This window comes from Bubalus bubalis, chromosome 13, assembly GCF_019923935.1.
Source record: "Bubalus bubalis isolate 160015118507 breed Murrah chromosome 13, NDDB_SH_1, whole genome shotgun sequence".
Taxonomy (NCBI): domain Eukaryota; kingdom Metazoa; phylum Chordata; class Mammalia; order Artiodactyla; family Bovidae; genus Bubalus; species Bubalus bubalis.
The window spans coordinates 7,873,941-7,946,029 of NC_059169.1; the positions used below are offsets into that span (position 1 = coordinate 7,873,941).

General features: G+C 43.1%; 1 protein-coding gene across 1 annotated transcript; it reads left to right on the forward strand.

The window, feature by feature from the left end:
• The first annotated feature begins 16,610 nt into the window (after window positions 1-16,610).
• SLC10A2 (solute carrier family 10 member 2) lies at window positions 16,611-37,225 on the forward strand. The gene is made up of 6 exons (XM_006042226.4): window positions 16,611-16,987; window positions 24,832-24,950; window positions 29,652-29,740; window positions 31,136-31,311; window positions 33,908-34,065; window positions 36,683-37,225. Exons 1-6 carry the CDS (start codon window positions 16,611-16,613, stop codon window positions 36,772-36,774), a joined length of 1,011 nt encoding a protein of 336 aa, XP_006042288.3. The 3' UTR covers window positions 36,775-37,225.
• The last annotated feature ends 34,864 nt before the right edge of the window (window positions 37,226-72,089 follow it).

A 72,089-nucleotide genomic window follows, 5' to 3' on the forward strand; every position in this document is an offset into this window, starting at 1 on the left:
TTGTTTTCTTTTCTGTTTGTGGTTTTGATGTGTCTGACATCCTGATGGTTGCTGGCGGGGATGGAATGAGGAAGAGAGTGGACTGTTCATTCTCTAAGATAAATAGACCAGGGATGACCAGGATTCTGAATCCTAGTTTTCACCAGTTGTTAGAGTATCTATAGCCCCTCCAAAAAGGCCTGGGGTAGTCATACACACAGAGGACAAGGACGCAGAAAATTACATTGTATGACTTTAATACTCTGCTTCACAACCCTTAATCTAAAATAACTCAGTACACCACCTCTGCCCTGTTTCTATATGCACCTATTTCAATGTCTGTTCTCTCTTACTTTAAAAATCCGCATAAAGTTAGTACATATACACAATGGACTATTACCCAGCTATAGAAAAGAAACACATTTGAGTCAGTTCCAATAAGGTGGGTGAACCCAGCGCCTATTATACAGAGTGAAACAAGTCAAAAAGAGAAAGACAAATATCATGTATTAACACATAAATATGGAATATAGAAAGATGGAACCAATGATGGTATGTACAGGGCAGCAAAGGAGACACAGACATAAAGAACAGATTTTTGGACTCAGTGGGAGAAGGAGAGGGTGGGGTGGCTTGAGAGAACAGCTCTGAAACATACAGATTACCATATGTAAAACTGATCGCCAGTGGGAGTTTGATGGATGGTGCAGGGCACCCAAAGCCTGCGCTCTGTGATGACCTGGAGGGTTGGGGTGGCCAGAGAGGTGGGGGGGGTTTTCCCAGGGAGGGGGCTCATGTATGCCTATGGCCGATTCTGTTGATGTATGGCAAACACTATCACAATATTGTAAAACAGTTATCCTTCAGTGAAAATAAATCAACTGTTTTTTAAAAACCCACAGAAGGACAAACCCAAGGCGAAAGCATGCCAAAAGAAGGAACGAATGTAGTCCTAAGACCACCTTTGAGAAAATAATGTAAAAAGCAAGAGCCATAAACAAAAATCAGCCCAGGCCATCTATTCCACCCTTCTCTCTCCATGGCCATCACCCTGGTTCCTACTTGAGAGTACAATTCCTCTACCACTTCCTGAGTTACAGAAACCCCAAAAGTGGCCAGCTGCTAGGAATAAAGATGGAACTCTTACGGTAGAAACAAACAAAACATCATACCTCAGAAATTATTTTGCCACACATGCAACAAAAATTCAAAATGCCCTCCTCAATAATTATCAAATGTTAAGATAATCTTCAGTGAAACAGATGGAATAAATCACTGTGAAATATTTACACATTTATTGGGGCTGCAACAACTTCCCAGACAGTCTGAAATCCCAGAGTAATATTCCTCACGATGCAGCAGAGATTCTGGGGGAGTCATTACCACATCTGAGAAGCTCTGCTATTTCTATTTGGTCCTCAGGAACAGAGAACGGCATTCTGATGGATGACTTCCAAATCAATGAGATCTTTTGTTTGTGGAAACAAGATATGCCGCAGGAAAATCAAGCTCATATGTGAGTAAATTGTGGTGCCTCACATCGCTTTATGGGAATTGACATCCATTGATTTTTTGAAAGTACACGCTTTACCAGAACTCAAGAATGTTTTTAAACAAGGTTTTCTCATACAGTATCATCAGCTTCCATCACTCTAAAATGATATTCAATTAACATGTCCCAAATGCCAGAGGGGTTGGCAATAGTGACAACATTTAGTACAGTCGATGCATAAAAATTAAAATGTTTGCTCTCCATAGCCCTGAATTACATATGATATGCCTCTTAACTTCTCTAATTTTCCATCTTAGGAACCTTGAGAATTATGGTTTCTTATGGTCGGTCATAAGAAGAAGACAGAGAAGGCAATGGCACCCCACTCCAGTATTCTTGCCTGGAAAATCCCATGGACGGAGGAGCCTGGTGGGCTGCAGTCCATGGGGTCGCTAGGAGTCAGACACGACTGAGCAACTTCACTTTCACTTTTCACTTTCATGCATTGGAGAAGGAAATGGCAACCCACTCCAGTGTTCTTGCCTGGAGAATCCCAAGGACGGGGGAGCCTGGTGGGCTGCTGTCTATGGGTCACACAGAGTCGGACACAAGTGAAGCGACTTAGCAGCAGCAGCATGGTCGGTGATACATATCAACATATTTTAAAGACAGGTTTTCTGGTAGATCACATAGTATGAAGACAGAACAATCAACTCATAACAAAAGTGAGAAGGTTCCATATCCAACCCTTCTTTCTTGTCAATGCCTCGTTGAAATTAAGCTTCCTGGAAGAGATCATCTTTGAGGAGGAGAGAAGTGTAGTTTGAAAAGATGAAATGAAATATTCCTCAAGCTATGTAATAGCAACCTCCTGTTCTGTCAACCAAAAAATATAAGATAAAATAAGATCTAAGCATTGTACAATCTTGCCTATAATATTTAGTGGCTTCATGAGCATAAGCAAAATACCATGATACGAGTGAAAACAGAAAGTAAATAGCAATAAACTACTATTTATGTGAAGTGTGAGGTCAGTATAGCTAACTGCCACATTATTGGACATGAATTCGAGCAAACTCTGGAAGAAACTGGAGGATAGAGGAGCCTGGCAAGCTACAGTCCATGCAGTCGCAAAGAGTCAGCACGACTTAGTGACTGAAAAACATGTTATTTTCAGAATAAAGGTTAACATGTGAATGACTAATTTCAAATAACCTAATTCATTGACAGAGATAAATTCACATACAGATATTAATCAACTGTTGTCATTGTATAGTCGCTTAGTCATGTCCAACTCTTTTGTGACCCCATGGACTATAGCCCACCAAGCTCCTCTGTCCATGGGATTTCTCAGGCAAGAAGAAGTGAGTGAGTTACCATTTCCTTCTCCAGGGAATCTTTCTGACCCAGGGATTGAACCTGTGTCTCCTGCATTGGCAGGAGTATCCTTTACCACTGAGCCATGAGGGACACCCCAAAAAAGATAATTAGGAGAATCTATATATTTGGCAAATATTAATATATACTTCTAAGTAAACCTTGGATCAGAGAAGAAATTAAAATGAAAATTAGAAAAAAAAAATTACACCCTAAAACATGCCTCCCTAAAGGCCATAGTATGGCTTTATTTCTTATTTGCATATTAAATAAATGAAATCACAGACTACAGTTTCTGGTATTGCCAGAATGTTTCATGGTGATTGATGTTTCATGGTGATATCCTACAGATATCAATAATATATTTTGGCAAAAATATTAAAAAGAACTATTTGAAAGTAATGAGTAGTCACCAAAGACAGGAAGAAACTAAAAGATATTTGATTTTTGGTACAAAAATGAACCACCTGGATGAGATCTATGATGACAAAGCTTTTCTCTGAAGGCGGCCGTCAGTCCATGCAGTGCTGTGTGGGAGAATTAGAGCAGAAAGCCATGGAAGCTTGAGATACCTGAGAAAAAGAATTTGGAATTGCCAGAGGATCTAAAAACTAAGGGAAAATCCCGAGGAAGACATAGGCAGATCTCCCCAAGTCTGCATATATTCTTCCCTAAAGCCTTGGCTGACTTCTGAACATCTGAGGTACAGGGGAGATTTCAAGAAGCAAACCATAAAGCCAGAGCTGAGAGTCTGAAAGAACAGGGCATAGATTTCAAATTTTTGTCCACCACTGAAGGAACAACTTTCGATTTGCGTTCCAACAAATTAGAGGCGATTTGTAAACACTTTGGGCTTCCCGTCAAAATCAAAGAAGGGCCATGCCTCAAAAATAAAATATATGTGTCAAGACGAAGCTGTCTAGACATCAGACTAGACTAAGTACAAAATCAACAGTCTCACTCATAACATGAAAAGCCGATACAAGTTCAGTGTAGTAAGCCAGTAATTTAACTGTCCACCAGATCAATAAGCAACACTCCTCAGAGGAAGATTCTATAATTAAGTTCTCTGCAACAAATAATGCACAATATCCAGCACATATGAGAGGATAAAACCTAGGCACGTGAAGAAGCAGGAAAATGTGACCCATACTCCAGCGAAAAAAATAATGTCTAGAGAAGACTTCAAAATGTGACATTCTGTATCAAAAAAATAGTGAAGTCCACCACTCTGCCTCAAAGAGAAAAAGAAACAAGAAATCTGGAAACAAATAGGTTGGATATATAACCCAAAGCTAAGAATGTCAACATGCAGTATCCATGTATTACCCCTCCAATGGATGAACAGATAAAGAAGTCATCTGCTCATATATATGAAATCCATGAAACATAATTATAAAGCAAGATGTAAATATTATAATGAGTGAAATGAGAACTCATCCTGGTTCCCAGTTGATGCACAACCTAACATCCTCACTACGGCTTGCAGGGCTCTGCTAGGTCAGCCCTTCCATCCTGTAAACGTCTGCCTCTTCCGTTCCTCTTCTTTCCTCACTCCAGTCCAGCCCCGCTGGCCTCCTCTCTGGTCTTATAACTGCCAGGTAGGGCTGAGGGAGTTCATCTAGGATCTTGCCTTCAAAATGAATTGTGAGCATAACCTTCTCTCAACACCATACCTGGCACTCCTTCTCCTTACCATTTGTTTTTCTATTTATATTTATTAAATTATCATCATGTTTACTTTCATTATTTATCTTCCATCTCCCTCTGACCACACTACAAGCTCTGCAAAGACAAGAATCTGCCCATTTCATCCCCCGAGTGTATCCCAAACACCTAGAATAGTTCCTGGCTCATAGTAAGTACTCAAATATATATTAATTAATACAGTCGGAAGTTGGAAGGCAGAGAAGCAATGTGAAAATGCTAATTTTTGCCGTCTTTTATGCTAGGGAGTCAAAATTGCATAAAATTCATTATGCATTTTTAAATGCAGTCAACAACATCTTATGATTTCCATAATGTGTGTGTGCGGGTGTGTGTGTGTGTGTGTGTGAATTCACTTGAGTCATATCTGACTCCTTGCGACCCTATGGACTGTTGCCTGCCAGGCTCCTCTGTCCATGGGGATTCTCCAGGCAAAAATACCAGAGTGGGTTGCCATGCCCTCCTTCCCGGGGACCTTCCCCACCCAGGGGTCAAACCTAGGTCTCCTGCCGCTCCTGCATTGCAGGCGGATTCTTTATCTCTGAGCCACTGGGGAAGCCCATGCTTTCCATAAGACCGTCTCAATATTTATCTGAAATCCTTCATTTTCTATTTTTCTGATAAGCTCATATGAAATATTTTTAATTCATCTTATTTTTACAAGGACGTGCATACACGATCTCATTTTTATAAGCTTATCTCTCTCTATGCCAACAGAAAGACATCATCCTTCCCTCAGCATATCTGCGTAGGGACATATCTGACCTGACACTCACTTAATATTAACAAAGGTTATTTCTGGAGGCTAGTATTGGAACATTTTTCCTACTTTCTTCTTTGAACCTGTTTGCATTAATTGCATTAATTTATAATAAATATTTATCAGTGGTAAAAATTATAAAGTTAAATTTAAAAGATAAATTACTGCCTAATGAAGTATCTCTACCCAAACGTCCCCAAAGCAGCTCATATTCAACATGTACTCAAAACAGAAATTGACTACCCTCATCCTATTTACCCCAAGCTTGTTTTCTTGTGCTTCACTGAGGATGAGGCCTGCTTATCAAATTGCAACTTGAAATTTAAATCTCTCTTTGCCTCTTTCTGACTTAACAAGGCACCTAGTTACCAAGCATTCTTTGTTTATAACTTAAATTAGTGTCAGAGCCATCTCGGCTCCTCAAACCCATCGCTGTGATCAAAAACCCTGTGCAGGAAGTAGTCCAAATTCCTACATTCATCACTCAAATATCTGATCATTTGTCCTTAACCTCAGTCATTGCCTCTCCCCAGCCTAGACACCCTTCTTGAACTCATAAAAGCCTGGACAATTTGCCTACACCTAGGCCTTCCTGTATTTTATTAATTTTGTTTTCTCCTCTCTTTGTATTTAGTCAAGTAACCAAAAAATCTAACATGTCTCCAAGTACAAAGGAAAACAAGGAAAGATTTCTGTCTGTCTGGGTTTTTTGTCTTTTTTCCCCTCGATATAGAAGTTTGACAGGAGCTAGAGTACATGATGGAGAAGGCAATGGCACCCCACTCCAGTACTCTTGCCTGGAAAATCCCATGGATGGAGGAGCCTGGTGGGCTGCAGTCCATAGGGTCGCTAAGAGTCAGACACGACTGAGCGACTTCACTTTCACTTTCATGCATTGGAGAAGGAAATGGCAACCCACTCCAGTGTTCTTGCCTGGAGAATCCCAGGGACGGGGGAGCCTGGTAGACTGCCGTCTATGGGGTCGCACAGAGTTGGACACGACTGAAGCGACTTAGCAGCAGCAGCAGCAGAGTACATGAAGACGGTAAAGAGATGGGGTAGGTATACTCCCGGAAGGGAAACCAAGGGAGAAAATCCAAGAACTAAGACACAATCAGAGTGCATGCTCCAGTGTGCCTAGTTGCTCAGTCGTGTCCAGCTCTTTTGCGACCCCTTGGACTGTAGCCAGCCAGGCTCCTCTGTCCACGGGATTCTCCAGGCAAGAATACTGGAGTGGGTTGCCATTTCCTTCTCCAGGGGATCTTCCCGACCCAGGGACTGAACCCAGGTTTCCTGCCTGGCAGGCAGATTCTTTACCACTGAGTCACCCAGGAACCCCTTCTAGGGTTACATCATCTGCTTAATTGGCTGACCCTGCAACTTGGAGAGGTCTGTTGCCTGGATGTCACTGTTCCTGTTTTGGAAGGTATGTGTTTTATTAGAAAGGTTGGTACCTTGAACTTTCTCAAAGTACCATTGCACATGAAGCTCCTGACATGACTGATATATAATTGGTGTGTAACGACCAGCCGCTTGACCCCCTCTGAGGTCCAGCCAGCCACAAAGCCACATCTAAGGCATCTCTCATGGATAAGGGGTCTGGCTGTGGTGGACAGGACCAGTTTCTTGAAGACCAGGAAGGACAATGGGAATCCATTTGCAGGGAGCTATTGGAAGTCAAAGTGAAACCATGCTCAAGGACACACGAGGCTGGGGCTGGTAATAAATCTGAGATCAAGAAGGGGGGTGGGGGAGAGTTGCTGAGCAAGAACAGTAAATGCCACTCACGTAGCAACACTGATAGGCGAGGCAGAGAGGAAAGGTGAGGATGGATGATTTATATGATCAAGATGGAGGAATCTTGCATGTGGACATCGGTCATGGAAACCCCCATGATTGGGGTTTTCACAGCCTGATACAGAGCACGAAGCAAAGGTCCATCTGAATGTTTGCAAGAAGAGAATGTTCTTAGGCACTTGGTTAGCAGGACTTCTTTCCTGACTCAACTCTGGCACAAAATATACAGCAATGAGTAAGAGAAAGCCATGTTCCAGAAGGACTGAGTAGGAGTTGGAGCTAAGGATTAAATTGTGTCCCTCCAAAAATTTATATATTAAAGTCCTAATCCCCAGTACCTCAGGATGTGGCTTTATTTGGACATACAGTTTTTACAGATGATCAATTTAAGATGAGGTCATTAGAGTGGATCCTAGTCTAATTAAAAAATTGTAAGTCTCATTCCAAGGTTTTTTTAACTAATTTCTATTGGAGAGTAGTTGATCTACAATGTTGGGTTAGTTTCAGATGCACAGCAAAGTGAATCTGTTACACGTATATTTGCTCTTTTTTAGATTCTATTCCCATATAGGTCATTACAGAGCTCTGAGTTGAGTACCTGTGCTATACAGTAGGTCCTTATTAGTTACCTATTTTACATACAGTAGTATGTATATGTCAACCCCAACCTTCCAATTTACCCCCTGCTTAACCTCTGGTAACCATAAGCTTATTTTCTACATCTGTGACTCTATTTCTGCTTTGTAAATAGCTTCATTTGTACCATGTTTTTAGACTCCACATATAAACAATATCATACAATATTTGTCTTTCTCTGTCTGACTTATCTACTTAGTATGATAAACTCTAATTCCATCCATGTGACTGCAAATAGTATTATTCCAACCTCATGAGAAGAGTTGACTCATTAGAAAAGACTCTGACGCTGGGAGGGATTGGGGGCAGGAGAAGAAGGGCAGGACGACAGAGGATGTGATGGCTGGATGGCATCACTGACTCGATGGACGTGAGTCTGAGTGAACTCCGGGAGTTGGTGATGGACAGGGAGCCCTGGCGTGCTGCAATTCATGGGGTTGCAAAGAGTCAGACATGACTGAGCGACTGAACTGAACTGAATCTTTTTTATGACTGAGTAATACTCCATTGTTTATATGTATCCATTCTTGTGCCAACAGACATTCAGGTTGCTTCCATGTCTTGGCTATTATAAACAGTGCTGCAATGAACACTGGGATGCATGTATCTTTTCAAATTATGGCTTTTCTCCAGATACAGGCCCAAGAGTGGGACTGCTGGATCATATGGTAGCTCTATTTTAGTTTTTTAAGGAATAGTCTAATATAATTGTGTGCTCCTACAAAGAGAAGATTTGGACATAGAGATACAGTTGCACAAGAGATAACACCTTGTGAAGATAAAGGAAGATATTGAGGTGATGCTGCTATAAGCCAACGACCACCAAAGACTGCCATCCAGCCCCCAGAAGTCAGGATAAGCCATGAAACAATCTCCCTCAGGAGGAACCGGTGCTGCCAAACAGCTTGATCTTGGACCTCTACCCTCTAGAACTCTGAGTACCAGCTTGTGGGACTTTGCTATGGCAGCAGCAACAAACTAAGATGGGTGGAAACTGACAATAAAAAAAGTGAACAAGTAAACAAGCAGTGGATTTCCAACTAGCACTAAGGGCTTTAAAGAACAAGCAGGGGACTTCCCTGGCAGGCCAGTGGCTGAGAATCCACCTTCCAATACAGGGAAGTTAAACCCCTGTTCACGGAACTGTGAGCTAAGATCCCACATGCTGCAGGGCAGCTAGGCCCATGTGCTGTAGCTACCGAGCCTACACACTCTGGAGCTCACACTCCACAACTAGAGAGACGCAGCAAAGACCCAGTGCACTCAGAAATAAATAAGTAGATAAATAAATAGAGTTCCAATACCTAAAAAAAAAAAGGACAAATAAATAGAGTTCCAATACCTAAAAAAAAAAGGACAAGCAGAGTATTGGGATTAAATGCAGACAGAGTATTTTTTAAACAAGGTCATCAGAAGAGGCTTCTCTAAAGAATGCCATGTGAAGAAGACTTAAATGAAGCAAGGGAATGAACAGTCCTGAAAGCAAATGGGAATTGTTCTGGGCAAAGCAACAGCGAGCCCAAAATCAGAGGGATACATGAGGCGCTCATGTCTTCAGAAACATCAAAAAGACAAGAGTAGCTGAAGCAAGACCATGGCAGAGGTTCAGATTGAAAAGATGGGGCCAGGCTATGCAGAACCCTTTAGAACACAATAGTTTGGGTTTTATTCTGTGTGTAACGGGAACCTATATGGAGAAGTTGAGCAGAGATTGGCATAAGCCAATGAGTTTAGTTTTAGCTGTTTGGTGGTAAAGATTGCTATGTGGAGCTGGAGGTAGGCTGTAGCTCAGGTGATACTACGCTGCCTGCCAGAGAGGGGTGGTAGTGAGGCGAGAAGATGCCGCAGGATGTATGGCCATCCTAGGCAAAGGGACCAAGCCTCGTGAAGGGTCTTGAGAAGCCGTCAGGAGGAGGGAAGAGTTGGTATTAACACGTGGGTGATCTGGCTGAGATGCTGGCTCTAGGAATAAAACTTCAGATGTAAGGTGGGAGGAACTGAGTTTCTGAGACACTTCCTGCTTAAGTGAGCCAGGTCAGGGTCAATAGCAGAGGTGTTATTGATCTAAAGCATAGTGCACCTTGAGTCTGATGGGAGTAGGTTTTCTGGCGCAGAGCTATCAAAGTCGCAGGTATTTCCTTGGCCACCAAGCCTGGAGATCTTGCCAAGGGAAGTAGTCTGTGTGTGTACATGCTTGGGGGGCGGGGAGCAGAGGTCTACTCACTGAATAAGCATAAAGGTGTACACAGCCTGGCTTCTCACTACCAGTGGGAAATTGGAGACACAGTGTGAAGTGAGTCCCAACAAACCTGACGCCCACATCTACCTGAGGCTCTGAGGGAAACTTGTTTTTTTAAAAAGGAGCTGGTATACCAGGGCTTGCACACCTGTGTATGTGAAATGGTTTAATTCCTCTGAGCCTCAGTCACTCCATCTGTAAATCGGAGGTGATAATACCTTCCTCACAAGGAGATGGACTGACTATCTGTGTTAACAATGTCACAATCTTACTCTTCCGAACTTGACAGATGATACAAATAATTTAAGACCCTGGTGACCCTCTCTAAGAAGCAAACTGTAATCTATTGAGGGTGTAAAAATTCATAGAGAATAAATGATTGAGGAGCTGAGATCATGAGACCACTCTTTGAGATTATGCATCTGTATCTCAGCCAGGTCTTGATGATATGAGTACACGCTTGAAGATCCAAAGAGAATCTGGCTCACATTAGAACACAAATTCAATTTTTTTTAAAGATAGTGCTCATTTTCAAATTTAGTACCACTTTGAAATCAGTGAGTTGCGACTGATTTGTGATTAGCTGTGTTTGTATACAAATGATCTTGAACCACAAAACTAAAGCGCATACCCAAGAAATAGTGATGGTCATCGTCCTAATAAGAGACAACACGACCCAGAAAATAAATTCATGGTTACCAAAGGGGGAATGGGGTGGGAAGGGATAAATTAGGAGTTTGGGATTAGCAGATAGACACCACCATGTATAAACGAGATAACCAACAAGGCCTTACTCTATAGCACAGAGAACTATACTCAATATCTTGTAAAAACTTATAAGGGAAAAGAACATGAAAAAAGAATGCATGATGCACAGTAAGTGTATATTGTATATCTGAAGCTAACACAACTTTGTAAATCAACTCTACTTCAATAAAATCAAATTTAAAAAATATGAGTCACTGAGGAAGCATAAAGGACCCAAGCATTGCCTCTGTAGAAAAGGGTTTGCTTGGAGGTTTACCTAGAGTTGATTAACCCAAGAGTACTTTATTAAAGACTCACAGAGAGCAATGTTTTTAGACATATAGAGAATGTTTAACTGATTGCCACAAAATGACTAAGCCGTAGTTAGTTAGCAACCATAGGATGGTAAACCAAACCAACCCTTGTTAAAAGGTGAAGGTGAAATATCCATCTCTCTACCTCCCTACATCCTGATGCTCCTCAAATCCCCTATTTCTACCCCCTACTTTATTCTCCCACAAAATCATCTCAGGTCTGGTCTTATTTTCCATCATTTGCCTTCTCTGGGCCAGGACCTATATCAATCCCCCCACGCCCCAGTCTGTTCCTGCAACCACATAAGTGTTATTATTTTTTAATCAACTTCTATTGGAGTACCGTTGCTTTACAATGTCATGTTAGTTTCTGCTGTACAGCAAGATGAATCAGCTATACATGTACATATATCCCCTCTTCTTGGATTTCCTTCCCATTTAGGTCACCATGGGGCACTGAGTGTGGTTCCCAGTGCTGTACACTAGGTTCTCACTAGTTACTATTTTATCCGTAGAATCAGGAGTGTGTATGTGTCCACCCCAGTCCCCAGTTCATTCCATCCCTCCCCTGCTTTCCCCCTCGATACTCATATATTTGTTCTCTACATCTGTCTGTGTCTGTATTTCTGCTTCGTGAAAAAGATCATCTAGAAGTGTTGCTACTTCTAACTTTCTGTTAAAGAAGAGCAAGCTTCTCACACCTTCAGTCTCTTTTCTCCCACATCCAAGGGTAATACTGTCTCGACCTCTAACCCCATAGATCAGTGTTGCTTGTTTTTGTATGTGCTGTTTCCTGCCTGGCCTCTTTTACTCAACATTAACCTTGTTGTGGCAGATCATTCATCCTAATTAATGCACAAAATTACATTGTGTGGCTAGACCACAATTAATGTACCCATTCCGCCCCCGGTGGACCTTCAGATAGTGTCCAGGTTGGATCTATTATGAATGGTGCTTCCAAGGACTTTCTAGTTCAAATCTTTCAAGGAACTCAGTTGATGGATTTGTTAGGTCTTTACCCCGGACTTGAATGACTGGGTCACAGGCCACGTGTATGTTTAGCTTTAATCATTCTTGTAAGTGGTTACACCATCCTTCAGACTTTTAATATGGCTTCACATTCAAAAGCCTTAACAGTTGGCCCAGTGTCTTCAACAGAAGAAGACCTAGAATTCAGATCTTCTGAGTCCAAGTCCAGTGCTTTTCACATTCACCAAGTTCTAAACCCTTCATACTAAATACCTTCCTCTTACCAATACTTTGCTCTCCTTTTTCCTTTACTGCCTCTCAGATGCATGGACAGCTAGTTGTTCCTGGGGCTATTCTCCCCAGGGTATTTTTGTCTCAAAGAGGGTCCTTGGAGACTCCAAAGAATAATTCTAATTGTGGGATTTTCAGCTTCCATAAAAGCTCAATCCATAAGAAAGTATGGGAGAAAGGAGAGAGGGAAGTTGTTTCAGAGAGGACTGTGCAGACTCTCTCAAGTCCCCAAGACTATTGCTCTGAACAGAGCCATTCCTGATGGAGCACAACCGGAAACAGAAAGCTCACTTCTCATCATGTGAACTTCAGAGCAAACACCTTGCACGTGTGTATGTGTGTGTGTGTGTACGCTAAGTCACTTCAGTTGTGTCTCAGTGATGGTATGGACTGTAGTCTGCCAGGGTCCTCTGTCCATGGGATTCTCCAGGCAAGAATACTGGAGTGGGTTGCCATGCCCTCCTCCAGGGGATCTTCCCAACCCAGGGACTGAACCCACGTCTCTTACATCTCCTGCATTGGCCAGCAGGTTCTTTACCACTAGCGCCACCTGGGAAGCCCGCAAACCCCTTGGAAAGCTATTAAACCCTCATTTCTCCAAAACCATGTATCTACACCAGAACCAGAGGGAAGAAAGACTGAGCCATTCAGCCCACGACCCTCCATGTCTCCACTCAGGAGGCCAGGAACAGAAACTGGCTGCTGGCTTCTTGAAGGAGGCCTCGTATCTGAGCCCCGGGCATGAAGAAGCTGAGCAGAAAAGACTGAGAAAGATGACAATGGAAATCGAGCCCCAGCCTCCCAACGGCTCACTCAGGTGTGCGTCTGTTCCCTGATTCTGTGTCGTGATTAAAGCAAATGATTTTTCTTTTTTCTTCATATTTAGATCTTTCCTCTTCGTCCTGGTCTGCTGCCTGAATTTGAATGCAGCTGAGTTAAGGGTATTAATTAATTGTGAATCACTCCCATACTTGAATAGAAGGCCTCCAGAGCCTAATGTGCAAATTTATGTAAAAACAATGTGAAAATTAGAAATGCATTGGCACATTTTTTTTTAAACCAGAACAGTAGCGCTCCAGTCTAGTCAAACAGACTGCTCATTTGCAAGTTGTCTATATGCAAAGCATTCAGCCCCTGGGAGCCTCAAACCTCCTTAGCAAGTCATCTGAAATTTGAGAAGAGCTTTGCTCCCCAGCCTGATTTTCTCTCCCTTCACGGGTCTCTCCTGTGGACCAAGGGCTGGGAGGCTCGCACCTGGCAACTCCAGGCACGGCCAGAACACGCAGCTCATCCTGGGAAAAGTCCTAGAGCTTCCACAGGAGCCACAGGACCCTGATTCCCCTTTCCAGACCAGACTCAGAGTAGGAGATGAGGTGTGCCCGCGGGTCCTGGGCTAGCTCTCAGACTCTCCGGGGCGATGCTGGAGGTCAGAGCAGGGCAGCTGCTTGGAAAGACGATCATCGACCTTAGGTAGGAGTGTGTCAAGTTCACGATTTTACAGCTGTGCACCGGGCAGTCCCTCCCCTCCCCTGGCTTGGCTTAAGGGAGTGGGAGGATGGGGAAGAGCCCTCAGGGCAGTGCCAAGGTGTAGCAGCAGGGGGCACATTCCTGTCGTCAGTGCTTGGCTGGCTGGCAGTGAGCCAGAAAGGGTCAGAGGTCAGAAGATGCTCAGAGCCAGCCAGCAGGGCAGGGCATGTCATTCCACTCCCAGGAGCTGGAGGGGGGAGCCAGGATGGGAATGAGCTAGCTCTAATCTTTTAGCTAGTCTAGTCAAGGCTATGGTTTTTCCAGTAGTCATGTATGGATATGAGAGTTGGACTATAAAGAAAGCTGAGCGCAGAAGAATTGATGCTTTTGAACTGTGGTGTTGGAGAAGACTCTTGAGAATCCCTTGGACTGCAAGGAGATCCAAATAGTCCATCCTAAAGGAGATCCGTCCTGGGTGTTCATTGGAAGGACTGATGTTGAAGCTGAAACCCCAATATTTTGGCCACCTGATGCGAAGAACTGACTCATTTGAAAAGACCCTGATGTTGGAAAAGATTGAAGGCAGGAGGAGAAGGGGACAACAGAGGATGAGATGGTTGGATGGCATTACCGACTCAATGGACATGGGTTTGGGTGGACTCCGGGCATTGGTGATGGACAGGGAGGCCTGGCATGCTGCGGTTCATGGTGCCGCAAAGAGTCGGACACAACTGAGCGACTGAACTGAACTGAACTGAATCTTTTAGCTTCAGGAGGGGGAAGGGTGATGGCAGAAAAGGAGGGCCTCCCAGGAATTGGCAGGCAGAGCCCATAAGCCCACCCACGTGGGGAAGGCAGAAATGGACCCACCCACAAGGGGTAGGCAGTCATGGACCCAGACACCCGGGGAAGGCAACCCTGGAGCAGGCTCCTGGGACAGCAGGGACCCTGAGTCCCTGTCACCCTTTGAGGACATGGCTCAGGGTTTTCCCAGCAGCTCAACTCCAAACAGAGGGGTCATGGTCAGGGACCCCAGCAGCTGGGACTTCTGATTCAGTTGACTCCGTTGCTGGCTTAGTGGCTGGCACCCCCATTTCCCACCCCCCCGCCACCCCTACTGCCCACAGCTCCTGTTCACTCAATTTATGACAAAGTTTGATTCCCCACATCAAGTTGCTCTGTAAACGCTGATTGCAGTAAGTTCTTCAGTACGAAAGTAACCGGTAAATGTGATTTTCACCAGCTTGGGTGCAGTTGGCAACACCCTAACGTGGGTATTGAGACCAGTGTGATGCCTGGATCAGCAACCTTACCCTGAACTGGGAACTCATCAGAAATGCAGATGCCTGGGCCCCACCCCAGCCTTCCAGACTCAGAATCTGCATTCTAACAAGACCCTCTGTGATTCCTGAGTCCACGGAGTTCAGAGAAACCCTTTTTAAAGGTATTTCTCTTAGTCTCCACCAGGCTAAACTGAGTTTCAGCTTTCCAGTTAATATCTGCTGGACTCAGACAGTAAAGAAGCTGCCTGCAACTCAGGAGACCTGGGTTCAGTCCCTGGGTTGGGAAAATCCCCTGGTGAAGGGAATAGCAACCCACTCCAGTCTTCTTGCCTGGAGAATCCCATGAACAGAGGAGCCTGGCAGGCTACAGTCCATGGGGTCACAAAGAGTCGGACATGCTTGAGCGACTAACACTTTCACCTTACACTTCCAACCTTGAATAAAGCACATTTCCTAGACCCTTAGTCCTCATCTGTAAAATGGGGATGCTAATGCTACTTAAGGTGTTAAATTGGGTGATAAACTAGAGTTTGTCTTATAAATTGCAAATCACAATCAAAACATTCCATTTTATTCTTCGGCTGCACCCTGACCCAACAATTGGGTTGTAAAGCTTTGAGAACAGGAAGAATTTCTGCTCTCCTTTTTTATCTTCTTTGTACCCTAAGGACAGCAGTCTGCTTCAGAACCTCAGATCCCTATCCCCCTCCAAAATTTTTAATTCCAGTTCCTGACACCCATCACTTTGACCTACTCCTCTGAGGTTCATCCCTCCAGATAATTGTATTATCTCTCTGGCCATGAAGCCCTTTGTCACCATGGTGACGCATACATAATTATAACTGATGGGGCTTTCCTGGCCAGCCTTCCCACCAGACGACACAGAAAACATCCTACCCTTCTGCGTGTTACTCTCCCATAGGTGTGCAACAAGACCCTATAAGTTTCTCAAGCTTAAATATTCCTTCCACGATCACTATAGACCAACACACACACACAGATCAATGTGGAAGGAAAACTATTTTGGGGAGGAACTTGGTGGTCTGGGTTCTAGCACAAAGTCTGATACTGATCAGTAATTTGATTTGTCACAAGGCACTGGACTTCTCAGGACCCAGTCCCCCCATATTGCACAGAGATGAGACAGGCCCCTTCTGTAATAGTTCGAGCTGATTTTAAGTGTCACTTAACTGAGATTATTTAACAAAGCTTCCCAGCATTAAACATTAACATGGCTCTTTTTATAATGCACAGTTCGTTATCATGCTAATAAATGATTAATTAGAATTCTCTGTCTGGGCCAATAATTTGACAGGGCTTTTATGATTCATAATTTGTGCTGTGTTGTAAGGTTACCTCTCGAAACTGACATTCTAGCATTTATTGTTTTTTATTGCCTCTCTGAGGTGGCTTTGGAAGGAGATACCAGGTGACACATGTTTGAAAAGGGTTTAAAAGTTGGATGCAGTTGGAGTAGACGGTATTTATCTAGTAGGAGCAGTGGACTGGAACTGCTGTGACTTCAATGAGCGCTTGAGCAGAACAGCCAGCGATGGATAACTCAATGGTCTGTTTGGCCAATGCAACAGTTTGCAATGGCACGTCCTGTCTGGTACCAGAAAGCAACTTCAACGCCGTTCTAAGTACAGTCCTGAGCGTCGTCCTGACCATCCTGTTGGCTCTGGTGATGTTCTCCATGGGATGCAACGTGGAACTCAAGAAATTCCTTGGGCACATAAAGCGGCCATGGGGCATCTGTGTTGGCTTCCTCTGTCAGTTCGGGATCATGCCCCTCACAGGATTCATCCTCTCCGTGGCCTTTGACATCATGCCCATCCAAGCTGTAGTGGTCCTCATCATGGGATGCTGTCCAGGAGGGACTGCCTCCAACATCTTGGCCTATTGGGTGGATGGCGACATGGACCTGAGGTAAGATGTAAACCTCCCAGTACCGCATTAATGGCATTGAATTAACCTTCTCAGTAGCCTGTGGCATCTTGAATGCCCATCTGCTCTGCCATGGATATGGGGTCCAGCTGAGACAAGAGAGAGATGTCTTTAATTCGCCTTCCTGCACGGCTGCTGTGCTGTGTGAATTTAAGGGTTCTTTTCTGTGTTTGTGTTTTTGAATCTAACTCAGTTAACAAGGAGTTGGATAATTGCTGTTTCTCTTTGGGAAGAGTCCAAGTTTTTCCAAAAAAGAAATTCTTTCCAACCCAGAAGCTACACCTGAGAAAGTTTTCATTGGTATCAGGAAAAAAAAAAAAAAAAAAAACAAGAACTTTCTTTGTGGTGATGAGGAGTCCTGAATGGAATCATGAAATCAAAGTGTCCAGTAAACATTAGACCCTAGGATGAGACCATGACCACACACAGCCAGTTTTGGGGGACAAGATTTCTCTTGGTATAAAATCTAAAATAAAATTTTCAAAAATGTACATTTGCTTCACTTCTACTGGCATTAAATTAAAAAAAAAAAAGACTACAGCAGTTTTTTAAAAAATTAGGCTTACCTTCCTATAAAATAAACAGAGGATGGTTTCTCTGCTTCCCACAGAGAAATCTTAATTGTAGTGTTTGTCCATTTCATCCTATGCTAATCTGAACTAGCACTGGGGGGAAAAAAACTAATCGGAATAAGGTGAAGCATTAATGGGAGGGGACCAAGAATTTTAATGCTACAAGTTGAGTAGACAAATACGTTTTTCCTTCCCTCACCATTCCTCATTTCCGGTGAAAGGTGTGCATTTCTGCAAACCAGATGGGTATCAGGATAATGTGTGTTTATTAAATCCTGAACAGTAGGCAACAGGCTCTGTTCACCCCCTCAGCAACAACACTCAGAGAGACGCTCACGGTGGAGAAATATAACCACCGCAAACTGTCAAACTGGATTCCGGATTGACTCGGCACCTGGTGGGCACGCAGGAGCCCGCCACCTCAAGCTCTGCTGATGCGCATTTCTCCAGAAGCTTTAGAAAAATCACATCAACTGTATATCTTCACGTTACATCTCTCTCACATAAGGAAGTACCATCTCTTCCCTGTAACAGATTTTTTTTTTTCCTTAATGAAAGTCCTGTGAGGAGCAAAGGATGGCAAGTGCTGTTCAGGTTTAGTTAATCTGTGAACCGCCATATAGCAATAAGACCTCCTTACATTTCATCTCAGTCTGACCCGGATGGAGGCACAGGGGTGGGAATCTACAAGTGAGTCGAGGGGGGTAAAGTGAATTGAAGACAGGACTTTGCCACCAAACAGCTTTTATGTAATATTACGTAATGCAATTTTTCAACAAAATGAAAGAGCCTGTATCTCCATGTAAGGCTACACGTGTGATCATCTGTAAGATAGAAAAGTGTGTTTGGTGCTGAGTTGATCAGCTTTGGGGGTAGATTCCCTTCTGGGGGCTGAAATAGTAAAACCTTATCTAAAGGTTCTCACTCACACTTCCCTGTGGCTTAAAGGAAATTCTATTTCTCTGGAAACAGGAGATGATTATGTAATCTTGCTTCCCTTGCATAACAAATCCTGTAAGAAATAAAAATATTAAGAAATAAGAGAGCCAGAAGTAGAGTTTGAAATTGCAGTGGAAACCACCCAGCTGAATCAGGGTAGATGAATCCTTCAGCAAGTCAGAAGAAGTCCTCTTATAGGACTGCGGTGTTGAAAATGGTTAATTTTCATCCTGGAAAGTGTGCACGCCACGGATCCCCTTGTCTTGGGAACAATACCCGCCCAGTGCAGTCACCATACCTCTCTAGCAATTTCACCTCTCTGGAGCTCAAACAAGACCCAGTGAAAGACGTGGCACACCCAAAGTAAATCCTGCTTGATCTCACAGACGTTCTTCACACAGGACCTACTTACTTGCCCAATTCTCAAGCTTTGCTGTGCTTTTACCCAGCACAGAGGATGAGACACAGGAAGTTGGGGATGGGGGAGGCAATCTATTAGAGGGGCAGGATTGTGTCTCACGGCAGCAAGGTTCCCCCAAATCCTGACCTCAATTTAAAGATTAAAATGCCTCCAAAGCGAAAAACACAACTCACAAAACACAGCAGCTCTTCTTTTTTGTGACCCCATGGACTGTAGTCCCCAGGCTCCTCTGTCCATGGGATTCTCCAAGGAAGAATACTGGAGTGGGTATCCCCTTCTCCAGAGGATCCCAACGCAGGGATCAAACCCAGGTCTCCTGCATTGCAGGCAGGCAGATAGGATTCTTTACTGTCTGAGCCACCAGGGAAGCCCTCAGTTCTTTTAGGGACAGACAGCTCTATGAACCCGTCACCCAGAAGACACCACTGCATTTTAGTGGAACAAGTAATAGCGTATCAGGAATAATAATCCTTGAAAGGAGGTTAAATTATACCACGATGAAGGCGATGAATTGCATTATGCCTTGCATCTGTTAGAGGAAAAACTGTTGAAATATTTTTCTTTAGAAAATATATTTTAGAAAAATATACTTCTAAATATATTTTCTAACTTCAGAAAAGTAGATTTTCTTTAGAGCAAATTAAGAAAGTGACATCTCAGCTATCGGGAAACGGTTGGCCAACTTTTTTTTTTCTTTCCTTGTGGGCAGTGGATAACTAAAGTCTCATGATCATATGTGTGGATACAATTCTATCTAACCTTTGTATTTCCAGTTCTGTCCTCTGGGGACTTTAGCTTCTCCATTTCCACTTAAATTCTAGCAATGGCAGCTGAGATGTGACTGATTATGCCAACAGGTACCTGCACTAGTTGAGCAGATACCACAGAACAGGAGCAAATCAGTATCATTTGGCTTTCACTTTCCTGGGTGTGGTTTCAGGGGGAAATCAAATTCTCTCTCTCTCACCCCATCGTCTTTTCCAAAACCTGGGAAAGTGAAATCACTCAGTCATGTCCGACTCTTTGCAACCCCATGGACTGTAGCCTACCACGCTTCTCTGTGCATGGGATTTTCCAGGCAAGAATACCGGAGTGGGTTGCCATTTCCTTCTCCAGAGGATCTTCCCAACCCAGGGATCGAACCCAGGTCTCCTGCATTGTAGGCAGAAGCTTTACTGTCTGAGCCACCAGGGAAGTCATCAATTTGCAGTCTCTGGTGACTACACACACACACACACACACACACACATTACAAAATAGAGACCTTGCTAATGAAATCCTTGCTCACTGATGTACAGCAAGCAGTAGTTCAGCTCCTTCACTCCAGTCTAGAAAGTTGTCCTGGGAATCTGATCAGGAAACAGGTGTTTTCACCTGTTCTAGCCCTGTCATGGGTACATTAGGCACAAAATGTCTCAGGGAGAAACAGAGGTGTTTTCAGATGAATTTGCCAGAGGCCCAGGCTCACAGTTCTGGGAGCGAACACAGAGAGCCTCACCCCCTTGTGTCTGCTCTACACGCAAAGCCTCCCTGTTTTTGAATCTCCTTTCTTTAACAATGGCTTGGGCACACCGCACAGGTTTCCCTGGTGGGTCAGTCCTTAAAGAATCAACCTGCAATGCAGGAAACTGCCTGCAATGCAGGAGATGGAGGTTCGATCCCTGGGTCAGGAAGATCCCCTGGAGAAGGCAATGGCAACCCACTCCAGTATTCCTGCCTGGAGAATCCCATGGACAGAGGAGCCTGGCGGACTACAGTCCATGGGGTCCCAAGAGCCAGACAAGACTTAGCAGGTAAACTGCCACCACACCACCCAAGGATTTTTCCTTCCCGTTTTCTTTTTTCTCACTTCTTTGGGGAATTGCTGCCTGTGCACCCTTTCTCCCGTCCCCCCTAATTCCTTTACTGCTATGCACAGTCTACACTCTCTTCTATTATTTTCTAGGAAAGTAGGAAATTTTCTAGAAAAGTAGGAAAAGTTTCCAGATTTTCCTACCACCTCCTTTATTCTTCATCCAGGTGCCATTACATTTTTCATCTTCCAGCTTTGTGTTCGCTGTTATTTGAGTTGCTCTAGATTGACCCTCGGGCTTATCACAAATTCAAAGCAATTCCTCCCATTTCAATGATATATATGTCCAGCTCTCATTTAAGAATTAATTCAACACTATATGAATTTCCCTTTATTTTTCCCCTCAAAGGAACCAAGCCTTGCCTCTCTGCAGCATTTCTTTTTATTTACTGGCAAACACTTAGTAGACGCTGTTAGGAGCCACTCACAGTAAAAGCTCAGTTCAGTTCAGTTCAGTCGCTCAGTCATGTCTGACTCATTGTGACCCCATGGACTGCAGCACACCAGGCCTCCCTGTCCATCATCAACACCCGAGTTTACTCAAATTCATGTCCATTGAGTTGGTGATGCCATCCAACCAGTGTATTTTATCCTCAAACTAATCATCTGAGATTAGTATTAATACTATTACTTTCTGCATTTGATAAGTGATGAAATTAAGGCTCCAAACCTTGACAGAGGTAATAGCAGTGTATGTGAGAGTCCAAATCAGAATCCAGATCTATTCATTTATCCCTGTCCAGACTCTGAGCCTCCGTTCCATGCTGATTCTATGTCATCGCTTCCGCTGTCCAGCCTCACCTATATTCACTTCTTTTGCTGTTTCAAACTTGGTGTTTCATTTCTAATATGATTACAGTCTTTTGCATTTTTCATCACTGACTTCACCAAATTCCTCAACATTCACTGAATTCTCATTTATTGCTTTCTTTTAATTCCAAAAGGAAAACAAGAAGGAAAAAAATTCTCCCTGGTAGTGAATAGGGCTAAGACAAGAATTTAAACCAAGAAGTTTCTTTTTTTCTTATCTTATGTTTTCTCTTATTCCGATGTAAATGCAAATGCACGGTATAGTGTTTCCACTGTCGACCCCTTTGCTGTTTGTTGTTGTGGCTGTTGTTCAGTCACTCAGTCGAGTCTGACTCTTTGGGGCCCCATGGACTGCAAAACACCAGGCCTCCCTGTCCTTCACCATCTCCCGGAGCTTACTCAAACTCACGTCCATCAAGTTGGTAATACCATCCAACCATCGGGTCCTCTGTCGTCCGCTTCTCCTCCTGCCTTCTCCTTGCTGTTTGTAGAACTTCTGATTTTTTATATAAAATGACCTTTTCCTTTTGTTAATGTACCCTCCTACATTGCTCCTTAAAATCATTTATCTGAGTTGGTTTTCATCTCATTTCGAGTAGTTCAGCCCTTCATTCTCGTGCCCTCTGCAGTGTGTTAACGCTCCCGGTGGCCACTAAATCCAAACCATCCCCTTCTCCGGCTCCTGTCTTGGCCCTCCTCCTGGCCTCTGTGAAACTGCTTTTGCCAAACTCAAGACCATGATACAACTTCACAGATTGTCTTAGCAATGAGTCAGAATTGAAGCTTTTACAAAGAAATTTGAAAGAAAAATAAGGAGAGAAACAGACTTCCTCTCAAAAGATGTTCTCATGGTTAAAAACAAAAAGTACTCACCCATCTCTTAGCTGTGATCTAGGTAATGAACACTGCCCCCTTCTCCACCCGCTCTTGTCATCTCCACTCTGGAAAGCATATTGGATGAACTGGAATAAAAGTAATTTGATTATGGGAATAACTTTAAATCCATCCTAATTTATTTTTTAAAATAAAAGATAAAAAAGAGAATGACAAAGGAGGAGAGAGGGGAAAAAGTTGTCCACAAACTCCAGGACTTTACTTATAAGTAGGATCAAACACTGTTTATGACAAATTAACTTATTATTCTGGCATAGAACTCTGCCTTTAGCATCCTCTTGTGTATCTAAGTTAAGGTAACCTGTCACCATAATAGACTGAACCTCTTGGAAATACTTCATGTACATCCTCAGCATTGGTTACTGTTACACTATTTTAGCTCTACTAAGACAATTTTTTTTTTCTAAATCCTTTAAACATATTTTAAATGAGTTCATTCTGTTTGTTTAAAAAAAAAATATTATCAGGCAAGTTAAGCCCCCTGATAAACATTTCCCTATTCTTTATTTTGCAAAAACTGGGGTTTTTTGGGGGGCAGTGGGGGGGAGCTGGTGGTGTAAATAATTTAATATTTTCCTTGAAGTCCACGTATAATCCTTTTAAGAAGTTACTACTGGGATAGTCTCAGTGCTACAACTATTAGAGGGCCTTTCAGAAAAAATTCTCTGTGCCAAAACACAACACACACACACACATGCACACACACACACATGCACACATACCCAGTCGCCAGACAGGGTTAGGGCTAACTGGCTCCTTGAATCATTCTAAGCGCTGGACACACTGGGTCCCTCAGCCTGTGAGGTGGTAACAATTATGATCTTCATTTCACAGAGAAGGAAACTGGCCAAGAGAAGTCACGTAAGCTAAGAGCCACGTAGGTGGACAGCCCTGCTTCCAAGCCAGGCAGGGTCTGGCCCAGCCGTCTAAGGGCCACATTTCCTGGAAATAGACTATGCACCACCACCACCACCCCCCGAGTACCTTGCAGAGACTGGGAAGACCCGTTACCCAAAAGCCCTCCTCTATCCACACAGTGGTGCTGAAGAAGCATCATTCCATACCCTCCACCTCCATAGCCGATGTCTTCCTACTCAGCCAGGTCCACTCATTCACGTGCGGATGTTCTTGGGAGGAGACTCCCAGACCTTGGTTCTCTTTGAAGTTTTTTATATATAATTTTACTTACTTATTTGTTCTGTATTTCTGGCTGCCCTGGGTCTCCATGGTCTTGTGCAGGCTTTTCTCTAGCTGGGGCGAGCGGGGGTTACTCTTGGTTACAGCGCTCGGGCTTCTTGTTGCGGGGGCCTCTCTCTTTGCAGAGCTCAGGCTGTAGGTGCTTGGGCCTCAATCACTGTGCTCCACGGGCTCAGTAGCTGTGGCTCCTAGGCTTAGTTGCTCCGTGGCATATGGGATCTTCCCGGACCAGGGAATGAACCCATGTTCCCCGCATTGGCAAATGAATTCTTACCCACTGCACCACCAGGGAAGTCCCAGACCTTGGTTCTGCTGAACTCCATTTCCTGAATCTCTTAGCAGAAGTATAAACTAGGTCCACCCTGCCTGCTCTCCTGGTTTCTTTGATTTTTGAAGTCAGTTTCCTCTCCTTTTCTCAAGCTTTTGGGGGGTGGGTCAAGGAATAATTTGACTGCTTTAAGGAAAGACACCAAGACTTCTTCCCTTGGACATGCGCTTTCCTTCAGGGGCTGTGGAGACCCATCTCATCTTAAGCTGGACAGACACGCCAAAGCCCATGAAGTCTTGGCAGGTGTAAATATGTTTGCTGTTCTCTGAGTGGAGGTTCTCAGGGCGGCATGTCCAAGCACCTTGTACCTTGTTTAACAATGAGTTTAAGTTGTCACGAAATATCTTCTCTGATGCTTGAGAAGCAATGGAAAGTGAAAGTGTTAGTTGCTCTGTCATGTCTGACTCTTTGTGAACCCCGTAGACTGTAGCCTGCCAGGCTCCTCTGTCCATGGGATTCTCTAGGCAAGAATACTGGAGTGGGTTGCCATTTCCTTCTCCAGGGGATTCTTCCCGACCTAGGAATTGAACTTGAGTCTCCCGCATTGCAGGCAGATTCTTTAATGTCTGAACCACCGAGGGAGGCCTGAGAAGCAATGGGGAGGGAGACAGAATAGAAAGGGACTCAGTACAGATCTCACCATCTTGTCCCTGGTGTGGCCTGCACAGGACATGTATATTTCCATCCATCAGACCGGGCAGCACAGTTTGGAGAGAGTCTTTGGCAAGACTTTCTGATCATGGGTTGAGAAAGGAAACCACCTCTCCCCTGGAAAGCCCAGGTGGCCATGTCAACTTGCCCGTTTCCTTCCAGCGTCAGCATGACCACCTGCTCCACGCTGCTCGCCCTGGGGATGATGCCACTGTGCCTGTTAATCTACACCAAAATGTGGGTTGATTCGGGGATGATCGTGATTCCCTACGATAACATAGGTAAGTCACTTGTCGGGCCAGACCCTGAGCCTGGCCAGGCTCCCCTCTGCTTGCCCCTGGCTAGCTCCTCGGGCCAGGCTCAGCCTCAGCTAGACGTCACCTCTCACACCCTCTATAGTCTGTGCATGCTTGCTCTTTGGAAGAAAAGTTAGGACAAACCTAGGTAGTGTATTTAAAAGCAGAGGCATCACTGGGCCGAAAAAGGTCCTTATAGTCAAAGATACGGTTTTTCCAGTAGTCATGTATGGATGTGAGAGTTGGACCCATAAACAAAGCTGCATGCCAAAGAATTGATGCTTTTGAACTGTGGTGTTGGAGAAGACTCTTGAGAGTCCCTTAGACAGCAAGGAGATCCAACCAGTCCATCCTAAGGGAGATCAGTCCTGAATATTCATTGGAAGGACTGATGCTGAAGCTGAAGCTCCAGTACTCTGGCCATCTGATGTGAAGGACTGACTCATCTGAAAAAACCCTGATACTGGGAAAGATTGAAGGCAGGAGGAGAAGGGGGTGACAGAGGATGAGATGGTTGGATGGCATCACTGACTCAATGGACATGAGTTTGCACAAACTCCTGGAGATACTGAAGGACAGGGAAGCCTGGTGTGCTGCAGTCCATGGGGTCTGCAAAGAACCAGACATGTCTTAGTGACCGAACAATAACAAAGGCCGTTAGGACAAGTCTCGCCTGCGTTTGAATGAGGATTAGCAGAATCTGAATTCCGAACCTTGAGCCCATGGGAGAATTGGTTTTGTCCTCCGCTGAAATCACCAGGGAGAGGGGCTGATGGGAGGAACCCCTGGGCACAGCTGTCTGGACCTAAGGAGACTAGAGCCTGGTGCACAGGAGGCTCTGTCCTTCCCATAATCCAGAGCACAACTAATCCAGGGGGGACGAGTCTGCTCCCAAATACTCAAGTTAAAGAAATCCGAAAAAACATTCCACTGATGATTTCAAAATAGGGCCCCCAGTAAGCAATGGCCACGAGAAGCCTTCAGGTGAAACACACTGTTTATAACTGTCCCCTGGGGACCGTGTCTTGATTCAGAAGATGATCTACTGACCCAGCTTGTGTATCCAGTCCCAGGAGTCCAATGTGCAAGCTATAACTCTGTGTCCACTCGTCTCAGCTCCCAGATGGTCACCTCCACACCCAAAGGGCTTCCATTTCTAGGGGAACACATAATGGCAGGAGATTAGGTACCTGGTGGAACGTGGGGTCAAGGGCAGGACAGGATAGTTCCTGGTCTACGCAAACCAGGCATCTGCCAGAACCAGGACCATTGCAGCTGAGATGTGGGTGAGTTAGCACATCAGGACCCATCGCTGGTATGCTAATAGTCTTTTCTCAGCTGCCCTTAGAGACACGTGTCTCCCTAATGGGCTGCCACAAAGAGGTGTGGGGGTCTCATGGAAGGGTGCATGTGAATAAAGACTGAATGGTGCCTCAGAAGGATGGTTGGTTGTAAACAGGATTCCTGTTGGCATGGAGAGCTGTCCTGGATGGCTTCCATGTCTAAGAAAGATTGGCTCTGTGATTATTTAAAAAAAAAAAAACATGATTCAGGTCTACACAACTGAATCAGAACAAACTTTGGCACACCCCCTGGGAACAATCTGTATTGTCGTATCTTCAGATGGTCTCTACTTTCTCTCTATTCCTACCATGGCCATTAGACAACCCCTTCCCCATTCCTCCCAAAAAGCGGTTCTTTTTGGCACACGTGTTCAGAATGGGATTTCCCCTCCAGTGGTCCTTCTACTGACCCCAGGGAACTCCTTCCTGCCAGGCGTCATCTACTGCAAGTAGGCCTTAGCTGACCCTGCACAACCACCTGCCCAGGCCTCATGCTGCTCAACCCCCAGTCTGCCACCTGGGAAGGGCACCTTCCTAAAGAGTGCAGTTTTTTTGAGTGGTGTACACTTCTCACAGAACTTGTTTGCTGAATGAGAATTTTTAATTCTAAATCACTTGTTGTTTAAGAAAAAATTTAAGTCTTAAAGTATCCTCCTCTTAATATTCATTCCCTTCTGGAAAATGCCCCATGGCAATATTGGGAAATTCTAACTACAGTGTGAATGATTGATAGCAAGGAAAAGAAAGTGAGAAAGAGTCATTAGTACCCCCAAAGGAGAAAGACGTCATCATACAAGACATGAAGGGCGAAAAGGAAAAGAAAATAGAAGTGAAGAGAAACAGAGAGGAAAAGATTAAAAAAATCTTCAATGAGAGCCTGCCAAACAAAGATATTAACTCCGCTTATTCACCATTTTGTCCAGGCCTGTTTTCCAACCTAATCTTCTTGCTGTCCGTTAATGTGGAAAACACACAACCTGATTAATTAGCAAGACATTATCACTACTTTTTCAACGAGGCAATTTAGGCTCAGGACATATGTTTAATTTGTCCAAGATGACAGGGAAGCTGGGCGTAGCCCTCCCGTCCGCTCTCACCCTGCTCCGTGGGCAGGGCCGTTGTGCCTAGCTCCCATACGGTGCTTCCGATGTTCTGATAACTCAACAAACACTCCCTGAGTCCCTCCAGAGGATGAGAGCTAGGTAGAGACCAAGGCCACTTGCGTAGCCGGTAACACCGCAAACACCGCAGCAAGTTGCTGTTTCTCCTCCTCCCTCAAAGCATTTGAAGAAGTCTAGGACCAGGAACCGTGCATCCAGTTCACCATCGGATTCTCACATCAGCACCGTGAGACAGAAAGCTACCCATTCCACAGATGGGGAACCCAAGACTCAGGGGCACAAAGGACTCACAGTTCTCACAGCTTGTGAATAAGGTCCCGCTCTGAGTCTGTCTGGCTCCAGTTTCCACCACGTGACTCTATTCCCCATTCTCTTTCCTTCTCTTTTTTTCTTTCTCCCTTCTTCCCTCTAGTACCTGCCACATAAACTTGGTTAAAGATCCAGTTATGGTTCAGATGGCACGACTGTAAGCAGAGGCTTTCACATCGAAATAGACAGGTATTTGCCACAGAGAGCTCAGGCACACAGGGAATAAGGTACACAAGATCCAACCTGCTGGGGAGTAAAGGATGACAACAAGCCACCTCTCCAGGCAGGAGTCCTACATTCTGAAAGAGACGAAGGGCAAAGGGTGTCTTTTCCAGCGAACTGTGAGTCAACTTTCAAACTTTATGCGGTCTCGTATGGATCAAGAGAGGAAATGCAATTCTGCCATCGACTTGAGCAGCTGGTCCTGCTTGTGTGTGTATCCTGCAGCCTCAGGCTGCCCCCAAAAGATAAAGACTCAGCAAGGAGGGGCCGAACATGGAGCTGGGCTGCCTTTGCACAGACCCAACGTGTGACAAATACATCACCAAAGCCCAATCACACTCACATTCCAATCACAGTATCAGTCCCCAGATGGAAGACGCTACAGGACGGTTGATATGCATCAGCATGGTTTTCCTTTAAGGCGGACAAACATCCTTTTAGGGAATAGTCTGGAGACCCAGAGGAAGAATGTTCCTCCCAAGAGCGGGATGCAAGGGCCCCCAAAGGGGATTTTTCTAGGAGCTCTTACCAGGATGTCCATCAGTGACCCTTTTCATTTCCTCTATTCCACCATTTTCTCCTTCTTCTTTCATTCCTGTTTTTCTTTTTTCTTTTCCTGCTTTTGGTACACTTAGCTATTACTTAATCCCATTGTGTAATTTCTGGGGAAAAGTCATTGCAGACCCTTATACTGCCAGGACGGCCAGAAGGCTGCAAAGACTTTATGTTTTTATCACTATTACATTCGTTTTAAATTGACATTTACAGACCTGGAATCCAGAATCCATTTCCCAGTCCTAGTTCTATCTACTCCAGTACCGAGCAACACCCACTCTCAGAATTTCATTATTCGACTCCACTTTCTCCTGGTGCTTTAAAAAGATGTCTGAAAAAGAAACAGCCTGTGAGAACTTACAAGTTGTTTGGTGGTATATTATCTAAAAGCAGCCACTGGACAAACGAGTATTAAATAATAAGGAGAAACAAACCGCATGTCTCAAGAACAGCAGTAAATTTAACACGGAGAAACTGAAGCATGACTCTTTCATCTGGCTGGGTGAGCACGTGCCTGCAAAGAAGTATAATTACTTGAGAGGTCGCCAAATATATTATCTCATGGAAAATTTAAAGCATGCTTTTTCAACCTATTGTCTCACCTCTCTGCTGCAGGTTTGAATCACCCTAGTCAATCTTTACTCAAAGTCGTTAGCCACAGAATGCCTGCAGAATCCTGGACTTTTTTCTTTTATTTCTACTACTGTGAAGTAACAGACAGATGTTAACTATCATCTTTGTACACCCCAAGAATACACACACACACACACACACACACTTTGAAAAGATATTTTTCATAGGATATAAAACTCCAAAGCCAAATAAGCCAAGATGCTGACAAGTTGAAACTAAAAGATATCAATTGATAGTATAAGGAAGTCTAAAAAAATTAATCTAGGATTTAGGGAAAGGATTTATATCATCAATATAATTGATTTTTTCCACCAGAAATATTGAATTATTTACTGGAGTAGGTGAAGAAGTAGAGTTTGTGGGAGTTTGTTTGTTTTTTATTATTTAGTGTCTTCAGGAAAGGAGTCTGATCTACATCCTAAACCTTTTGGAGGCCGCTTATTCTTGTTTTCATCCTCCCTGTGCTGCGTTCTGTCACTCCCACTGCTCTCTGTCACCTTCAGGTATATCTCTGGTGACTCTTGTTGTTCCTGTCTCCCTTGGAATGTATGTTAACCACAAGTGGCCCCAAAAAGCCAAGATCATCCTTAAGGTAAGAGTCCCGTGTCACTCACGGCACCAGCAGCACACTCAAGGCCCCAACGTGTGCGCTGCAATGACGAGTCTCTCCATCAACAGAACTGGTTTTCTCATGGGATCAGAAAGCCCCTTCTAAGGGGCCTTCGTTAGTAGACACGCAGCCCACTCCTCTGGAATGCCCTTCCCTGTCCACATGGCAAGTTTCTATCCACCCTTTGGGATTCCCAGTTCACCCCCTTCAAATGTTGCCTCTTGGCTTTTTCCTACTCTGTACACCCACAGCATTTTATTTTACCTCTGCTCTGTGGGTTTGTATTATAAAATATATCTAGACAGCTGTCTTAGAAAATAGGTCATGTCTTTCTCACCCCTGTATCCGTATGGCCAATCCAGTGCCTGGCAAATGATAGATTTTATATTTATATAAATATATATATATGTGTGTGTGTGTGCATGTATATGGGTAAGTGTATATATACAGATATAAAAATATATTAAATATATAATGTGTGTATATTACACACATATATAGATAGAAAATGATACATATATATATACACATACAAATGATGATATATATAATGAGTAACCATTCATTCCCTTTCACCAACTATATTCTAACCAGATGAGATGGAGATAGATTATACAGATATATAGACATGGACTGTATGCGTGGCTGAGTCCCTTCACTGTTTGCCTGAAATTATCACAACACTGTTAATTGGCTATACTCCAATACAAAATATAAAGTTCAAAAGGAAAAAAAAAGATGTATATATATGGACAGATTCCACTTCCCAGTGGGCAAAATAAGCCATTTAGTGTTCTTTTTTTCCTCTCACAAAAAAAAAAAAAAAAATTATCATCTCCATTTCTTTTTTTTTAATGTGAAAAGGAGACAGTAATAACGCTGGTTTGGCTCGCCCATGCCTTTTTAACTTTCATAGAGTTTCATCTCCACTTTCTCATTACCAAGACAATCATAAAAGGTGACTAGGGCAGGATTTCATCTTCAATCCTAGATGAAAAAGCTGTACCTCGGAGAGGGTTCATGACTGACTTAAGGCAGGCAGGCAGGGGGAGGTGAATTTGGAAGCCAGGTCTTCTGATTCTTCCTGGAGTGGGTTCTCCTCCCCTGTGACAAGGATGATTTGCAAGTAGAACATCTTCTTCGGGCCAACTGAGATTAACAGCACTCCGTGTCCTGTTAATCTTCCTATAACTGGAAGCATGGGGCAAGCACCAGCATTTCCCATGGGTCTACCATGACCATTGGGCAAGAGACACACAGAGGGGTCACTGTTCTCATTTTCGCAGAAGGAAAAAGAGCCTTAGGCTTCTTCTCCCAAAAGAGTACTTGAGTTTGCTTTGACTCACCATTGTTGCTGCTGTTGTGTCTCTCTTCCAGATCGGATCCATCACAGGCGCCCTGCTCATAGTGCTCATAGCCGTGGTTGGAGGCGTGCTCTACCAGAGTGCCTGGATCATACAGCCCAAACTCTGGATCATAGGAGCCATATTTCCCATAGCTGGCTACTCCTTAGGGTTTTTTCTGGCTAGGATAGCCGGTCAGTCCTGGCACAGGTATGGTGTTTTTAGTAAATCAGACTAGGAATTTCCTTCTGTAATAGCCACTGTATTCTTCTGCTCCGTGTGGGTGTGTGCACACGTGCTTAGCCATGTCCACCTCTTTGCAACCTCATGGACTGTAGCCCACCAGGCTCCTCTCTCCATGAAATTTCTCAGGCAAGAATATTGGAGTGGGTTGCTGTTTCCTACTCCAAGAGATCTTCCAGATCCAGGGATCAAACCTGCATCTCCTGCATCAGCAGGCAGATTCTTTACCACTGAGCCCCCTGGGAAGCCCAACTCGTTTGCTGCTGCTGCTGCTAAGTCACTTCAGTCATGTCCGACTCTGTGTGACCCCATAGACGGCAGCCCACCAGGCTCCCCCATCCCTGAGATTCTCCAGGCAAGAACACTGGAGTGGGTTGCCATTTCCTTCTCCAATGCATGAAAGTGAAAAGTGAAAGTGAAGTCGCTCAGTCATGTCCGACCCTCAGCGACCCCATGGACTGAAGCCTTCCAGGCTCCACCATCCATGGGATTTTCCAGGCAAGAGTACTGGACTGGGGTGCCATTGCCTTCTCCGCAACTCGTTTGCTAGGGCTGCTCAAACAAAGTACCAAAAACTGAGAGGCTTCAACAGCAGAAATTTGTCTCCCAGTTCTAGAGGACAGATGCCCAGAATCTGGGTGTCAGCAGGATTGGTCCTTTGTGAGGAATAAAGGGGAGTCTGTTCAGGTCCCTCCTCTTGGCTGATAGATGCATCTTCCCGTTTGTCCTCACACTGCCTTCTTTCTAAGGATGTCTGTATGTTCATATTCCCGCTTTTCATAAGGACACTGGTCGTATTGAACTAGGGTACATCCAAATCATCTGTCTTCACTATTAATAATTGTATCTTAGTGACTTTATTTCCAAATAGTGTCCAAATCTGAGGTCCTGAGGGTTAGGACCTTTAGCATATGCATCTAGGGAAATACAATTCAACCTAGAACAGCTGCAAATACAAGGCAAATTCAAAATGTCTCGCCTGTCATAGCGTTCACCCTATTTCTGAATACATCACTCTGAGTAGATGCATTCATTCCTAAAGGATGCACATTCCCCAGGAAGACGACACTGACTGCCTCTTGTTGTTCAGATGCTCCTGGACCCCTCCCATACAGTGCATGCTGAGCTCCTCTGCAGTCACATAGTCTTATTCTCCAAACAAAGCGACTTCAACAAAAGCATCCACATCAGCCTTGTGACCTACAAGGCTCCTCTAGATGAACTTATGATCCACACAGGTTTTAGTACGTGTGGGCCTGCTACAAGGAAGGACATTTCATCTCCAACCAGCACATCGGAATGTAATTTTATTTTATCATTTTTATTTATATAAAATGTATTCAGTATTCTGTTGAATAAGTATATATCACTTATAAATGAACATTATCCAATATATTAAGTATAACATACATAAATTATACATATGTGCACTATAGAAATGGATGACAAAATATTGTCTACTGCTCAGAGGGTAAAATAAGCTAACTGGTGTTCCTTGTTCCTCTGGACCAGAAATATTATAAACCTCAATTTTTTTAATGTAAAGAGGAGAAAACAGTAACAGCAGCTTTTGTTTACACAAGACTTTTTAACGTTTATAGAGGTTTTTTTAATTTAATTTTATTTTTATTTGGAGGATAATTACTTCACAATTAGTGATGGTTTGTGCCATCCATCACCATGAATCAGCCACAGGCTGATGTCCCCTCCCTCTTATACACCCCCCCACCTCCCTCCCTATCTCACCCCTCTAGGTTGCCATAGAGGTTTTATAGAGGTTCATATCCATTTTCTCATTATTACAGCAATCATTAGGGTGACTAGAGTAAGATTTCATCTATGTATATGTAGAGAAAAAGATAAAATATCTATATTATCTAATAATATATTAATAAGTTACATGTTTATCTAATATAAATAAAACTATGTGAATAAATGCATTAAAACAGATATATTTATACATACATATATATGTACTTGTTCTCACATCTGCTTTTTTTTCTGGAGTAATTTTTTTTTAGAATAATTTAGTGCTGTGTTATCTTCCCGTGTACAGTAAAGTGATTGCTATACATATGTGCATATTGTTTTTCAAATTCTTTTCCATTATAGATTGTTAGAAGATATTGAGGGTTTCCCAGGTGGCTCAGTGGGTAAAGAATCCACCTGCAATGCAGGAGACGCCAGAGACATAGGTTCAGTCCCTGGGTCTGGGAGATCCCCTGGATGAGGGCAAGGCAACCCACTCCCGTATTCTTGCCTGGAAAAGCCCATGGACAGACGAGCCTGACGGGCTACAGGCTATGGGGCCGCAGAGTCGGACACGACTGAAGCGACTAAGCACCCTGTATAGTGGGTCTCCTTGTTGATTACCTCCTTTATATATAGCGGTGTGTGTCTGTTAATCCCAAACTCCTAGTTTACCCCTCCCCGCCCTCCACCATCCCCTTTGTAACCGTAAGTTTTCTACACTCATGTCTGCTTCTACTGTTCACAATAACAAAGCAGAACAACACCCAGAACAAACCGGTGAAAACACTGGCTGTCCGGACCTCTCCTTCAGGTGCCGAACCGTTGCTTTGGAAACAGGGATGCAGAACACACAGCTGTGCTCCACCATCGTCCAGCTCTCCTTCACCCCCGAGGAGCTCAACCTCATATTCACCTTCCCCCTCATCTACAGCGTCTTCCAAATCATTGCAGCAGCGCTGTTCTTGGCAGGTGAGGAACACTCACATTCACCTTTCATGGTGACGCGCTTCTTTGAGGAATCCTCAAGTTGCCAGTATGGCATTTTTTAATTCCCTGTTTCTGGCAAGTGAAATAAGTGGGTGGTAAAAGTCGCCCATATTATTATGACTTGATATTAAGCATATCAAGATGATGTACTGAGAAAAATGATTCCCTGGAGTAGGAAATGGCAACCCATTCCAGTGTTCTGGCCTGAGAAACGCCATGGACTGGAGGGTTACAGTCCACGGGGTCACAAAGGTCAGATACAATGAGTGACACACACTCACACACACACATACAGCATATTTATCAGAAAATTGGTGTAACAAGAGCCATTTATCAGGCTGTTATATTGGAAGACATATATGTGTACATATATTATTTATATATATATTTATTTATTTATATATATTTTACTAGCCATACATTTTTTACTAGATTAATATACTATATTATATATAATATATATATTATATATAGTAGATATATATAGATATATATATATAGATATATATAGATATATATAATAGATAAATATACATTTACTAGATAAATATACATTATATATATTTTACTAGCCAACATACAATTGAAACAGTTGAAGCACACTCATTCTTTATTTCAAGTATGGGGAATAGCAAGCCTGATTTTTTTTTTATTTTATTCTAATGTAGCATATAGCTTTGATCCATTAGTCCCTGCCACTTGCCAGCCTTCACCTGCCTGAAACTTTTCTCAACATTTTCTAATGACTGGAGATATTTGACCTTTGTTTTCAAACTCTGATTTTCTTTATTTTTAATAAAGAAACTTCACATTTAAGCTTCATGGCACTTTAATAGGGACAGCATAGTGAAGGCGGATGAAAAATTAACATGACTCTTAAGTGATCCAATGAGCAGAGGTACAGTTTTGCTTTTCCACTTAGCTCCAATAGGTATTCAACTGGCCCATGGGAGCTAATCGTTCTCCACACTGTGGTCTTGAATGTCGTTCTCGAAGCACAGTTTTCCTTCCTAGAATTGGGCCCTCTGGATCCATTAGAAACATTCCAGTGAGTTATCACCGGTCCAGGACAGAGGGCTCCATGGCCTAATTACCTTGTTTTCTCTTTGTTGGAGATGCACCCAATTTGGTGCACTGTGGGATTTTTCCAAATAAGTACTGGCGGCATCTACCAGACAAACCAGAGAAAGTAGACTGGCGATAGAGCAGTCGCATAGATTTACTAGTTAGATAACTAATTCAGCAGGGATTAATAGATAAGCTGAAGGAATAATGGAAAAGTGGGTAATAGCATCGGTCTTACATTTTGCCACAGTTTTAGCATCAAGAATACAAACCAGGAGGCGCTTCTCCTAAGGACATGCAGTGCTGAGACACATATTTTGGTGAAAAGATTATAAGTCTAAATGTTTTTTGGACCAACGAAAGGAAAGAAGGAGGGAAAGAAGGAAGGAGGAAATAGTTTGGTTAAATAAAATCAGTGCTAAGGTGAGGATTCCTGGCTTAAAACAGTTCGTAATAAAAGTAGAATATTTTAATTAACCACAAGATCAATTCAATAGCGTCAATAGCTCAGTGGCTTCGAAACAAATATATTAGAAGCGAGGGGATCAACCATGGAGATATGGATCTTGACATGTGACGACACTGGAAGCAGGCTGTTGTCTTTCTCAGCTGTGCGTCATCAGGAGAGTTGGCATTTACTGATCGTCTCCCAGGTTGCACTACGCACTTGAGCATTTTATCTCACAATTGCCCTATGAGACAGATAGCACTATTATATCAATTTTAAGTGTGAGGTACTGGAATCCGAGGGTGCCAATAAATAATACCATCTCTTCCCCTATTGACTTTGGAACCAAATGAGAAGTAGAAGGGAAAAAATATCAGATACTTAGATAACAAAATAGCACGTTTATTGTATTCAATTGATAAAGCTTAATTAGAAAATACAGCTGGCAACAATGACCAGATTGGACTTGTTAATACCACCCCTTTTCATTGCTTCCCACGGGTGCATTTAGCACACAGATACATCAACCCCAGGCTAGTCTGTCCAGGTGCGAGCTGATCTCAAAAATATGCTGACACAAGGCTGCTATGAGAGACTAGCAGCTTCATGGAAGACAGGAAGGCTGATCACTCATCAGCCAAGGCCCCGCCATCATGGGAAGAAGTGAGTGAAGGCTGGGAGAGACAGTTATTCCAGCTCAACTCCTCCAACACAGACCAGCAGACCAAGGTCTTGACAATGCACCTTAGCTTATCTGTTGAGGACCTGTGCATAACCGGGAGATGGTAGGGACAGAAGACGTGCTTCTGTGGTTGTTACTACTAAGTACCAGCAACCTAACTGATGCCTGCCGAAATCAGGTGAGCGCATAGCCCGTCGTTGTGTGCTAGGTCCTTCTGCAGTGCGATCGCCCCTCTTACCATGAGTGATCCATGGAACTCAGAGCGGGGGTCGTGCTCACTACTTGCCTCCCGCCCACAGAAAATGCCAACTGTTTTTTGAGTCACCAATTACAACGCCTGTCCAATGTAAGTTGGCAGCTGATTACTATGAAATTTGCTTCATCTGCTGTGTGTTGTTTTCTAGTGTACGTGGTATACAAGAAATATTACAGAAAAAACAATGTGGAATTTCCAGAGGGCAAAGACAACGAACCAGTACCTAAGTCATCGTTCTAACAAATCAATGAATGATTTCAACCAGACGAAAAGCAACCATCAGTGGACCAAAAAGCATCCTAAAGAATATGCTTTAGCTCTAACAAATACTTAATTCTTTGTTTGGATAGGATATTTGGCAGAAAAAAAGTTACGGTGAAAATTTAAATTTGAATTGAATTCATGTATTGGTTTCGGTACCAAGTGACTGGCAATCCAAATATTTAATGTAACAAATATTTGTACACATGTATGTGATTTTATATATATATATACACACACACACGTATACATTGGTTTTTAATATGGCCCCAAAATATCCTTGAACATCAGACTAAAGCCAACATAGGACACAAGAGAATTGAATAATCAAATTAGAATCCAGCCCATAACTCGATAGGGATTTTTTACATCTGTCACTCAGCCTTGGGAGTCCAATGATGCTCACTTGATTTTTTGCAGGAAAAACAGAATTCTTCAAATTCAATGGCTTGAGTTTGGCAAAGCTCTTTGAGCCCTGGAGACTTGCCCGTATGACTCTGGTTACTATGACAGCGGGTTCACAGGAAGCCCGCACAGCAGACATTCTAGAGCAGAGAGGGGGCGGTAGGCACAGAGAGCAGGAGATGCATTGGAAGAAATAAGACTGCTCTGGTGGGTGAACTCCATTCAACGGGAGATCATGGCAAATACAAGGAAAAGCAAAAAAACCAGAAACTTGCTTGAAATGTGAGACCAGAGTCAATGAGATACACAGGAGTAAGTAGAGTAAGAATGAAGCCAGGGAGCCAGTGGGGAAATGAGTAAGGTATCACACAGTGAGGAAGAGGAGGACAAACCCAGGGCCCAGAGTGGGAAGGGCATGGCCAGCTAAGTCCCTGGGCTGCTGTAAACAGGCTAACAGGAGGAAGCTAAGAGGATTTGGACAATGGCAGCGAGGTTTCAGGGCAAATGTGGAACAGCTGGCCGACAGTCGGGTCTCCATCACCAGGCTAATTTAATCTCCTTTCCTTCACTCTGCAGTGATTCATTCTCAATTCAGTTCAGAGTGGGTTAGTTCCATTTTCTATTGGGTTGACCAAAAAAATTCGTTTGGGTTTTTCCGAAAGATAGTACAGGAAAAACCCAAACGAGGTTTTTGGCCAACCCAGTATTCGGCCATTTTTCACTGCCTCATCCATTGCCTTTCAGACGTCTCGGTTTCCAAGGGCCTTTTGCATTTGGTTGGTGTGAGTTTGGGTCAAGCTGGTGCCTCAACATTACAGGATCATGAATTATAGGATCAGCTCTTAGCTCTTCAAGTATCAACGGGGAGGGACTCTGCTTTTAAATGCGTCCCATTTATGCCTCATTATACTAGGTTCACATTTACAATTGAATGAGTCCTCTGTATGCTTCCATTGTCAAGCAAACATATTAAAAGGAACTAGGGATTTGTTTAAAGGCTAGTAGGGGAGAGGTTTTACCAATCTTCCTATTAGGGAGGGTCAAAGACTATTGTTCCAAATGGTGCAAAAGGAAGACTTTTCACTCTGTCTGTCAAGTTCTTCCTACACTTGTCTCATAAATGGGAAGCAGGCAGGTGCATTAAAGACATGCCATGAATTCATATCATAATTTTAAGATGCCCAAAGTCAAGGGCCTGGATGCCAGCAGCTGCAGCAAGCAGATTTTTTCCTCCCTGTTCATCAAGATATGTAAGTCAAACAGAATTTGGCTCTCTTATACAACGTAGTATCTTGTGAGTTGCAGGGGTTTTTTTCTAATGTGCTAGAGGGAAGAAAAATAGCTGAGCTTTCTCAAATGAAAGCTCTCTATTTTTAAATGGGTTTGAAAGCCTGATTAAATTATGCATTTTATTGCCTCTGTGAGTATCCTATTAAACGAATATTTTATTTTAAAGGCTTGAATAAATGAAAATAATTTTTGTAATGACTGGGCTGGTCTATTTGGATCTTTGCAACCACTGTCTTCAGTGTTCAGTTCCAGAGAATTTTCAAATGTTCAATTGTTTCTCGAAAAGTGCCTGAAAGAAACTCTCAATTAAATACTCTAATAATTAGTTCTCCCACTGATACAGATTGAGGTGGTCCCCAAGAAAATCATACTGGAGGAATATTAACCAAAGATTCTTAAAAACAGGGTGACAATGCCTGTTTTAAATAATAGTAAAAGTCAGGTGGCTCAGTGTCAAAGAATCCACCTGCCAGTGCAGGAGATGCGGGAGACACGGGTCCCATCCCTGGGTCAGGCAGATCCCCTGGAGGAAGAAATGGCAACTCACTCCACTGTTCTTGCTTGAGCAATCCCATGGACAGAGGAGCCTGGCGGGCTACAGTCCACAGGGTCGCAAAGAGTCAGACACAACTAACCACACACATAAATAAGACCACCACCACCACTTTCTATGAAAAATGTACAGAGAGAGAGAGACAGAGAGATGCAGAGATATGGAGAGAGACGGAGATACTTCATTTATGGTCGTGGTGCATTAAAATCTCTCTCGTCGAGAAGACTTGAAGAAATGCAGGTTATGACCTTCACTTAGCCGCTCACAGACACCACTGTGTTCTCCACTGGGAAATTCTCTCTTCCAGAAGGGAACAATTTACCTTTCTGGGACTATCTGGCATTCCATTGCCTCTTAAACTTTTACTTCTGAAGAACCACATTAGCTTAGAACAAAGGTCTTCAGGCTGTGGTATGGATGCTCCCAGTACGTGAAATTGTCCCAGGAGTACGCAGGCATGGATGGGGAAACAGGTCCCATTTCTTCAGCTTGCAGGCGTACACTTTCCCAAAGCTCCGTTGCTTAAATACCCCAAAGCTTGAGATGCCCTGGGTTCTCCCTTCTCACCCTCTCCCGGCAAGATGCTCTCCCTTGAAAAAGGAAAGCCTTACTCTCACCAGCCCTCACCTTTTTACAGCGCATCAGCCCAGGATAAAAGACTTCTGAACACCAATTAAAGGAACAATTCAAAATATCAGTGTCTAAGAAAGGCTTCTCATCTGTTTATTTAAGATTTTAGAAATGGAGTGTTCTGACCTGTGTTGGGATATTTTGAATCTAGAAATACTGTACAATGGAATAGGAATGAAGATAATTTTCTGTTAATGGCCAGCACTTCCATCCTCAACTATTTACACACACAAAAATAAATAAATAAATCATCACTGTGAGAGCAATCAAGGGAGCCTTGGTTAGAAACATTGAGAGAAGACACATTCATCCAAGTATGAAAAACTTCGCACAAATATCCAAATTTTATCTATCCTGAAGTCGGAATTCTGATGTGAAGGGATTGGTACAGGAATCCATGTTGATGTATCTGTTAGGACTGAAAGATGGAATTCTATATTTTTTTTCTGGCAAAAAGTGTGAGTTAGCTGATTGGCTGGACAATTAAGAAACATGAAGGGCATTTTCCATAAAGTAGATGAGCAAAATCTGCAGCACCAATGTTTTCTAAAATATATTTTAAAACATGTCATAATATAAAATTATCCTCCAGTTGAAAACAAAAACAAAATAATTAGACTATGTAAAGACTCTTGGGCTTCCCAGGTGGCATAAGTGGTAAAGAATCCCCCTGCCAATGCAGTAGACACAAAAGAGGTGGGTTCGATCCCTGGGTCAGGAAGATCCCCTGAAGAAGGATATGGCAACTCAGTCCAGTATCCTTTCCTGGAAATCCCATGGAGAGAGGAACCTGGAAGGACCATGGAATTGCAAAAAGTCACACATGACTGAGCGACTGAGCACACACACACATATAAAGACTCTTACAAACCAATAAGAAGGAAAGTGATAAAAATGAGCAAAATTGAACAGACTCTTTAGCAAAGAAAAGCAGTAAAGCCAATAAACACATGACAATGGCAAACAAAAAATGGAAAGATGCTCAACACCTCGAAGAGTTAAGTGAAAGTGAAGTCGCTCAGCCGTATCCAAATCTTTGCAGCCCCATGGACTGTAGCCTATCAGGCTCCTTAGTTCATGGAATTTTCCAGGCAAGAGTACTGGGGTGGGTTGCCATTTTCTTCTCCATGGGATCTTCCCGACCCAGGGATCGAACCCAGGTCTCCCGCATTGCGGGCAGACACTTTACCATCTGAGCCACCAGGGAAGTCTGGTATGAAGAGTTAAGATAACTTCAAATCAAAATCACGAGGTATCACTGCATCCCAATAAAATAGCTAAAAGAAAAAAAAAGTCACTGATGACAGGGACTTACCTGGTGGTCTGGTGGCAGAGACTTCAAGCTCTCAAAGCAAGGGACCCAGGTTCGATCCCTGGTGAGGGTACCAAATCCCACATGCTGCAATTAAAAGATCCCACATGCTGCAAGGAATAGTGAAGATCCTGCATGCCGCTACTAAGACTCAGCACAGCCAAATAAATGACTGATGACAGTGAGTATTGATGGGGATATGAACAGCAACTCTCAGAAACTGCTGGCCGTAGGGTCACTTCAAAACCAGTCTGCAGTTTCTAATGACATTAAACACACACTAACTCTATAGCCTGTGATCTCAATCCTAGGTGTTGACTCAGATTCTAGAAGCAAAACATAGTAACAGAAAGATCAGGGCCAAACCCCTGCAGGAGGTGTGGACTGCAACAGGCTGAGGTACCATTGTGGAGTGACGGAAACGCTCCTTACCACGGTGGTGGTGGGGGTTACAAAATCTTAAACATTTGTCAAGATGCACAGAACTGTACCTGTAAAACTGGTGAGTTTTACTCTGTGTAAATTACACCATTTATAAAACTGATTAAGAATTGATGCAAGGAGCCAACTCACTGGAAAAGATCCTGATGCTGGGAAACATTGAAGGCAAAAAGAGAAGAGGGAGGCAGAAGATGACTCAATGAACATGAACTTGAGCAAATTCCAGGAGATAGTGAAGGACAGGGGAGCATGGCGAGCTGCAGTCCAAGGGGTCGCAAATAGTTGGACATGACTTATCGACAGAACAACAGCAAATTTATTCCATTCCCAATCATCTCTGAGAATATTGAGATAAATTTGGAGCCTCTAAGTCAAAGACTAACAGACTCTAAGAGCCATTTGATAAGGCTTAGCCAAGCCTTCTCAGTCTATTACATAGACACAGAAACAGTGAACAGTGCAAGTTCTAGAAATCTTTTGAAAAGCAGGTATCTCCAATTCTTTGCTTCCCACAAAACTTAGAGATTCTAATCAGGTTGTCAACCTTGCATTAATTTTCTTTATAGACAGCTGTGATTTCTTTGGCACGTAACTTGGAAGAAGTTCAAACTTGAAGGACAATAAATAGATGCCAAAGTCCTTTCATTCTCATCTCTCTCTTTGTGTGAGACAAGGTTGATCCGCACTTCAATCTATAAAATTTAGCAAGAGGAGCAAAGTAGATGCTGAACCCTATCTCAGCTGAAGAAGACTCCTGAGAGCCCCTTGGACTGTAAGGAGATCAAACCAGTCCATCCTAAAGGAAATCAGTCCTGAATATTCATTGGAAGGACTGATGCTGAAGCCGAAGCTCCAATACTTAGGCCACCTGATACGAAGAACTGACTCACTGGAAAAGACCCTGATGCTGGGAAAGATTGAGGGCAGGAGAAGGAGATGACAGAGGATGAGATGGTTGGATGACATCATCAACTCAATGGACATGAGTTTGAACAAACTCCAGGAGTTGGTGAAGGACAGGGAAGCCTGGCACACTGTGGTCCATGGGGTCACAAAGGGTCAGACGCAGTTTAGTGACTGAACAGCAACAATCTCAGTCTAACAACAGCAGCAAAAGTTTACCGGGTGCCTCTGTATTGCAGGCTTTCTTTAACTTCAGTACTGTGTGAACTGTTTCCATTCTCACAACAATTCTATGGCATAAGTAATATTTTCTTCCTTTTATGGACGAGGACATTTAGGCACAGAGAGCACAGTAACTTTCTCAATATCACATAGCCAGCAGGTAGCAAAACTTGATTGGAACTCAAGAAACCCGGCTCCACATTCCACACTGCTGACCACAGTGTTAACTATATCATAATCATCCACAGACACACGGGATTTTGCATCGCTCACAAATGTGTTACATTAAAATAAGACTCCTCAGTGGAAATGAAATTATAATGTAAATCCAAGTAGAAAAATGACGTGAAATCCCCAAATACAAAGCCAGAACTTGTCCATAGGTTTTTCTTTCCTTTTTAAACAGCTTTATTGAGATAGTTATTTACCATGCAATTTATCCATTTATAGTATAGTTTTATGGTTTTTAGTATATTTACATATAAGTGCAATTATCTCCACAGTCAATTTTGAAATACTTTCCCCACTTCAAAAATAAACATGCATTTCATCTGTTCAGTTCGGTCAGTTCAGTCGCTCAGTCGTGTCCGACTCTTTGCGACCCCATGAATCGCAGCACGCCAGGCCTCCCTGTCCATGACCAACTCCCAGAGTTTACCCAGACTCATGCCCATCGAGTCAGTGATGCCATCTAACCATCTCATCCTCTGTCGTCCCCTTCTCCTCTTGCCCTCAATCTTTCCCAGCATCAGGGTCTTTTCAAATGAGTCAGCTCTTTGCATCAGGTAGCCAAAGTATTGGAGTTTCAGCTTCAACATCAGTCCTTCCAATGAACACCCAGGACTGATCTCCTTTAGGATGGACTGGTTGGATCTCCTTGCAGTCCAAGGGACTCTCAAGAGTCTTCTCCAGCACCACAGTGCAAAAGCATCAATTCTTCGGTGCTCAGCTTTCTTTATATTCCTACTCTCACATCCATACATGACCACTGGAAAAACCATAGCCTTGACTAGATGGACCTTTGTTGACAAAGTAATGTCTCTGCTTTTAAATAAGCTGTCTACGTTGGTCATAACTTTCCTTCCAAGGAGTAAGCGTCTTTTAATTTCATGGCTGCAATCACCATCTGCAGTGATTTTGGAGCCCCAAAAAATAAAGTCAGCCACTGTTTCCACTGTTTCCCCATCTATTTCCCATGAAGTGATGGGACCAGATGCCATGATCTTCATTTTCTGAATGTTAAGCTTTAAGCCAACTTTTTCACTCTCCTCTTTCACTTTCATCAAGAGGTTCTTTAGTTCTTCTTCACTTTCTGCCATAAGGGTGGTGTCATCTGCATATCTGAGGTTATTCATATTTCTCCCAGCAATCTTGATGAAGCCTGTGCTTCATCCAGCCCAGCATTTCTCATGATGTACTCTGAATATAAGTTAAATAAGCAGGGTGACAATATATAGCCTTGACGTACTCCTTTTCCTAGTTGGAACCAGTCTGTTGTTCCATGTCCAGTTCTAACTGTTGCTTCCTGACCTGCATACAGGTTTCTCAAGAGGCGGTCAGGTGGTCGGGTATTCCCATCTCTTTCAGAATTTTCCACAGGAGCCCACCTATTCCTTCATACCTCCCAGCCATAAACAAATACTAATCTGTTTTTTGTCTTCATAGGTTTCCCTATTCTAGATTTTCATATGAATTAAGCCAAGTAATATTTAGATTTTTTGTTATGGTTTACTTTCACTCAGCATAATGTTTTCAAGGTTTATCCAATCTGCCACATTACCAGTACATTGCTTTTTTGTAATGGCCAGGTAATATTCTATCACTTGAATCCACTCAGGTGTCCTCAGTCATGTCCAGCTCTTTGCAACCCCATGGACTGTAGCCCCACCAGGCTCCTCTGTCCATGGGATTTTCCAGATAAGAATACTAGAGTGGGATGCCATGCCCTCCTCCAGGGCATCTTCCCAACCTAGGGATTGAACCTGAGTCCCTTGCGTCTTCTGCATTGCAGTCAAGATCTTTACTTATTTATCCAGTCATTGGTTGAAGGCAGAACTTGATCAATATTATAAATTAATTATTTTTATTAACAATGGTTATCATGCCTATGAGGTACACAGATTTCATTGGATACATCTAAAAGTGATATAACAATTGGGCTTCCATGGTAGCTCATATGGTAAAGAGTCTGTCTGCAATGCAGGAGACCCGGGCTCGATCCCTGGGTGGGGAAGATCCCCCAGAGAAGGAAATGGCAACTCACTCCAGTATTCTTATCTAGAAAATCCTGTGGACAGAGGAGGAGTCTGGTGGGCTATAATCCATGGGATCACAAAGGGTCAGACATGACTGAGCAACTAACACCAACAACACAGCATATTTACAAAACTGCCTTTGCAACTGTAGTTAGAAACTGAGTCTATAATTATTTAATCTTGTGATAACCAATGGCAAAATCGTCTACATCTGTATAAAGATATTCACAAATTTTAAAAGTTATTTGGGATTATATGTAATCTAGTGGGATTTTTTTGTGTTTTTTTTTTTTTAAATTTCAGCGTTCTGGCCTTCTGGTAACTTGCTAAGGGCTGCATTTTAAAGCCTTGTCAGTGTTATAAAGATGGTAGGGGAAGTTGAAGAAATACAACTTTTTCTGCAAATAAAATACATAGGGACACAAAGACACACATATAATGCCAAAAGTAATAAGAAAGACAGTTCTCATGACCTATCTAATGATAATTTTGATCACTCTTCAAAGTTAAAATAGTGGTTTGGGATGTTTAAACACAAAGATTACTTGCATGTTGAACCAGCAGAGTTTTCAGCTGACTGACTGATCCATCCATTATGAAAGTTGTTAAGTCACCATGGTTACATCATTCTCAAACCAGGAGAATTAAAAAAAAAAAAATAGCTTTTCAAAAATAACAAATATGATTGGGTCCTTCTGCTACTGTGGATATAATGACTCTTTTGCAAGTAATCTCTTGGGCTAAGGAATGTTATAATGGCTACTAAGCTGGGATCGCTAATAATGTCTATCCTTTAAAGGAATCAGTGCAGATGATACAGACATTCATTAAGGACAGAAGAAAGCAGCCAGAGGGACACGGTTATGAAATAATGTGAAGTGAAAAAATAACTTAGTGTTTAATTATCTTTCCACTGAAATGCATGTAAATGATATGAATCAATAGGAAAATAGAAGCATGAAAACCAGTTAAGGAAATGGTGATGAGAGATGGTTTGGCAATCTATTTCTGTATTATTATATAATATGTGAGAATCAAATAAAATCAAAAGGGAAAGAAAGAAACATTAAGAATCACCTCCAGGAGTACAATAGTTCCCCACATGTCAATATGCAGATCGGGGTGAGTGTGGATGGAGGGGGACGCCGATGGTGATGCGAACAGCCTGGTCACCTGTGCCTCCTCGTCCAGCTGGTCCCCGTGGGTCTCTGTTCCTAATCGCTAGAGCCCGGCTCCCCAGGTGTGGCCGGCACTACGGCCTGGTTAACCCCACTGGGTGTTCTAACCCAACACTCAGTTCTGATTCCCTTCTCCCGTTTCCTCCCTCAACTAAAATCTCATGCACTCACTTTTCTTTGCAGCTAGGTGGCCTTAAGCCATAGTTCTAGACAATTGCATGGAGGCAGAAATGTCCAGGGAGATTGAATAACAGTAAAACCTTTGGTAATTTCTGGTCGATGTTGCTGTAAGGTTAACAGATGTGTCTGGCATTGCTTCTTCCTCCACGTCCTTCTGCCTTCAAGAAAAAGAGTGTCTGGTGCCAGTCCAGCGGCTAGGAGGGAACAGAAATCCAAACAGACACCAGCCCTAGGACCTCAAACCACTGAGCCAATGCCACCAGCATCCTGCCTCCGAGCTTACTGAACCTGAGAAGAATAAGCACTACTTAGTGAAGCGGCTGTTGCCCAGACGTGTTGTTATTCGCAACTAGAAGCATTCCTAATTCATAGACCTAGTCATCACTATCACTGGAGCTGCCTCGGGTATAAGACTCCCACACAAACATCTCAGGACACAGCCATGGTGGACAAGAAGAAGCTGAAAGGCGTAGGAAACAGTCAAGACAAATCTTCTCCACAGACAGCTTTGCTCAGGGCACAAAAAGTGGCAAGTTCTGTAAAAGCAGTGATTTGCAGGGGGGGAGGAAATGCCACACAGTTTTCAAGATCTTAGTTCCCTTGCCAGGGATCAAACCTGAGCCCCTGGTAATGAAAACGCTGAGTCCTAATCGCTGGCCCACCAGGGAATTCCCAGTAAAGGCAATGACATAACTAAATAACATCTAGTTTGTCTACCTCTTATCACAAAAAATCAGTACATATTTGTGAAAGTGAATACACTGATCCTGAATCAAATTACAAAAAGCGTTGCTCATTTTCAAGCCAAAAAAATCTTCCCATAGACTAAAAATTAAATGAAAAGTAATAAACACAGAAGTTGCAGATATAAGGACTAGGAATTTTCTGGATTATTTCCAAGTGTCTATTTCCAAGCTACATGTTGGAATATTTTACTTTGTACATAGCATGATTATAATTTTTATTAGTCTTCCCAGACCATGCAAATTTCTTTAAAGTATATTTACACTATTCATTTGCTCTAATATAAACAAATGTCCTGCCCGACACTGATCAAATGAGATTGGAAAGACAAAAAAAATCAAAAAATTCAAATTATATAATCCTAATGTGTAGTAATAGTTTTTAAAGCTTTCAAATGCATGCTTATTACATCGGGCTTCCAATTGCACATAGAAGCATCACTCAGATGGTTCTTTTATTGAGTAAATATGCATTAGGTGCAATTTTAAGCACTCATTATTAACTCAGCCAACCAGAACAAATCCATTAACATCGAGCTTATCTAGTTTATCAAGTGAATCTAGACTAGGTTCTTAGGAATGTGCTTAAATGTTATATTTATTCATTAGACTTCACTGGAATCCCAAAATAATATATTCATTATGCTAGGCATTTTTAATGGACTGTGTCAAATGATGTTCTCCAAAATGCTGAAGTGATATAATACAATTAACTTTATAACCCAGGTGTTAATTCTCATGATATAAAGGACCATGAATGAATCACCAACATTATAAAGAATTGTGTTACCTTTGGTCTCTAAGCTCCCCACACTGATGTCTTCCCAAACTTCCAACCCCTATTTACCATTCACATTTGAAACTGTGATCTTTTGTTCTTTACCTAGAGATTCTGCTGCTGAACCTGAGAAATTTCCTCAAAGTTGATACTTCCTCCATACCACTGGACAGGGTCCACTGCTTGGGAATGCTCCTAAATTCAGATTCTATCAATTTAGTGCCTCCAGAGATGAGAATAAAATCACTTGTCCAGCATGAATTGGTATCTTTTTTAAAAAAAAATTATTTTATCTTACATAACACATACCACATCAGCCAAAATGCTGAAATGATTTACTTTTCAGATTTGGTGATCTTATTATTATTCTCTACCCATAAGTTTTTCTTTTTTAAAAATTTTTTATTGGAGTATAATCGATTTACAATGTTGTGTTAGTTACTGCTGTACGGCAAAGGGAATTAGCTAAACATATACATATGGCTATAGGGCTTCCCTGGTGACTCAGACAGTAAAGAATCTGCCTGCAATGCAGGAAACCTGGGTTTGATCCCTGGGTCAGGAAGATCCCCTGGAGAAGGAAATGGCAACCCATTCCAGTATTCTTGCCTGGAGAATCCCATGGACAGAGGAGCCTGGCGGGCTACAGACCATGGGGTCGCAAAGAGTCGGACACGACTGAGTGACTGAGCACACACATAGGTAGACTTTGATGGAGATTAATTGTATAATGACTGTTTTAATGTACTACAGATCTTTAAAACACTCGGAGTGTCTTTATTCCTTTATCATGCCACCTGGACTAAAGGTTTCTTAATCTTATGTTTCAAAAATTCATTAATCCTACAACATATTGTTACATAACTCACGAAATATACATTGGCTCATACCCAATGTTTTCTGGCTAAACAAGCAAGCATTTATCGAGGGCTCATGCCTCACTGAATTTCAATACTCTTGGAAAGAACTGCAATGATGAGAGGAATTTCTAAAGGGCAAACTGCGATTATGCCTCTGTGTGTGTGTGTGTGTGTGTGTGTGTGGCTTCGTGCATGCACACACATGTTTCGTGTATCTAATTAGTACACAGGATCCTGATATTTACAGGGAAGACGATTTCCGCAAGAAACAGCAACTATCCTTGCAAAGGCAAGATGCATCTTTACAGAGAGGCGACCTTTGATTATAACATTAGCAGGCTGGCTGCCTTCTGAACCTTGCTTGCCTTTGTTTATTACACTCATTTCTGACAATTCAGGAAAGACTGAGTCTTGCAGTTAACATCTACTCAGCAGCTTCATTTCCCAAGGAAACGTGCCTCAAGGACCCTGCCCCACCTCTTCTGTAACTCCCTTCCTCAAGGACTAGGGCATTTTATAGACTTGTAAAACAGCTGTGTTATATCTGATGATGATAAGCACATCAGTCGTTTACCTAAAGTTCTGTCCCTTCCACACTCTACCTTATCTCTTCTTTTATAACTCTAGTTTATTGTTATTGGCATTACTGAATCATAAACCTAAGAAGAAAAAAATGTTTCATTTTAAAATATCTTCTATACTATTTGGGGGTTACACCCATCTTCATCACATACTGGAGTAGGGAATGGCAGTGGGTGCCTGGAAAATTTCATGGACAGAGGAGTCTGGCAGGCTACAGCTCATGGGGTGGCAAAGAGTCGGACATGACTGAGCAACTGAGCATGAACATATTGCATAGCAGTTCTTTAAAATCTCTGCGTGTTGTATCACATCACATAAGAGTATTTCAAGCTGTCTTGCCTTTCCCCCACCAATATATAATCTCCATGAGGTCAAGGACATTTATACGCAATTCCATATAACCTTAGACCTAAAATAGTGCCTAGCTCATAATAGGGGCTCAATGATACTTGTTAAGGCTTCCTGGGTGTCTCAGTGGTAAAGAACCCACCTACCAATGCAGGAGATACGGTTTCCATCCCTGGCTCGGGAAGATCCCCTGGAGAAGGAAACAGCAACCCACTCCAGTATTGTTACCTGGGAAATCCCATGGACAGAGGAGCCTGGGGTCACAAAAGAGTGGGACATGACTGAGTGACTAAACAGCGACATTACCCTGCTCCTTATAAATCTTCTCCTCGTTCTTTCCATAAATGCTTATACAATCTGTGATCCTCTCCATTATTTCTTTCTTGGCTCTATGATCTTCAACCACAGTGTAAGTACAGTTGAGTTTCTATGGGGGATTGGTTCCAGAACTGCCATGGATATTAAATTCAGGATGCTCATGTCTCATATAAAATGTGGTTTTATCTGCATATAATCTATGCACAGCCTCCCCTGCACTTCTCTGATGGCTCAGTGGTAAAGAATCCGCCTGCCAATGCAAGAGACACCAAGAGGTAAGGGTTCGATCCCCTGGTCAGGAAGATGCCCTGGAGGAAGAACCAGCAGCCCACTCCAGTACTCTTGCCTGGAAAATCCCATGGACAGAGGAGCCTGGTGGGCTACAGTCCATGGGGTCAGACACAACTGAGTGACTGGGCGTACACACACATACACACAGAATATCTAATACAGTGGAAATGCTATGCTAATAGCTGTAAAAACAATGAAAATACTATGTACATAGTTACTAAGCTCTGTTTTTTAGAACTTTCTGGAATTTTCTCTTCCAAATATTTTTGATCTGAGGTTAGTTGAGTCCTTGGATGTGGAACCTGCGGATATGGAGGGCTGACTATAAAATGTCTCATTAAAATAGACTTAGTGGCTTTCTTTACACTGTTAATGACGTATACCCAACCCTGATCTCTCATTTCAACTCTAGTCCTGGAACTAATCGCATGTAGGATACTGTTCCTTTAAAGTAAATCTATCCTCTTTACTCCAGCATTGCATCCACTCACCTAATTTCATTCCTTCTATCAACAGCATTCGCCAAGTCAGCCCAGCTTGAAACTCTGAAGCCACCTTCTCCTCTTCCCCTTTCCTTCATCTCCTGTAGCCAGCAAGTTAAAAGACGGCTCCAGTATGAATTCAAAAGGCCCGTTAGAAAAAACAGGGTCATTTGTAGTGCTGTGAATGGACCTAGAGTCTGTCACACAGAGTGAAGTAAGTCAGAGAAAAACAAACACATGTCACATATTAATGCGTGTATAGGGAATCTAGAAAAATGATACTGGTAAGCCTATTTGCAGGGCAGAAATAGAGACACAGATGTAGAGATTGGGCATGTGGACACAGTGAAGGAAGGGAAGAGGGGGACGAATTGGGAGATTAGGACTGCTGTAGATACACTACCATGCATAGGACAGCCAGCCAGTGGGAACCTTCTGTGTGACGCAGGGAGCTCAGCTCGGGGCTCTGTGATGACCTAGAGGGGTGGAATGGAGGGGGGTGGAGAGGCTCAAGAGGGAGGGGACACATGTATACACAGGGCTGATCCACGTTGTTTGTCGTACAGCAGAAACTAACACAGCTCTGTAAAGCAATTATCCTCCAATAAAATTTTAGAAAAACCCTCTAAGTCCAGCCCCTCTCCCTCACTTCCATCACCATACCCCACACCGGCCCTCATTTTCTCTTGTCTGGGTCTGGGCACCTTCATTAGCCTCTTGGGTTCCCTTCCTCCAGTTTCTCTTCCCTCCAAAATCCTGTCCACCCAGCCCTTGACAGCACATCCAACCAATGTTAGGAGTTGACTACTGTTAGTTCAGTGAATGAATGGAAGAATGGATTCGTGAATAAATGCTCTATTGCATAAAGTGCCTTACATATTTCACAGTGGTCACCCCATGCCAATATGTCTCAGCTCAGACTCTAAATCTGTCCACAGTCTGATACCAGCTTCTGTCTACTATTTTCAAACTACCCTACCAGCCCAGGTAGTTTGCCCTAAGCAGGCCAGAATCAAGTTTCTCTGGCTTGGGAAATCACCTAAGCTTTGACACATGCAAACTTCACCCCGCTACCTCTGTGAATGCATGTCTAGAATGACTTGTGCCCTCCCTGGCCATCCATCGTCTCTTAATTCCTATAACATCCCCTAAACAGTAGTGATAAATTTTGGCATTCTATCTGCAACATCATTTCACTGTTTCTTGCCCATATATCTCTTTCTCTCAGCTAGATTTACATAATAGTGGAAAATGGACAGTATATTTTAAGGTCTTTGCTCAACTGGCTACAGTGATTTAAAGGCCTATGTATCTCTCTAACTCTTGATATACTTCATTTTGCTGATGCATACATCCCACAAAGAATAAGAAGGAAACAAACTTTAAAGCAAAGAAAAAAAAATGTATACATAACAGACTCCTGGAAGGACAAGAAACCACATGTTCTATACCAATTAATTAACGTGAAGCATATAACTCAAGAGAACCTATAGAAGTAAAAATTTCTAGATGTTTACATTTATAGTCACAAAATTGAAAAAATGTAAATGATCAGAATTCAAAGCAGAATATTTTATTGTTTTCATTATTGCTTTCTGAAATGCCAAAACTAACTTACTGCTTAATATCAGTTAGTTGAAATGAGACTATATATATATACACATACATATACATAAACTTATTCCTGTTGTATAAAAACTATCTAGAAAAATTTACTTAATTTAATGGTTCTCAATGTACTTAAGAATAACAAACTGTACAACCTGTTTTTCAAAAGTGCCCAGTAATAATAATGTCAAAAGACAGAGGATAAATAGAGACAGAAATCAGATATCAAAGAAAGTACCATATAATTTTATTAAGGATGCTTGTTCCTGCAACTCAAAAGTTGAAAATGTTCTTATCGGATACGTTTCAAAGATAAGAAGAGCAACTGAAGATAAGAGTTTATTTTTGACCCTCCAAGGACTAGCGGGCATTTAGTAGGGCATTAAAAATAATAAAGGAAATAACTCACATTTTTTGGCTTCAGGAAATACCCTGCTGTTTATGGAAATAATTTTCCAGTCTTTATCCCCTATTTTTTCAGATAATTATTTCAGTATTCATTTAGCTTTGGTGCTTAATAATAGAAGTTTTTAAGGAAAGATTCTAGACAAAAAGCCTAAGATGTAAGCAGAGGGACTGTGAGGGGGATAGTGCGTCTTCCCTACTCCTACATCCTGCTTCCCTCTTCCTGCCAAGTGCCCGCCGTGGGTCATTCGAATTTCTAGTCTCACCTGGCATTCCTTCCCCGGAAAACTTGCTCTCCAATAAGGCTGACCCTCTCCAACATTTTACTGTGACTCCTCCTGCACGCTTAACTCCCCACCTTAATATCAGCCATTTCTGTAGCCTCTGACATCTTCTGCTCCCCTTTCCAGCTACCCAGGTTTCACCATCCTTGGAGGTCCCACTTGAGTGCCTCCTCCCCTGAGGAGCTCTCCCTGATCATATCAGAATCTTCAGAAATGCTGCTGAGCTGTAACATTCAGACAAATGCTGTGTCTTCTCTCCTCAAGTGGGTTAGCCCGTACAGGTGGGTTGACACTGTCCCTGAAAAGAGTCAGTCAGCAATCTATAATAGGAATAGGGGTTTGGGGACTTGCCTGGTGACCCAGTGATTAAGACTTGGCCTTCCAATACAGGGGGTGCTGGTCAGGGAGCTAAGATCCTACGTGCTTTGGGGCCCAAAAACCAAAACATAAAACAGAAGCAACACTGTAACAAATTCAATAAATACTTTAAAAATGGTCCACATCGAAAAAAAAAAAAAATTAAAAAAAAAAAGCTTTATTTGAGCCACACTGAGGACTATAACCCAGAAGCCAGCATCCCAGATAACTCGGAGGAACTGCTCTGGAGAAGTGTAGTTTCAGCACAGTTCTACATCTGGTCAGAACAAAGAACACTGAACGGGTCAGAGATACATGCCTTCAAGGTTTCAAAAACACAGCACCCACACAGTGAGTCATCCTGGCCTTGGCACCTGGGAAGGGAGTCTTATCATCAAAGGAGTCCCTGCCGTGGCACCCCAGGAAGGAAGGCATTTAATCTACTTTTAACATGAACATTCTTTACCTCTGGTCAATGCACTCTTTCCTTTAATAATTCAAGCAGATGTACAATATACATTTGAAAGTTGCCAACCGGCTGTTTTAACTAGCATAAAATTCAAGTTAACTCATGTATAAGCCAGAGAGACTGCCCCAGACTTCAATAAGTGGACATTTCTTTTATAAATATCATGTTTTAAGCTTCAAAGGACAAGGGATTGGGGCCAAAAATGAGCCTACTTTGCTTCAAATGCCTACCTCCTAATTCCTTCTTCTTAAGTCTTCGCATGGTGGCCCCCCTGATGGCTCAGATGGCAAAGTGTTCCCCTGCGATGCAGGAGACCCTGGTTCGATCCATGGTTTGGGAAGATCCCCAGGAGAAGGAAATGGCAACCCACTCCAGTACTCTTGCCTGGCAAATTCCATGGACGGAGGAGCCTGGTAGGCTACAGTCCATGGGGTCGCAAAGAGTCCGGACATGACTGAGCGACTTTACTTTCACTAAGTCTTCACATCTTCTTTACTGTCTTCTATTTTGGTGAGTTTCTGTTTAAACATGTCTCATCTCCCCTAACAATAGGAGGAACTTCTTAAGAGCAGAGCTCTGTCTGGTATTGTAGGATTCGACCACCAGGATGCAGAGTGTCGTACATGAACTAAGAAATAACTGGGGACTCAGGAAGTACCCCTTTAATAATTGTAACACGGTGGTTTAGAGTTCAAACATCTGGAATCCAATTCTGATTCTGTCACCTACACCCCGTGGCAGTGTGATCTAGGAGGTTGCTATTTATTCTCCACCAGCCTCGGCGGCTGCATCTGGCAAATGTAGCAGCATCAGCTATTTTTCAGTCCTGTTTTGGGTATTCCCAGGGCTGTGGTGCTTTTAGCGGTCTTCTTCCACCCACAACTGGGAGAAGGGCCATGTCTCTGGTGAGAGACAATGCTTTGTTTACAAAATTGTAACTATCCCCTTAAACTCTCTGCAGAAAATTTACTCCTTTTCACCGTATTTTTCTGAAGTTTCCCTGCCAAACTCGTAAAAGTATGGGAAGGCAATAAAAACAAAGGAAAGGAAGCATTTATAATATATATGTTGACTCTGAATAATAACCCAAACAAATAATGCTGCCAAAGTCTTTGCTGTCAAGCATCACTTTGGAATCCTTGATGGGTATCCAACCTCAGTTAGGAGCAGTAAGCTGAGTCCTGGAGACACTTTTGTGGTTCCCTGCAGCCTTGGTTGAAGGCTTTAGCCCATGACACTCACTTCAGTGAAAAGTTCAACCACCTTTGGTCCTTTCAAACAGAACAACCCTGCCTGGTCTTGTGCTGTTGTGTCTTGACTACCGCCTGGGGAGCTATACCAAAAAACTGATCTGAGCAGCCAAGTGGCAGGCTTCTGGGAGGCTAATATTTGCTTGCCTGAGTGACTCTCTGATTCTCACGTGCCAAAACAATTAAGGAAGCAGCAGTGGGTTAAAAAATGTCCTTTTTTTTTTCTCCCCTTTCTCAGCCATGGCACACAGCTCCTCTGCATAATTTGTTTTCCATTATGCAGACTTCAACATCTTGTTTACCACTGCTCAGATGGAGTGTTCTATTTAGGAAAGTTTCAGGGTTTCTATGAATTGATTAAGAGTGAGATTTAAAAATATAAAAAGTGATCAGTATTCAGTGAAAGAGGCATTGCGGATCAGCCATGAGTATGTGCAATGATGCACCAGCCAGGGAAGTGAGCCGACTCGGGATCTTTGCTCATTGGAGTATCATTTATCTACTGAGCAAACCTTGTCTGCCAGCCATCAGGCTTGGCTTTGGGAGTAAATCACTTTCCTTGCTTTAGGATCCTGTATATTATCCTTTATATTTGCGATTCATAATTAACATGATCTGATTAGCAAATCAAGGAGAGAAACATTGACACTCCAGAAGATCCATCTAAACACACACAAAAGTTTAAAACCAACTTCCCCACAATATGGTACTGTCCAGTTAACTTCATGGCCATGGTCTTTAAAGGTCTCCCATAAGAGCACCTCTCCAACAACATTATGTAACTCTTTCCACTTTTTCAAGCCATGAAATGTATTATCTTAGCTAAAGTCAGCTCATCATAGGCTCTGCGCTATAAGCACTTACTTGATTAGCCCTTTTAAACATTTATTTCACTGTTTTTTGTCATCCTCCCAGTCCTTGGAAAATAGTTTCTTCCACTCTACCAAATCAATACTGCTTCTCTCAAATTCAATCAATTAGAATCATTTCTTCCAGAAAATCCTTTTACTCTGAGTTTCAGTCACAACGTTCATTCAAATAAAGAGCATCCCACTCAATCTCATATTATATCTAGATTATTTCACAATATAAATGTAAATATGCATTTACTGTGCAACCTAGTGGCTCAGACGGTAAAGAATCCGCCTGTAATGCAGGAGACGTTGGTTTGATCCTCAGGTCAGGAAGATCTCGTGAAGAAGGAAATGGCAACCCACTCCAATGTTCTTGCCTGGAGAATTCCATGGACAGAGGAGCCTGGCGGGCTACAGTCCACGGGGTCTCAAAGAGTCAGACATTACTGAGCAACAAATACACTTTTCAAAACTTTGCACAGACCAGCTATATAATTAACATCTAATGAATGCATAAAATTTCCTTCAGCTTCTCATCTCTCCACATGAAGAGTCTTTCCACTATACCATCAATTCCAGTAGTGCACATTCTGGCACATCAGTGGTTTTGTTATGAAGAGAGACCAATTACAAAGCTATAAAGACCATTAGAGACACTTTTTTAAAAAATGCATGGGGTTTGTGGAAAGAGGAAAGTAAAGGTTTAGTCATTTAAGAGTCGGAGCCACTTCAAAGGGGCCTTTGATTTTTAGAAGTGAGCCCTGGGAAATATAGACTAAAGCAAATAGAACAGATGCTTGGCAAGTTAGCCCTAGTTTTCTAAGAAAACACACACACAATTAAACAATGACTGGTCAAAGCATAAATGACTGGTCAAATCATAAAAGGTGTCTTTTATCCAGAAATTCCAGTAATGAATAGACAGATCCAGGAAATTTGCACAGAGAAAAATAGATTTCCAAGCAAGGTGCCCAACGAACACAGATCAGCAAAGCAGTCACGGTTCTAATCTGGCCTCCCAGAGGTCTCTTTGGCCAGAAACGGTGGAGACCTGCAGAAACTTCTCAAATTAGCCCAGAATCCCAGGACTGACCTGGAAGGGAACCACAGGGAAGTTGGAACAGAAGCTGTTTGGTCCTTTGCCAACCTTGAGCTCAGCGAGAAACTGCCAAATAAAAAAGCACCATCAAATCTTTAAGAGAATTACCCTTAACTACACAACAGTCAGAGGGCTGAATGGGCATGAAAATGCACCTTTTTACCACACCTCTCCTGAGCTCAGAGCACTGAATCTTGTCTGAAATCTGACAGTAGAAAAGATTATTTCACCTGTTTGGTGTCAGAATTAACCCCACGATAACTAACCTTAAGTCAGACCATGAGAAGTGGTTGAGGCTGTTTCTGATGTAGGCACAGCAATGCTGAGGAATGTGAATGTGAAAAGGGAAAGGAGAAATTTGCAGGACTTAAACTGAAAACGTTATATGTCTATCTATATAGATAGATAGATAATGGGGCTTCCCAGGTGGCTCAGTAGTAAAGAATCCACCAATGCAGGAGATGCAGGACACACAGGTTCAGTCTCTGGGTCAGAAAGATCCCCTGGAGAAGGAAATGGCAACCCAGCCCAGTATTCTTGCCTAGAGAATCCCATGGACAGAGGAGCCTGGTGGGCTACAGTCCTCTGGGTTGCAAAGAATCAGACATGACTACGCAACTGAGCATGCACACATATTTAAAATATATTTAACAACGATGCATATTTAATAAGTTATATATATATGTGTATAGCTTAACTTATTAAACTTGATGTTCCTTTCCTCCGAATGCCTTATTAAAGGAATAGAAAAGAACCATCAGTTGGTTATGACCCCACAATACAGTTTTCTATATATGTGTATCTCAATACACGGGCAGTCACTTGAGATAGTGACTCAGAATTGGATGCCAAAAGGATTTCAGTAGAGATCCCTTTTTATGGCATTGCAATAGAAACTCACAAGTTAATCAAATGCCATGAAAGTTTTCCGCGATAATCTCTGCTGCCAACACTGCATGGGCGAGTAGCTGTTTCCATTTACAGCTTCCAAGGAGGGGACTTATGCTGACAGGTAGGACACAGACCATCCTAGGAGGAAAATACACTTGAAATACAGGTTTTTTCGTCATGTTCTTAACATCCTCTCCCCTGCGTCTGCATCCAGTCCCAAGAACGGCAGCTTCTGAGTCGTGACACGCAATTTGTTGGCTTCAAGCCCCATAAGAAGTTGGACGGGCGCCCTCTTGGGATGTCACTACATCCTCTTTCTACCATGTGACCCTCCACAGATGCCTTGTCGTGCCCGCCTCTTCAGCTGTCTGCTTTGAGCATCCTGCTTCTGAGAACACAGGCGGTGAGCTGCTGAGGCGGGGTTCAGGAGCCCCACCTCCACGCCACCTCCTGCCCAGTGGCTTACCTGCTGATCTTAACCAGTACTAGTCAACTCAGCCCACACAGTTCAAGCAGACCCACGTCCTGGGTCATCTAACTACATGGCCTTCAGCACAGTCTGTCTTTTTTTTGTAGTTTTTTTTTAATCTTTACCTCTTACTAAACTTAATAATGTAATACCATATCTGATTTTTTTAATTATATATATATATATACACACACACGCACGTGAAAAAAGGAGACTTGAGGGAGGAGGTCAGACGCATAAAAGTGTGATATGTCCAGCCAGAGCCAAATTCCTGAAGGCTGAGCCCACTACACGGCCAAGCAAAATAAGACACTGTCGGCGCTAACTCCATTTTCAAAAGTTCCCACGTGCGGGTTTACGAGGGCCTGGAGGGACGACCTGCTCTCAATTGTGTCCTGTTTAATTTGGCCATTTCAAGGGCTAACTCTTTTCTCACTTGGCTCTGGTTGGAGATATCACACCTCGACGTGTCTGAACCTGATTCTTAACTCGGCTATTTCAGTGCCCATTAAATGTTTCTGATTTGGTATCACCCTAAAAGAATGTGTGAGTGGTTTCTTGCACCAATGTCTGGATGCACTGGGCTCACATGTGACTGGTAGGTTTCCACTCTTCAGCTATTTCGCACCGCCTCACCCCCACCCAACAGCTGTAACCTCGGGGTTCATCTTCTGTGTGGGAGGCCAAAATATGCTGAGGTCGGGCACCAAGGAAGTTAGATTTGCACAGCTGCAATCACAAGAAAACAAAGAATGACAATGGCTTAGAATGGAATAGATGTGTTCTCTTTGCCAGGGGCTTCTCATTAACACGGTTCACAAGTGAAAAAAAATAAGTAAATAAAGAGGCGTTGCTAATCCAGTAGATGAAAGGCAGAAATCACTTCCTTGTGTCTGTCAGTTTCTTCGTTTATTAAGTGGAGAGACTACTGTGTATCACACAATAACTCAGTATAGGGTTTAAAGAGACAGCGGAGGACAGGGAAGCCTGGCGTACTGCAGTCCGTGGGGTCACAAAGAGCCAGACATGATTTAGCAGCTGAACAACAGCAACAGGATTTAGTGGGAAGAAACTCAAATGGGATGAACTCTAAATTCCTTCATAGAGATGCATTGTATTTGTTTCTCTCCCCAAGAAAGAATTAAATTCAGTCTAAAGAGACACATAAATACTAGAAAACCTAAATTAAAATATTTTAGAAAGAAGATTCATAAAACGGGGTAAGGAATGAGCAGATGGATGATGAGGTTACAGTCAGAAAACAGCATTGGAACCCTGGTTTATAAGCTCTCTAAATCATTTGTCTCATGGAGCCTCGGTTTCCTTACGTGTAAAGTAGAATCTCAACTAAACTCTACTTCAATGGATTTTTGAGAGGATCACATGAGACTGTAGACATAAAAGTATGCTACAGAGTGTACATCCTGATAAGATATTTCACTAACATCATAAAAGAAGTCAAGAGTAACTGTTAAAATATGGTGGGACTATAACTATAAGGGCGGCGCTAATGGTGAAGAGCCCCCTTGCCAATGCAGGAGATATTAGAGATGCGGGTTCGATCCCTGGGTCAGGAAGATCCCCTGGAGGAGGGCATGGCACCCCACTCCAGTATTCTTGCCTGGAGAATCCCATGGACAGAGGAGCCTGGGGGACTACAGTCCATGGGGTCGCAAAGAGTCAGATAGGACTGAAGCAACTTGGCACATATGCACGTATAACTGGAAGAGTTCACGAAAAGATGGAAAGAGATTATTAGCGTGAATCAAAGAAGGTTAGAGAAGTGTGCTTTGGAGCAGGTGCACTTTTAGGTGAGCCTTGAGGACAGGTCCAATCTGAGCAAGTACAAGAGAGGAAGAAAGTCTTCAGGGAGAGAGGAGTAGCATATAGGTTCAGGGGTGGGGGAAGCGAAGCTGGAGGGTCTCAGGTGCAAAAGCAGGTGACGTCATGGTGTGGGGAAATGGTGCTCCGGTGAGAGCCCTGGCATTGGGATGGACACCCAGGGCACGAATGAGTGCCAGTCCTGCTGTGGACTGCATATCTGGGTCCTCCCCAAATTTGCTGAATCCTAACTCCCAGCGTCACAGTCTTCAGGAGGTAATTAGGGTTAGGCCAAGTCAGAAGGGCAGGGCCCTGGGGTGACAGGGTTAGAGGCTTTGTAAGGAGAGTCACTACTGTACAAAAGAGTCAAGGGGATCATTAGAGGTCATGAGAGTCTTCAGGGAGACAAGGCCTCCTACAAGGCAGAAGAGACTTCAGAATAAAAACCTACCTTACTGACCCCTTGATCTAGGACTTTCTAGCCTCCAGAAACACCAGGATCAAATGTCTCTTGTTTAAGTGGCCCCATCTGTGGTATTTTGCTATGACAGCCCCAGCTGACTACGACAAGCTCCAAACATGGGCAGCCTCGAAAAGCAGCCAGAGGGACACGGCTGAATACGGTAGCCCGTTGGTTCCTGAGGGGGTGGTGAAATGAACTTGGTGACGGTGTGCAGGGTGAAACGGAAAGGAATAAGGCTGAAAACAGAGAGATGAGTGTGTGATGAATGGCTGGGAAGGTAGCAGTGAGGTGGAGAGACTGAATCTGATGGGCTTTTGTAAGACTGAAAAACAACAGGGGCTTGCCTGACTGTCGGGTGGTTAAGAACCCGCACTTCCATTGCAGGGGACATGGGTTCAATCCTGGGGCAGGGAACTAATGTCCCCACATGCTGAGCTCGGCACAGCCAAAAAATAAATAAAAATAAGTTTTAAAAATACATTAAAAAAAAAAAAGAAAAGACTTAGGAAACAACAGCATCCAGAGATTGGGAATAAAGGAGCAGGAAAAGCCAACCTGATTTCTAACTTTGGCTCTTATGTTTTAAAAAAGAAAAAAAAAAAAAAAGGATGAGGGGCTTGGAGTAAGCAGGTTGAACTGTTCAAAATAAAAACTCAAATATTGTTATAATCCATCTTCTTCATTTTAATACAGAGCACTAAGCCTTTGCTCATAGACTGGCCAATCAAAGATTAGGATTCTAAGAGTACTATGATCAGTTTGTCTTAATTCCAAGCTTCCAAGAGAGTCACTGCCATATCCTGCTGCTTATACATTGAGCTAAAAAGGGCTAGCCAAGCACTCCATTCCTTACTGGGTAAGTTTATTTGTAAATGAGTGAGCTAGCATTTGTGAATAATGGGACCCCTGCAAAAACACTGCCATGCAAACATAAAAGTTAGTATGCCGAAACACACAGTCATTATAATAAATATTCATGGTCAGTGGAACAACTAACCCTCAAAAATTCCACATTTTCAATCAGGAACTTCCCGAATCATAATTTGGAATTTCATTATTGGGCTATCTGTTAGTTATTCAAAGACTAAACTTAAAATTTAGATATAGAAATCCTGAAAGTTTCCTGTTTAATAAATTTATCTTAATAGATATTTTCTCAAATTTATAAAGCTGCTTTTTTCCTTCTGAGTCTGTATTTTTGTTAGAGTCATTCGAAATATTCTGGAGATGTAAGCAGAAGAAAATATTACATTTATCAGACCAAAGAAAGTATTTTATTCATTTCTTTATTACTAAAAAATGTGAATTATTCATTTATAGATAGAGATTATAGATATAGATATATAAAATCTAATTCAGAGCATTAAAGCTAGCAGTAATTTTACAAGTCATCAAATGTACTGCTCTTATTTAACAGGTCAAACCACTGAGACCCAAACTTCTAGAGCCCGACATCGTTTTATTGTACTCTGCTTTATTGTACTTCATAGACACTGTGTTCTCTACAAATTGAAATTTTATGGCAGCCCTGCATGAGCAAGTCTGTGAGCATCATTTTTCTAATAGCATCTGCTCACTTCCTATGTCTGTGTCACATTTCAGTAATTCTCACAATATTTTCAATTTTTCCATTTTATCATATTTATTAATATTAGGATGATCAGTGGTCAGTGAATTTTGATGTTACAATCGCAAAAAGATTATAATCCACTGAAGGTTCAAATGATGGTTAGCATTTCTTAACAGTTAAGTAATTTTTAATTGAGATACATGCTTTTGGGGACATAAAACATAATAGACTGTAGTATAGTGTAAACATAACTTTTATATGCATTAGGAAATCAAAAATTTTGTATGACTCACTTTATTGCAATATTGTGATCTTAGCTTTATTGTTGTGATATGGAATCGAAACAGCAATGTCTCCATAGTATACCTTCACATCCACAGACTCAATCAACCAAAAATCAAAAATATACTTTTTTAAAGTCCAGAAAGTTCCTAAAAGCAAAACTTGAGCTTTCCCTGCACTGGTAACCGTTTACACAGCATTCACATTATATTAGGTATTATATGTAATCTCAGGCTTGTGCTTAGTCACTGTCATGTCTGACTCTTTGCAACCCCATGGACTGTAGCCCAGGGCTTCCCAGGTGGCTCAGCAGGTAAAGAATCCACCTGCAATGCAGGAGATGCAGGCAGATGTGAATTTGATCCCCAGGTCAGGAAGATTCCCTGGAGGAGGGCTTGGCAACCCACTGCAGTATTCTTGCCTGGAGAACCCCATAGACAGAACAGCCTGGAGGGTCTTAGTCCATAGGATCATCAAGAGTCAGACTCAACTGAAGTGACTGAGCACACAGGCATGCACTGACTGTCATCTGCCAGGCTCCTCCATCCATGGGATTTTCCAGGCAAGAGTACTGAAGTGAAGTGAAGTCGCTCAGTCGTGTCCGGCTCTTTGCGACCCCATGGACTGTAGCCTACCGGGCTCCTCCATCCATGGGATTTTCCAGGCAAGAGTACTGGAGTGGGTTGCCATTTCCTTCTCCAGGGGAACTTCCCGACTCAGAGATCGAACCCTGGTCTCCCGCATTGTAGGCAGATGCTTTACCGTCTGAACCATAAGGGAAGCCCCCAAGAATACCGAAGTGGCTTGCATTTCCTCCTCCAGGGGATCTTCTTGACCCAGGGATCGAACCTACATTTCCTGCATTGGCAGGCGGATTCTTTACCACTGAGCCAGCATTATAAATAATCTAGGGATGATTACTTATATTCCAATGAATATTCATTGGAAGGAAGGGCTGATGCTGAAGCAGAACCTCCAATATTTGACCACCTGATGCGAAGACCTGACTCACTGGAAAAGACCCATGATGCTGGGAAAGATTGAGGGCAGGAGAAGAAGGGGACAACAGAGGATGAGATGGTAGGATGTCATCACTGACTCAGTGAACATGAACTTGAGCAAATTTCAGGAGATAGTAGAGGACAGGGAAGCCTGGCGTGCTGCAATCCATGGGGTCACAAAGAGTCGGACATGACTTAGTGATTGAACAACAGCAAGGGATGATTTACAGTTCTTGGAAGGTTTGTGTGGGTTACACACTGTTTTGTGTAAGGGCCTTGAGCACCCTCAGATTTTGTTATCCACTGGGGGTCCTGGAGCCACTCCCCCATGGACCCGAGGGGAGAAAGTTAAAATAATTGAGCAAGATAATCTCTTGGAGGAGTGGCAGCGCTCAGGCTAAAACATGGGTCTGGGATTCAGAGGGCTTCCCTTGGGGCTCAGCTGGTAAAGAATCCGGCTGCAATGAAGGAGACCTGGGTTCGATCCCTGGATTGGGAAGATCCCCTGGAGAAGGGAACAGCTATACCCACTCCAGGATCCTGAATCTGTCAGAATCTGTCTTTCTAAAGCCCAAACTCAGGATTTTTCATCTTGTCATCCTGCCTGCCGGTTGTTTTCTCCACAGCCGGTAATCCAGGAGGCAACATTTGGAAGCCAAAGCGTCCTAAGAGATCTGGGGGAGGTCACCCTGAGCCTAAAAACACCCGAGAGAGTCAGTTGATTTGGAGAAGATCCAGACTCTTCCTTAACGAGGTCTTCGCCGGTCTAATTTCTCACACAGTTACTGAGCTGAGCTCAGAACCAGATCTGAACTGAAGCTGGGAACAAATGCAAAACCCCTATTTGCTCTGACCTGCCCCTGCCTCTGGCTTCCCTGCGGAGGCTTGCTTATTGCACTCTGAGCTCTGCCCAAGTGCCCTCCTGTAAACCTTCTGCTCTGAAACCTCTCAGGCCCCCTCTCCAGGCTCCACGTGTGCACCCCCGGCCTCACTTGAGATGGGAACCTTGCTTCCTACCCTCCTCTCTCAGCTTCCCAATGTTTCATAATCTGACTATCATGAAAACAGAATCTTTTCCAGACTGTTTCTCTAAACATCCAAATAAACCAGTTTTCAGGTTCAAATACGTTTTGCCAACCTGGTTGACTATATTTCCTGCTTGGGAATTCACTCTAGGCATGCTAAAGCTTTGAGGGAAAATCCACAGCTAAAAATAGGAGAACGGGAAGAAGGAGAAAGAGATGTAGGAACAGGAAGAGGAAGAACATGGAGGAGAAGCATTTATTTCTATTTAACCCAGTGTTTCCCACGCTCCTCTGACCGTAGACCTCTTGGTTTACATAATTTCTCGTAAATAATATTCTCTGAAATGTGTTTTTAGGAAAACTTGCATTGAAGTATTTATGCCTGGAATTGGATGAACATGTGACTTGTCCCTGCTAATGTATTTGCAACTTAAGTTAAACTTCCTAGAAATATACCTTAACCCAAGGAAGGAATTCCTGGAGGGAGAATCGTATACAAGTGACAGTCCCTTGAGGAAGCAGAAGTAACAGTCTTTCCAGCCCCAGGAAATACCAGCACGAAACCCAACCAGCCCAGCCCAATCCCCAATGACAGCCCCACGCCTAGTCTCTCCAAAAGCACCCACCAGGGATTCAACAGTCGTGGTGGCAGAGATTCTATTTTTTTAATAACATTTTTCTCCATAAAAGCATATGGATCTAAAAACCCCCGAGGAGAAAATTGAAATGATATGGTTTATCCCACAGTTTCCTCTCCACGGCATTTATTGAAAAAGGCATCATTACATGAAATCCTTTTGAATTGCATTTTGATTTTGTAATTTTATTTATTCATGGTTTGTTGATATCAAGGTGTTGTGAGAGCTTCCAATCTGAAATCCTATTTCAGATCCACCTAATTGTATTTGAAAAGATCTAGGAAAACAGTTCTCACCGTGTGAACTACCTATGTTGTCTGTGTTCTGGATAACAGCCCCCACAGCTTCCTGGAGGACCCCATCCCCTCAACAACTTGGTCCAAGGGAACCAAATAAAGCCTGCTTGACACACATCAGGAAGACCCCTCTCCCTCCACTCATGCTCCAGTGTGTGTGTGTGTGAGTGTGAGCGCCTACCTGTGTGCTCAGTCATATCTCTTTGCCACCCCATCGACTGTGGCCCACCAGGCTCCAATGTTGATGAAATTTCCAAGGCAAGAATACTGGAGTGGGTAGCCATTTCCTTCTCCAGGGGATCTTCCTGACCCAGGGATCGCACTCGCATCTCCTGCATTGCAGGCAGATTCTTTACCCCTGTGACACTTCTCTGGAAATGATAGCGCTTCACACATTTTCTTTATAATCAGCACTGGATTAACAAACCCACAGTAACGTGTACTTCGGTTTCTCCTCCTCCTACGTTCATTGCCCGCTGTCTGAGCCCATCTGTTACTCCATCGCCCACTGCATGCACTGCATGCAGCTGCAGCACAGCATGCGCTGGAGGAGGAATGGAGGCGAAATCCCCTCCAAGACACCTCATCTGCAGCAGCGGGACAGGAGCCTGACGGGGACTCGCTGAAGCTTCAGACCTGCTCAGGATTTTGCCCATTTGCATCCTTCTCCATCACCTAACCTTCATTCATTCATCAAAAAGAAAAACAGGGGGTCTGCGTTGCTTCTGACCAGGCAGGTGAAGAATCACCACCCTGGGTTATTTCTCACCAGACTTTCAGTGTAGTTGGGTACACCGTCTTATCACAAACAAAATGTTAACAAGGACACAGTGGCCAAACAATAAGGCGAGCAATGTCTCAGGATGGTCTTTAATTCCATGCACTCCCTTTCTCCCAGAAAAGCATTATTTAGCTCCTACTTTGTGCCAGGCAATATGTGTGGGGCTCGGGATGAATTAAGGGCTTCCCTGGTGACTCAGCGGGTAAAGAATACACCTGCCAATGAAGGAGACACGATCCCTTCCCAATCCCTGGGTTGGGAAGATCCCCTGGAAAGGGAAATGGCAACCCACTCCAGTATTCTTCCCTGATAGCTCAGTTGGTAAAGAATCCACCTGCAATGCAGGAGACCCCAGTTCGATTCCTGGGTGGGGAAGATCTGCTCAAGAAGGGATAGGCTACCCACTCCAGTGTTCTTGGGCTTCCCTTGTGGCTTATCTGGTAAAGAATACACCCGCAATGCAGGAAACCTGGGCTCAATTCCTGGATTGGGAAGATCCTCTGGAGAAGAGTAAGGCTATCCGCTCCAGTATTCTAGCCTGGAGAATTCCATGGACTGTATGGTCCATGGGGTCACAAAGAGTCAAACATGACTGAGCAACTTTCACTTAACCAGTATTCTTGCCTGAAGAATCCCATGGATGGAAGAGCTTGGTAGGCTACAGTCCATGGGGTTGCAAAGAGTTGGACACAAGTTAGAGACTAAACAGCAATAGGGATGAATTAAAGAAATGTTCCTACTCTCAAAGTGCTCACTGCCCACCTAGGGAGAGAGAAAAAAACGAACCAGCACCTACACAAAAGTGTAGCCCTTCTACAAATGCTTCAAAGGAAGTATTTCTTCAAGAGTGCTGCAGAAAAACAGAAAGTGCAGCCAACAAGACTCGAGGAAACAAGAAAGAAATCCTGAGGTGAGCTTTGAAGAGAAGAAGTTTATCATGGGGATAAAAGAGAAAAGCATTTAGGGCAGAGAAAGCAGGGTGGGGAAAAACTCAGACGTGAGAGACAAGCCCCTCAGCCCAGGACACTGGGTTCCTGGTCGTGGACCGAGCGTGCATGGCACAATGGTGTGTCAGGGAGCAGTGACAAGACAGAAGGCAGAGGTCCCACCACGGAGGTGTCCGATGCATCCTACGAGGAAACCTGGACTCTCACCTTCGAGCGGTGGAGAGTCCTGTAGCATCTCAGAGAAATCATAGCATTTAATTCGAATATGACGAAGATGAGAGCACCAGCTCAGAGGAGGCGGAATTAGAATAAGAGCCGGTGTGGAACAGACTGAGTCCGTGCTCCCACTAGCACAGAGTGGGGAGGAAGGGAAGGTGATCACCGAACTTCCATCTTTGAAGAATGAGTTTTCCACAAACTGAAAGTTGGTGGCAACTCTTCGAGAACAAGCCTATGAGCACCATTTTTTCCAACAGCATGTGCTCATTCCACGTCTATGCCACGTGCTTTTAATTCTCATGATATTCCAAACTTTTCCAGTTTTATTATATATAGGATGGTGATCTGTGAATGAGGATGGTTCCATTCACTAAAGAGGATATGTCTGTGGATATCGAGTCTGGTGATGGAATCTGGGCTCAGTAATTTCAGGTTTCCTAGGGGCATTCAAGCAGAGGGGTCTAGTAGGACATTAAGACCAGAGCTAAGTCTGAATATTTTCTGGATGTAGGTGGCAGTGGACCCCATGTGGAAATAGTTTATCAAATGGTGTCAGAACATCCAAAGGAGATCACAAAGAAGGAGAGAAGCTGGAAGATGCAGAAGGAACTTGAGTCGCTGCTAACACCCAGGAGGCAGGAAGGAAAAAGGAAATATAACACAAGATGGATGAGTCCAGAGCCAGGGAACCGAGGTGGCAATGATGTTTCGGGGATGGTCCACCCACACAGCTAGCCTGAGTGAGAGGGGGAATTCCTCTCATGGTGTAGGCAGCTGCTGCTGCTGCTGCTAAGTCGCTTCAGTCGTGTCCAACCCTGTGCGACCCCATAGATGGAAGCCCACCAGGCTCCCCTGTCCCTGGGATTCTCCAGGCAAGAACACTGGAGTGGATTGCCATTTCCTTCTCCAGTGTAGGCAGCTAAGACCTATAATTTTTGTAGGCTTCTCTGGGGATCAGGGCTTTCCTAATAGCTCAGTTACTAAAGAATCCACCTGCAATGTAGGAGACCCAGATTCGATTCCTGGTTTGGGAAGATCCACTGGAGAAGGAATAGACCCCACTCCAGTATTCTCGGGCTTCCCTTGTGGCTCAGCTGGTAAAGAATCCACCTGCAATGTGGGAGACCTGGGTTTGGTCCCTGGGTTGGGAAGATCCCCTGGAGAAGGGAACAGCTACCCACTCCAGTATTCTGGCCTGGAGAACTCCATGGACTGTACAGTCCACGGGGTCACAAAGAGTCAGACACGACTTTCACTTTCACTAGGGACCAAGGGCACGACATCGGAGATCCAGTCCCACTGATTTGTCTTCTGAATATCAGCATCTATCCTTTGCTCTGCTCTTCTGCTGGAAATCAACCAATGTGAGAGCAATCTGATTCATCATCCATGCTGCTGCTGCTGCTGCTGCTAAGTTGCTTCAGTCGTGTCCGACTCTGTGCGACCCCATAGACGGCAGCCCACCAGGCTCCCCCGTCCCTAGGATTCTCCAGGCAAGAACACTGGAGTGGGTTGCCATTTCCTTCTCCAATGCATGAAAGTGAAAAGTAAAAGTGAAGTCACTCAGTCGTGTCCGACTCCTAGCGACCCCATGGACTGCAGCCTACCAGGCTCCTCCATCCATGGGGTTTTCCAAGCAAGAGTACTGGAGTGGGGTGCCATTGCCTTCTATGCAACTGCAAACTGGAAACATTTTTGTGGTCCTTCCAGCCCATCTAGTTACCGCTTTCATTGTACAGATCTCAGAGAGGTTGAGACCTGCCTCCTTGAACAAGGACTAAACTCCCCCAGCGTCAGACCCTACCATTATTCTACTGGATCCCACCGGTTCTGCTGACATACCCCATTTGTACTCTTTTTTTTGTCTTTTCCAACTCTTTCTTCCAAACAAATCCAAATGAACACTGGAGACTGTTCACAAAATTTGACCTTGTCATCCTCTCGTACACCAGAATCTCATTGTACATTCTGAAAAACAGCTTATAGAAAACACAAATCAGGGAAGATTTTTAGTTCTTACTGTATGAATGTTTGGTGTTTCTGTGCTATTATCTGCCTCTACTATTTGGGGGAAAACAAAAATAAACATGAATGAATGAATGAAAACTTCAACAGATTTCAGTTCGGAAACAGCAGCCATAAATATAATACCATTGATCGCATTTTAACTGGAAGTACCCTGAAGGGGATGGAGGGGTTAAATCTAGAAGAACATATATGTATGCTAATAGAATCTTTGTAACACATCCAGGAATAAGCCCCAAGAAAATCCTAAAAGACAATTAGCCTAAAGGTTAATATTTTGAGAGTCAAGACCACTAATATCCTGAATAAAATACACTGTGAAAATGGGATTCTGTGTAAGATTAGGTCAGATTGGGGTGGGGGGGTACCCTTGTTTAATCAAGGAGTGTAACTTTTTTTTAAAGGCTTCAGAATATGCCCCCAGTGATTTAAATTATTATGCTTCTACAAGGAAATAAGTTGGGTCAAAACTCATTATCAGGTGGCATTTCCACAAGTAGCCAGGGAATACTGTATTTCCTATCAGACGTTACATCCAGAGTCTGGGTAGGTTTCTTTCCTGAATCTGAGCCTAAAAACCTACTTCATTTCCTCACCTTTCCTCAGTATTTATAAGGATCCAAGTTTCAATCGTGATCATGACGAGTAGACAAACTATCCCAATTCCCTGTGCTGTAAAACTTGTTTTTAAAAGTGACTTGTAAATTCAGCAGCTTGCTTCAGTTTCTTCCCATCAACCATGAATGCCCAACCATCCCCATTCCTTGGGACAGACAGAGTGAAACTATCACAGCCAAAAATAATTTTCCTTTTTCTATTTAGAATAAATCGTTTTTGGCACAACGCTGCTTCCATTCTTTCCTCCCTGGAGGATCATTGTGGAAAATTTAGTAGCTTGCATTTGAATTCTCAGCTTTGGTTTTTGCTTTAGGACCATGATTGTAAGTTACTGAGAGCATTCATTGCGGGGATCTTTCGTTTCCCTGGTATCTTTCTTCAGACAACTCTGGGAAATACTATTCCATGTTTCACCTCTTGAATCCTCACAGAAGCCCCGGGAAATAAAAACACCACTATGATTAATCTATTTTTTAAAAATGTGCTTCTTCTAATAAGGTGGATGACACTGGAGCCTATTATACAGAGTGAAGTAAGCCAGAAAAAAAAAACACCAATACAGTATACTAACACATATATATGGAATTTAGAAAGACGGTAACGATAACCCTGTATGCGAGACAGCAAAAGAGACACAGATGTATAGAAGTCTTTTGAACTCTGTGGGAGAGGGAGAGGGTGGGATGATTTGGAAGAATGGCATCGAAACATGTATAATATCATATAAGAAATGAATCGCCAGTCCAGGTTCAATGCAGGATACAGGATGCTTGGGGCTGGTGTGCTGGGATGACCCAGAGAGATGGTACCGGGAGGGAGGTGGGAGGGGGGTTCAGGATGGGGAACATGTGTACACCTGTGGTGGATTATGTATGGCAAAACCAATACAATATTGTAAAGTAAAATAATAATAATAATAATAAATTAAAAATAAATAAATAAACCTGTCTTATAACCTGGACAAAAATAAATAAATAAATAAAATATGCACTTCATTCTATTCAGTAAAGAAAGATGTCTGCCCATTTGTAATTTTATAATCCGAAGAGTGTCATGGTCTGTTTCTGATATTTAGGCTTTATGAGGGCAGATGCTTTATGATGTTTACTGCATAGGTGGGTGGATGGATGGAGAGATGAGTGGATGGGCGGATGGACAGATAAATAGATGTATGCCATAGTCTCTGTATGTTTTATTCTTTTACCCATTTGTTTTGTTTCTGACAAAAATAGGTATAAAATGAATGAATGGACAGACAGATGAAGAGGTGAGTGAATGGTCAGTCTTATGACTGTCCTCTTTATAACCTTAAACTAGTTTTTCCATCTTGAAATGTAACCATTTGCTAATAAAGAAGAAATGAAAGTGTGAACATAATGTGTGTGATCCAATATACTATGGCCTGAAGATTTGTGTCCACCCTGCAAATTCATATGTTGAAATCCTAATGTTTAATATGATGTTATTAGGAGGTTCCAGTAGTCATGTACGAATGTGAGAGTTGAACCATAAAGAAAGGTGAGCACCAAAGAATTGATGTTTTTGAATTGTGATGCTAGAGAAGACTCTTAAGAGTCCCTTGGATAGCAGAGATCAAACCAGTCACTCCTAAAGGAAATCAACCCTGAATATTCACTGGAAGGACTGATGCTAAAGCTGAAGTTCCAGTACTTTGGCCACCTGATTTGAAGAGCCAGCTCATTGGAAAAGACCCTGATGCTGGGAAGGATTAAGGGAAAGAGGAGAAGGGGGCAACAGAGGATGAAATGGTTGGATGGCATCACTGACTCGATGGACATGAGTTTGAGCAAGCTCTGGGAGTTGGTGATGGACAGGGAGGCCTGGCATGCTGCAGTACATGGGGTCACAAAGAGTTGGACTCAACTTAGTGACTGAGTGGGCCTTTAGGTTCAGATATTATAAATGAGATGAAAACTCTTATAAGCTCCCTAGTCCCTTTGACCATGTGAGGATACAATGAGAAGTCTGCAATCCAGAAGACAGCCCTCACCAGGACGCCTTCCATGCCGGCACCCTGATCTCAGAATTCCAGCCTCCAGACCAATGAGAAATAAAGTGCTGCTCTTTATAAGCCACCCAATCTATGCTGCGTTGTAATAGCGGCCTGATCAGACGGAGATGCAATGCCTT

Excerpts from the sequence above, each read along its gene's own strand:
- SLC10A2 (XM_006042226.4), top strand. The coding sequence starts at position 16,611 with ATGGATAACTCAATGGTCTGTTTGGCCAATGCAACAGTTTGCAATGGC. Across the intron at positions 31,312-33,907 it reads GCCGGTCAGTCCTGGCACAG|GTGCCGAACCGTTGCTTTGG; the intron begins GTATGGTGTTTT and ends CCTCTCCTTCAG. Across the intron at positions 34,066-36,682 it reads AGCAGCGCTGTTCTTGGCAG|TGTACGTGGTATACAAGAAA; the intron begins GTGAGGAACACT and ends GTTGTTTTCTAG.